A 72,089-nucleotide genomic window follows, 5' to 3' on the forward strand; every position below is an offset into this window, starting at 1 on the left:
CTCAATTCCAGGCCAAAATAATAATTGAGAGTGTTTAACTCTTGTGCTGTGCTAAATCTTTTTCCAGTTAAATTAAATCGTTTGACGTTGCCGGAACTGAATACAAGGGTCATAATTCGTGAAGAAAGTGTTAATCCTTTAAATGACACGAAAAATCTTTTTAGCAATCTTCTTATCACCAGGCGATTTTTTTTTCGGTTTAAGGGTGGTTTCTCGTCGCCTAACACACTATGGGTTAAATACTGTCTGTCAACGATAGAAATCTTAGCGACATAATTCCTGCTATCAACAATCAATAATGTTCAGCTCACAAATGGTTCCTCGTTGTTTAAGATTAGGCAGAGACAAGGAGCTTCTGAGTAAGTTGTAACAGGTGCTACTGAGAGGTATAACGGGATACTGACACGGGCCACTGAAAGGTGTAAAAATGTCTACTGAAGTTTGACAGGATCTACTAAGATGGATGAAAGATGTGACAAGGGACAAGGAGAGGCGTGACAGGGTTTACTAAGAGAGGCATGGCAGGAGCTACTGAGATGTGATAGACTATTGAAAGGTGTGACAAACTACTGAGAGAGGTGTGACAAGGGATTTTCAAATGTGACAGAGGCTACTGAGGTATGAGAAGGGGTACTGAGCGAGGTGTAACAGGGGCCACTAAGAGAGATGTGACTGGTTACTGAGAGATGTGACAAGGGTATGTGGAGTGTGACAGCAATGGAGGAACTTAAATATTCACCGAGCAAGTTAAGGCACAATTCAGTCTCGACGCTGTGTGTGAGTGAGCGATGTTGAATTACCCTGGGATATTGGGGAATACTTAGCGTGATGGCCTGTGTGGGGGACAGTGCCGGGTGTCAGGTTATACTCGTATGGGCAGACTTGGGGCACACTTTATGCAGGCCGGGGACACTCTAAATGTCACCTTATCTCATTTCCAGGACGGAGACTCACACACAGACTTACCATTCATTCACTGTCGTAACTGAGATTTGGGCTCGTAATCTCGTCCTCTTAGGAGGCTCCCCGGCACTTTTCCTTATTAGTATGCGGTACCTCAACACTATGAGGCTCCTACTACTCTCTCTCTGCTGAGGTAAATCGTCTGGCGTCAGCTCAGAATACTAGAGTTGTTCCGACCATGAAAGCGTTAATGTAGCCAGTAGTAATGATCTTGGGCTACTATGACTCATTGTGTTGAATAAATACATCTGGAGTTTGTGGGCATAAAATACTATGGCAATATATAGCACTATTTTATTTTACAATGCAGTCTATACTGATAACAAAATCTACACCAATAAATAATATGCAGATGATAGTAAGCTGTATCAGGCATAATAAATCGTTAAGGAAAACGTCCAGGGAATCCGTCAAACTCAACAAGAATACGGTCCTTGGTTTTGCAGTAAGGACAAGGAAAGGAAAGGCATGACTCTCTTCACAAGTAGGAGTTAAGTGAGGGAATTAATCGTATGGTACCTTTTCTTGTGACTCCAGGTCCAGCTCTTTACTCACGTCCTTCATCGACACCACGATGTATTTTTCAAGGTTTATTCTTTCCCCCTCCAGGCGACTTTTCTCAAATTAAGAAAGACTTTTACACCTGGATGGGTTAGATCAAGCCTTTATTATCTTCTTTACCTCTAGTCTCTGCTAACCCGAGCAACAATATAATATATTACAATGAAGGGGTGAACCGCGAATGTTTATGCATAATCGTAATTATACTCTTGTGTGTTGAAGCGATTTTCTCCACCTTAGGATATACTTTTTTGAACTTGAAGGGTTGGAGTTAATTTCCACTAACTACTTCGTTACTATAGGTCCTTTGTCCTTTGAGTAAAATTTACTTGTCCTGGTAAGAATTAAATTAACAGTAGGTCATTGTACTGAACATAAAGGAAATGGTGTTGGATCCTTTTCTGTCACGCTTGCTGTGGTTCTCTCACCCTGATCTGATCTGCTTTCCAATCTCAAACAGTCTCTTGTCAGTCTTATTCCTTCCCCGCTGTCTCTTGTTTTGCTTTCAGCCTTCTGTGTCGTTGAGGCAAATGCACTTCAAGCACCTGACAAATATTTGTCAACGGCTGAGTACAAGTGTGCATTTAGGGACGCTTCGTCTTGGGCTTAGGAAGGTACTTTAAATGTTTTCCAAAGCGATTTATTCTGCATACCACATTTTAATAATATTATGCATGTTATTCGTGTATGTCTCAGAAGGGTAACTGTGAAACGCTGAGCATTGTGTAATGCCGAGTGTGACGCTGTCCTTCCATGGCTGCTGTCACAGTAGGGCAGGTGCACGCCATCTCCACTCACGCCTAAACACAGGCACTTTACTTCGACCTGTGCATAAACTTGATACTCCTTTCCCCAGGGCCAGGTAATCCTCCTACATGCCACACACCTACACACATTACGACTTCTGTGCTAATAGGCCTACCCACCGTCCACGTCGAATAAATGCTGGAGTTGTCTAATTCAGGGCAGATTTAGTTGTGATAATGGGGATGTTCTTTTATGACATGCCGGTGGTCCGTGTGGAAGTTTAGAAAAGTCCGTTTTAACGAAATTCAAATTATCAAGCTGTTCCCAGCCGCAGCCTGTGCTCGAACTCGTCTTCCTTCAGGCAGCAGGTAACTCCTCTGGTTACTGGAGCCAACACAGCGCTGATGCAGGATAATGTTGCTATGTTATCCCTCCTTGGTGCTGCTCTATAGGATTTTATCCCTATTGGCACAAACACATACCAGCTCCAACTCGCTATGAATATTCTGGTTGACTACACACTAATCTCAGGGTGGTAACAAAGTGGCAATTAGTTCAGCTGGCGAGGGTGTGACAGGGAGCTTGGTAGCGCTAAGAGTGTGCCTCTGAGTGACGTTGGTTGGCTTGGTAGGATCTCCAGGAGGGTATGGTGTGTACGGCCATCTTCAGTACCTCCTTCAACAACTATTGGGGAATCATTAAGGGCATCCAATTTGTGAGACAAGGGGTCTGAATGGTTATGAGCTGCTGCCTGTACATAAGACATCACCTGCTTTATGTGTATTCACTGGGGCCTCTCTTCCTGCTGTGTTGTCTTCAGTAGAATATGACTACTTGAGGGGAAACCCGTAGGGTTCTCTTCTTCTGCACCTCCGGTGTGAAGGTTAATGTCAATAGCAGGAAGGCTGGTGTTAGCAGGGGGAGGGCTAGTGTCAGCAGGTGGGAGGGCTGGGTCTGACATGACCTGCATGCAGCAGTGGTCGAGATGGAGTGCTTTGAGAGCAGGTGAAAGGGCTTTGTCCAAGGGGCAAAGACCCTGAGACTTCTGTATGACCCAGTCTTTGCCTCGCCTTATCAAAGGGACTGGGTGGATGGCTGCAAATTCGTACTGCCACTTTCTTGGCCACCTGCACTGGGGTTGGGTCGGCAAATCCCTGAAAGTCCCTTTAAAGCCGGGATTAATGAACTGCTATGTCGGGTTGGACTCAACTTTTCTTTCTCCTGTCTATCTCTCTGCTTATGGCTGTTCTCTTTATTGCTTTCTACTCTTTTGCGATGATGTGCTGCGATAACTGTTAATAAGGAGACGTGAATATGGATTGGTCATGTGTTACATGGAACAGATAACAGATACAATCAGGGTTACAAAGTAGCAACGCATAGAGTGAGAGGACGAGGCAGACAGATAACATGATAGATGAAATAAGCAAATATGACCAGCTGGAATGAAGAAAAGGGACAACCTGTAGCTTACAGTGGAAAAAAAAAATATGAGAGGCCAACTCTTTGTCCTGTAGTGAAACATCTCGAATACTGATGATGATGATGATGATGGTGGTGGTGGTATGCTGGTATTGGTGGTGGTCAAGTGATGACCAAGACTGGTTATGTAGCTGAGTTGATTCCAATTCGTAGGTGATGAGTGTTCAATGAATACGTGGTTGACGTAAGAATGTCGATATAGAACACACTAGAACCACTGACAGTCTGAATGGATTTGAAGTTGGAGTCTGGACAGTTTGATGTCACTGTTTATAAAATAACCCAAGATGCACTGACACAGTTTTATCGGTTTACTAATAACAGTTGATCACAGTTCTTAAGTACAGCACCAGAGCACTAACAATGATCCTAAATTAAGCACGATATGTAGAAAGTGTATCATTTGTGAGACAAACCTTGTTACAAATGGTGTTATCTGGAGGCGGAACCCCGCCGCTCTCTCCACCCATCCTTTATGTGAGGTAGGAATGGGATTAACACTGTTGATAGACACAAGTCTTCTCAACTGGGAATTAAACTACTTATGGACACACTCCTTTCACCTCCACTGCTGGACTAAGTTCAAACCTTTCCAAAACATCAAATGGTGCATCAGACCTATATCCCCAATCTGTGGTTCCCTTGATAGTCGTTAATCCCTTAATAGGCATTAAGTCCTTGGCCTCCTGTTGCTCTTAGGAACTGAAACACATAATAAGTGAAGCACCACACTCATTTAGATATGAACTGCCGCAGGTGGAGCTTTTATCATGAGGCGCCGCCCTTGAGGAGGCAATAAAGCCGTACCTCCTCCTTCTAAGGGAAAGGACGCGCTGGGTGGAAAAGCAGCCGCTGTACAGTCGGCATCAAAAGTCCTGTCGCCTCGCCTGTTTCACTCTCCATGTACTTTGAAGATCAGTGTGGTGATTCCGCAGCAACAGACACTGATGACTTCATCTGACCACAGAGCAGTGTCATCGGTGTAGGTTGCTACAGATTCACCACACTGACCTTCAAAGTCCATGGAGAGAAAAGTACAAATGGTAACAAGATTTCTGATGCTGACTGTGCTGTACACTCGCTCCAGAAAGTACGGTATCGGTGCAGCGTAAGTGTTAAATATCATGACACACGAAACAAAGGAAACTGGAAATTGCGGTTCTGTCCTCCCACATGCAGACATCTCAGACGATAGATGGCTGCTATATCACATACCTCTTGTGTCCTTCATAATGTGTAGGGTATGGCAGTAAATGTTATAATATATACAGGTATTAATGGGCTCTCATTGCCACTTGGTCGAATCATTCTGGACTGCATCGGACCCACAGTGTACCGATACTTTCTGGAGCGAGTGTACATGGCCTGTTTGAGTAGTGGCTAACTTACACACGTCCTCACTCTTCTCCTTCTCTCCCCCCCCCTTCTCTGCATCAGTAGGCAACTCGCTCCTGTTCACCTTATACACGCATTCCATCCGGCTCTCCCTCCCTCTCTCACCTTGCCGAGGCCCACACTATCACACCTCATCTCCTCTTCCTCCCCTCTCACTGCCTCGTTATCCTTTTAGTAAACTTTCCATCAACGATCTCCGTCCACACTGACGTATCGGATTCCCACTTGACTCAAGATAAGCTCTCATCCACAGTAAAATTGACTAATGCTATTGTTAGGCTCGAGACCTTCATGAGGCTCTCCATGACAATCTATAAACCATAACGAATTGTTTGGTACGGTAATGAGGAGCTGGGCCGAGCATCACTGATTTATTGCCACGGAGATGTTACGGGCAACCACGTGCACTGCCACACTATCATCCTTTGTTTACTGATACCTCCTTTACTTAATTTAGATCGGGAGCACATTTTCTTGTTCCATTCGTCTGCTCATCTTGGACAGTACGTCATGGCTGGACCAGTTTGTTTTATCCTTACTGTCTTGATTATGCTGTGATCAGTCTTTGGGGTATATTTTTACTATACGTGACGTGTGTGTGTACAGAATACATGGTGGTGCAATTTAATTTAGAGTGATGTAATGATATTAGTGTGGGTGGCCATGCGATATGTTACTCTCTCGTGGAATATAAGTAGAGACTGTTTTAACGATATTAATTTCGTCAAACCATTCCCTGACCCAGCTTGGGACCGATCTATCTCCAGTGCAGCCCAGAGCTCTATATACTCCATCACCATCTCTCCTTTATTCATCTATATTATTCACACGTACCTTAGATCTAACTTGTATTTCAATGGATCTCTTGATTTGTGTCCCTGAAGTATCGCCCACGCCATACAATAGTAAGGTAGTCATGAAATTAATATACTGTTCTGTAATGCTCTCTTCACATCCACAGTTAAATTACGTCACTGCTGTTTGTCATGTAATACTTTCGTTACTTCCACGGTTACATTTCTATTTCTAGTCACTGCTCTCAACGTCACTTTCCCTCCATGTTCCACTTTCAGTTCATCCTCCATACCACCATCGTTGTTCACAGCACTACCTATATACTCTCCACATACAGGATACTTCTATATCTCTTTCAGCCATCACCACTTTGCTCTTCTCTACAATTACATTATTATAAGTATAGACTATACTATGAAAATTTCCCTCCCTCCCCTCCAGGCTCCTTGACTTTCACTACATACGCTCTATCATGCACTCTATCATCCGCAGTCAGAAATCCTAATAATTAACATTTATTGTTTCTCCTCTCCAGAACCGGACCCCTGTCATGTGTCCGAATTTTCTCCACTCTCATTACTCCATCCTCATGCGCAATAAACAGCCAAGGTGACATGATAACTCCTGCTTACGTCTGACAATCAAAATGATTCCAAAGGTTATGTACTTTACTGCAATGGACATCTCTGAGCTGAATAATTTCGTCAAACGTCACCAGGAATCATATACAAAGTTATGATGCCTCGCCCAAAATATTCATCGAGATAGTTGGTAACGTTTTTGATGAAGTAGTTTTCTCTGAGCTAAAACACTCGTGTCTCTTTTTGCAGAATAAGAGACAAGTATTTTGTTTTTGCTGTCAAAGGACTAAAGGAGCTTTGTCGTATACTAAGATGGTTGCTATATTTTGTTCATAACTGCATAGCTTCAGTTCAAGATGCTGTAAGAGAAAGAACGTCGGCGTCGATAGACATAAAATTGCCTGCAAAATATTCAGTTGCGCCGGAGGGTAAATATATTAATTGTGAAATATTATTCTTTCACTGTACCAGACAGACTTGGTGTGCATATTAATACACAGTTTTGGCTGATGAGTAATTGCTGCTGCCCTTACTTCTGTTGTCTCTTACATTACACTGATGATCAATTTCACTGTACGTACCATGACGTAACTTTCATCACTCACTGATTTCCATAGCTCAGTTTTGCCATAATGGTAAACTCTCGGCGAATATTTTATTTACCTTCACCCTAGTGCCTGAAGTCGAATTCCAGCGGGTCAACAGGATTAACTAACAAAAAAAAAAATAGTGGTTGAATAACGTTAATCATTCCTAACAAGTTTCTCCCTCCATCCATCCAAAGACAGCGACAGGGATAGGACGTGAAGACTAAAGTATGATGAAGTGGCCGAGTGTCCACTAAAAGGCTCGACAGACACGCAGATTTATAGATTAATTAAGCGAGTAAAATGCGTTGCTACGAGTCAATGTCCCAGTCGCATATTTCTGTACAGCCATTTCAGCACAACGCACTCATTACTATGCTCAGAATGTTACTTCATTTACCTATACCTAACCTGACATAACCTAAACCTAACAAATCAACCTAACTGAACTGAACCAAACCTAACTCCAGCAGACTAACCCAATCCAACCTAATCTATTCAAACCCTAACAGACTAAACTAACCCTGTTTATCCAAACCCAAGCCAACTCTTAGCTATCCTAACCTAAATTAAAGCATAACAGACTAACCTAACAAACTAACGTAGCCTACCCCATCTTCAGCAAATTAAATTAACCTAACCTAACCTAATCTGACAAAGCCAAACCATAACTAACCTAACCTAAGAAAACCTTGATAAACCGACGTAAACAAACCGAACCTAACGTAACCTAACCTAGTCTAAAACCTCTCTGAAGACAAAGTGGCCAACCCGGCAACAGAGCGGCAGTTATGAGTCTGTATCATTATCTTCCCCTTCAAGCCCCAGCCACTGACACCACATGCAGACTCGATCCAGTTAATGAATGCTGTGCTAATTAAGAGACATAACAGCTCATCCTGGTGCCATGGTCAGAGTCGGCAGGTATCATCATATCCTTTTCAGGCCAATGACGCCATTACTTATTTAACTTAGGACAGCACCCTCGTACTGAAGGCCTTAATGAGGGTTTACACTTGAACCTCTAGGTCGTGAATTATCTTCATAAATAATTATTTGGAGCCAACAAAAACACTGCTAAAAGTACGTCATTGTACTAAATATGTGTGTGTGTGTGTGTGTGTGTGTGTGTGTGTGTGTGTGTGTGTGTGTGTGTGTGTGTGTGTGTGTGTGTGTGTGTGTGTGATAATACATACGACTACAGACAAACTTTAGGAAGCCACCTCTGAAGCCCGGTAGTGCACCACCGATACAGCAACGGTGACATGATACTCAGCAGCCCAGCAAGTCACCTGGCATTTGGACGCCATTCCCAACATCTTCAACATATGGCAAAAGAATATTTTTACAAAGTGTTCCCTACAACTGAAATCTAATAAGCAAACACATACACGCCTCCTTGTCCATCGCTCTTTGTGCATCTCATGGCTATTTAACGTTCGTGAGTGAATCTCCTCTACCCGGCCACTCTCTCTCCCTCACCAAACCCCACTGTCCATATGCGGTCCCCCTTGTGCAAATTCATTACCCTGTGCAGCAAACAGGCAGTTTCCACATTATTAATCTTCCTTGTGGTTCTGGTGGGACTGGAAAGGCTGGCGGATGTGTGTGTACATATTCTGTGTATTTGTGGAAGACGATACGGATGTGGATGATATGCGTCTGTTCTTGTGTTTTTGCGTGTGAGTACAGCTGTATATATTCAGCAAAAGTGAACTGGTTTAATATTTTAACAACAATGGAAATTTTGACTATTATACTTCTGCTACCACCTGGTAATTATTTATCACTCCTTTCCATGTCTTTCCTACAAACACAAAGGCAGCGACAGGAAAACTGCCATATTTTGTTAATCCATTAACGGCTATAAGCTTAGGATACATCGTAACACCATCTACGTTGTCATGTAATTTTTCATATTACACCTTACCATCCTGTTGGGGTCGTTAGCCTACTGGTATTAATTAGCCGATAATCAAGGGAAATAAGCAGTCTACTGGAAATTATCAAGGTGAAACATATAAAATGATGTGAAAAAGACCAAGACAACGAGAATCTGTCAACCCATATGCTGCCTGACATCAGAGCTGGGTGGCCTCAACAAAATGACCCCAGACAGTGCTGCCCTTACTCTTTAACGATCCCTCTTCTCACCACACACCGTCCTTAGCATCAATAATGAATCAACTTCCACACTTACAAGGCCATGTTCTGTACAATCCCAGCTTAGTAACTGTATTTTCGTTTGTTAGCATTTTTTCACTTTCGTTGCACAAATACATCTCCGTATTGTCCTGCGTATTTCACTCCTTCAGCCCAAGGACGTCATTGTCGCTTTATTTTTCCTTCATCCTGACGAATTTATTTAGATTTGGGGAGACGAGTGGATGAACTTCCTGGAAAGTGTTTCTAATCCCTTTGCTGCCATAGGTTTTCTTGCCACTTACACCCGATTTTATTCAACTGTGGGGAGACGTCTCTTACTGAATAGCTTACAATCGCCATCAGTACCTTCGTTAAGAAAACTTCTTCACAAGGTGAACTGATTTGCTTCGTGACAGAAAGAATAAAATAAAACGACATCATAATACTGCAAGGATTAATACCCAACAGTCACAAGATATCTGGAGCTGACTGTCACTTATTCTAGCCAAATGCTCAACTACTGTAATCTCACCTAAATGTTCATTAAATAATTACCCTACACCCAACCAACCCCCACACACCTGCTCATCACCCACCAACCGCCTCACACATCTTCCCACATTCTTGGCTACCAAACGGCCAGCCAAGTTTCATGTACTGCTCAGTACCCAATTATCCAACATTCACCCAACCGTCTGGTACCTGATCACCGCATACCACACACGTCATCAGAGTCTTGGTCAATACAACCACCCGAAGCTCAACTAAATTTCACGTTATGTCTAGTACCCGGCTCTCCAAATCCACCCAACTCCTCGCACCTACTGACAATGCAGCCTACCACCCATCTCAAGTCTGGCCAAGTGGTAGAGTTTTGAACTGCCATTTGAAGGGATCAGAGATCAATCCCAGGCATGGGAAGAGGTAATGTTTTGGAGAATTTCGTTGGAATAATTTTAAAACATCTTCTACAAGACCCACCGACGTGTCATAAACATACCATCGCTAATATCAACACACCAGTCCTCAATAAGACAGTCTTATTTATGTATGCAATATGGAAGATGGATTATAGTGCCCAAGTGGCGGCATGTGAAGGTGCATATGATGGCCTTAGGTACAGTATGTGTAGTTAATGTCCTGAGTCTGATACACAGAAAAAGCATGTACTGTACGTCAAACAGTTAACTACGTATGAAATATCCGCCGTTGATCAGGAACTGGACCGTATTCTCAATAGCTTTTTGTTCGTGGTACCTTTTCTTCAACGTTTCGTTTTCATATACACAGTTTTTTCCCCTGTATATCACAACACTGACTATATTTCAAGAAGTACATTAAAACAGAAGTATGTGAAGGCGTAATATGCAAAAGAAGAAAAAACTGCTAAGGAACATGTGCCACGAAGTCCTCTGAGGTAAGGAGACTGGGCCTACGATTCATTAGGCAGTGCCATCAACAGTGCATCGACTGGGTCACTGCTTCACTAGAATGGGCCTACGATTCATTAGGCAGTGCCATCAACAGTGCATCGAATGGGTCACTGCTTCACTAGAATGGGCCTACGATTCATTAGGCAGTGCGATCAACAGTGCATGGACTGGGTCACTGCTTCATGGACCTCATCACTAATCTCTTCAGCAGTTCATCAAGCTGTCATGCCAGACCCCATATACGTAGCTGATATGGCAGGATTAATGGAGTGCCATAGAGATAGATGTGCCCAGTGTAGCCAGAGTGGTGACTGAGTACACCTTCATCTGTCTCTCTTCCCTCATTATTGCATCAAAGACATAAAGCCGTTTCCAGACACACAGTTCATGCTCCAGTGGAGAAGAGTATTAACCAGTTAACTCCAAGGACTTCTTCCTGTAGTTTATTACCTTGTATGGAAGAGGTTAATAAAGACTATGGTTAATGTACACATTTCGGAAACTCTCTCTCTCTCTCTCTCTCTCTGAGCTGATTAATATTTCAAGTGGTAGGCAAGTAAAAAAAAAAAAAATACGCTACCGTTATGTAAAAGTTAAAACGAGGAGTAGACAGTTTGTATCAGTCATATCTTACATCCCATTGCTTTATTATTCATGGACTTTTATTTTACGGAGACATAAACATCACAGCAACTACTCGAAATGCTGAAATAAATCAGAGTAGTTCAATATTCATGTTTGTCGAAACAGCAATCAGTTAATCATAATCTTCCTTAATTAGTTATTGTCAAACACCTCCTTTCGTGTGATAACAACGTTTCGTAAATTTTATATTTAGTTTTTCACTCCATGTCTGGGATGTTTTATTACATATATAACCAGTTCCAAAGCTGTTAATATCAGTCACAACAGACTGCTATGTACGATGCGCCCACGTTTAAAATATATCCAATACTAACTTACACAATCGCTTATAAGTCTTGATATACCGTAGTATATTAGGCATTTGTTTGCAGACATCCACCTCATCTACCAGAATTGTTTGTGTTATCATAATTCATGAATCTTTATGAAATGGTGTGTCAGGCAGTTACACGACACATGAACCATCGTCTACAAATCAGAAGTTAAAGGACACAGTTTTAATACTAACACGAGACGCCTTTGCAAAGCTGAACAAAGTCGTCTGGGGATAGACAGAATAAAACAGTACACATATCTATTGTGGTCAGAGGGTTAGTGGCGGCCATAATTTAACCTTTATATGACAAGAGGCCACTGCTGGCTGAATGATTTATTTATCGATGGCAAGAATATCACAGAATAGTGATCAAAAGAATGTAGTGCAGCGATAACAACAATAAAACAGTTGTGATTACATGTCCTCATCACCACCACCACTACTTTCATCTTCATCATCATTCCCAAGAAAAACGATGGAGGGGGGAGGTAAGGTAGCGTCACTGTTCAATTTCGCTGTTACCGGGAGGTGTTCCAGATGTGTGTGTGTGTGTGTGTGTGTGTGTGTGTGTGTGTGTGTGTGTGTGTGTGTGTGTGTGTGTGTGTGTGTGTGTGTGTGTGTGTGTGTGTGTGTGTGTGTGTGTGTGTGTGTGTGTGTGTGTGTGTGTGTGTGTGTGTGTGTGTGTGTGTGTGTGTGTGTGTGTGTGTGTGTGTGTGTGTGTGTGTGTGTGTGTGTGTGTGTGTGTGTGTGTGTGTGTGTGTGTGTGTGTGTGTGTGTGTGTGTGTGTGTGTGTGTGTGTGTGTGTGTGTGTGTGTGTGTGTGTGTGTGTGTGTGTGTGTGTGTGTGTGTGTGTGTGTGTGTGTGTGTGTGTGTGTGTGTGTGTGTGTGTGTGTGTGTGTGTGTGTGTGTGTGTGTGTGTGTGTGTGTGTGTGTGTGTGTGTGTGTGTGTGTGTGTGTGTGTGTGTGTGTGTGTGTGTGTGTGTGTGTGTGTGTGTGTGTGTGTGTGTGTGTGTGTGTGTGTGTGTGTGTGTGTGTGTGTGTGTGTGTGTGTGTGTGTGTGTGTGTGTGTGTGTGTGTGTGTGTGTGTGTGTGTGTGTGTGTGTGTGTGTGTGTGTGTGTGTGTGTGTGTGTGTGTGTGTGTGTGTGTGTGTGTGTGTGTGTGTGTGTGTGTGTGTGTGTGTGTGTGTGTGTGTGTGTGTGTGTGTGTGTGTGTGTGTGTGTGTGTGTGTGTGTGTGTGTGTGTGTGTGTGTGTGTGTGTGTGTGTGTGTGTGTGTGTGTGTGTGTGTGTGTGTGTGTGTGTGTGTGTGTGTGTGTGTGTGTGTGTGTGTGTGTGTGTGTGTGTGTGTGTGTGTGTGTGTGTGTGTGTGTGTGTGTGTGTGTGTGTGTGTGTGTGTGTGTGTGTGTGTGTGTGTGTGTGTGTGTGTGTGTGTGTGTGTGTGTGTGTGTGTGTGTGTGTGTGTGTGTGTGTGTGTGTGTGTGTGTGTGTGTGTGTGTGTGTGTGTGTGTGTGTGTGTGTGTGTGTGTGTGTGTGTGTGTGTGTGTGTGTGTGTGTGTGTGTGTGTGTGTGTGTGTGTGTGTGTGTGTGTGTGTGTGTGTGTGTGTGTGTGTGTGTGTGTGTGTGTGTGTGTGTGTGTGTGTGTGTGTGTGTGTGTGTGTGTGTGTGTGTGTGTGTGTGAAGTATTTAAATGTAAGCAGTATATCCACGTTATAAAACTGTTAATTTTGTGCACATGCTGCTACTTAGGTACAAGAAACAAACTCCAAAAGGACGAAAATCTCCGCCATGATAAGGCGGAGGAAGTATAGTGGTATAGCATTACCTGGTGAAAGTAACCTTGAAGAATCGTGGCTGTGTAGCAAAAAATATTCTCATTTGGACAGACACTAATGCAATGCCCAGTGTGATGTGTGATATGAAAATGCGGTATTCTATAATCTTTTTTCTCGCAAAGTGAAAATACGAGTCAACAGGTACAATAGTGTGGAGGATTATAAAAAAAAAAAAAAAAGCATTGGAACAACTTCTATCCATTATGATCTTGGTGGTGGATCAGATAACGTCGGTGATGGTGGTGTGGAGTTGAGAAATGGCAAAAAAGCCGCCTCACAAATAAGAGTTTAGAAAGAACGGTAATGGGGTGGGGGGAATGGCGTTGTTGAGTGGCGTGGTGGGTAGGTGTGAGACTCAGACTAAAATGATTGACTTTCTGACTTAAGTGTGTTGTGTTGTATCAGTGGGTGGAAGAGGAGGGAGAGAGGAAGGCTGTGGTTGGGTCATATATGGAAGAGGAGGAGGAGGAGGAGGAAGAGGAGACAAATGGATCTCTGCCTATCAACTGCAAGAGGGTCATTAAGGTACACACTCACTAAATGTAAAATCACAATCTTCTCCTTGAATATAACCAGTAGTATTCAGTTTACATCCAGGCCTCCAACTGTACTGCCGTACGAACAGGGACAAGGGGAAAACAAACTGCGTCCACCAGTCTGACCGGCCCAAGAATCAAACTTGAGTTCTTTCGGTTGCGTGTTGAACATACCTATGCACTACCGGGTTTGCCCCTTACACGGGGTGAAGGAGAAGAGACTGTGTTGAAGGTAACATTAATAGAGTTGAAAGGGGGAAAGGAAAATGTTGTGAGGGAATGCGAGGGAATATCTGAGGTGTGTGAGGGATGGAGGGGTGATGAAGGGAACGGTAGAGCTGGAGATACATATGGAGAGAGAGGGAATAGGTGTACAAAGGGGCAGGCCGTGTGTAGACATAATTACGACCGGCGAGAGGACGAGGGAAGTGAAGGGGAGAAAGAGAGGGTAATGGAGGGGAAGTGAACGAAAAATAAAGAGAGGATGATTGAGGGGAAGTAAGGGGGTTGAGGAGGAGGGAGAGATGATGATGAAAGGGGAGGTAAGGGCGATGAAAGGGAAGGTTACGTGGAAGCATATGTGACGGGTGAAAGGGGAATGCAGACGTGGAGGAGGAAGAAACAGAAGTGGAGAGTCTAGACTGTGATGGGGCGTATATGAGAAGTAACGGAGAGGGAGGAGTGATGGAGGAGGCAGGGCGTGTGAGGGAACACATGAGGACTGAGAAAGAAGGTGGTGGTGAAGGAGAAAGGAGGGACTGAGAAGGAAGAAAGCTAGCAAAAAGAACAGGCCTTGTGGGGATATAAAAGGCGTTGAGGGAGTTGCGACGGTGGTGGAGGGGAGGGTCCTACATGAGGGATGAGGAGAAAGAAAAGAGTGGTGGGGGAAGGTTGTGTGAGGGCCATCTATGAACGGTGAGAGGAGAGGGAAAGATGATGGAGGGGAGGGGAAGACGAGGAGTGAGGGGAGGAGAGGGTGGTGGAAGGGAGAGACACGAGAAGTGAGGGTTGATGAGAGGGTGGTGGAGGGTGGAGACATGAGAGAAAAGGGGGAGGGTAGAGGTGGTGAAAGGGAGAAACTATGACAGATGAGGGAGAGGAGAGGGTGGTGGAAGGGTGGGAACGTGAAGGGTGAAGGGAATGAGAGTCAGTGGGGGTGGGTACATTACTTTCAGCTGCAGGAGGTTGCTTGGATAAACTGTGAGAGGGAGTCCAGGGGAAGTATTCAGCACAGGGAAAGTATTCACAAACTTTTTTAGGTTTGTGTCAGATTCCTTGTTCATACTTTCCTCTGTACGCCTGTATCGCTAAACACTTTACGACCAAAGATGATAAATAACGCAACGAAAACATACAACGAAACATAATAACTTCTAACAATAACCAACTATTTTGCAGAATTCCCTATCGTAAACCTTGGTTAAGCTTTGTGAAATTTGGAGCAGGTTTCGTGCTCGGCCTAAACTACCACAGACGACAGCCAGCGACAGTAAGCTCCATATTCTGAGTCCTCACCAACCCCACTGTGACGGCCAACAAGGTTAACACTAAACACAGTGCATTTTACTACGCTGTATGTCTGAACGGCTGTGTTCTGTGTCAACAACAATTTTCTTTTAATTTGTCCACTTTAACTTGACGGAAATGTTCGTCCTATTGTGGCTGATTTCCCCCTAGATCAATAGCAGATTTACACAACACAACTCACCATCATTTCCATGACACTTTTTCTTGACTATCATCCGTCCTCTTGTATAAAAATCTTGTTACAGCCAAGCATTCAAGAAGATATGGCAATTTTAGGACAAATTACAGTAGGCAATATAGTTTACGTGGTTAAGGGAGATTATGGATCACATTCATGTTATTTCTGGTATCTGTCTATCTATCTAAACATCTATCTATTGCCAGACGTCTCAATCCCTTAATGGGTGGAAACAAATCGCCTCCATGTCGCCCTACCCGTCACCATGTCACTGCCTTCCTCCTAGCTCCAAAAACCCCACACTCATCTCTGGTATCATTCCACAAAAAAGAATTAAATAAATACCATGTCATTAAAGTAATGAGTCTATGAAATATTTCGAAAAAGATTAATTTCATTAAATAAACAAATTTAAAAAAATCCGAGGAATTAACACCGGTAAAAATGACACAGGAATAACCTTTGTATAGATAGAAATAATTGTGGATTATTTCATCATTAATAACAGATGACTGTATTTCTTTCCATCTCAAATAATAAGCAAAGAGTAAGGACTAAAGTAAGAGTCATTGTTTACAAGACAGTGGCTGAACATGGTGGAGTTATTTTGATTAAACAGACATAACAATGAAAGTTATATACACAGCCTGCTAATAAACAAGGCCCATTTATTACGTATATATATATATATATATATATATATATATATATATATATATATATATATATATATATATATATATATATATATATATATATATATATATATATATATATATATATATATAGATAGATAGATAGATAGATAGATAGATATATATATATATATATATATATATATATATATATATATATATATATATATATATGATGTTTGTAGTATCTGGCATTGTTAGCAGGGAACAGATCGAGTCAGATACAGATAGAGAAATAGATAAAGACAGCCAGACAGACAAACAGACATGTTTAGACAAAAAGATTGATACATGGGTAGACATACAGATCATCAAATATGCTGCTGGATACAGCTAGACGGACTGATAAACAGACAGATGGAGTTAAAGTAAGATAGACGGTCTGGGGAGAGAGAGAGAGAGAGAGAGAGCAAGTTGGATATCGGCATAGTTATTAAGATAAGTTGGTCATTATATTTTCTCCCATCAATGACCCATTCCTGACTAGAGCGCAGTTCAACGGGCAAAATGGCACCCAGTCGAGTAATATTTGACACTGATGAAATACTCCTGCAGTCTAAATAGCATCATCCTGTCATTATTTTAGTGGTAAATGTGTTGGGTTATCGTGTTATTGTGTCCATGCCGCAGACAGGCCGCCTCTCAACGTCCATTACGATGGCTTGTCAAGGACGTGTTATGTTGGCTGGGTCAGGCTCGGGTGAGTTGGATGAAGTGAACTGTGTTGTAGTTGTCAGCGGCAATGCTCGGGATGATGTGTGCTGGGTGGTGCTGCTGGGGCTGCTGGGGACGATGACTGTGTACTGGGTGGTGCTGCTGGGGACGGTGACGGTGTGCTGGGTGGTGCTGCTGGGGTTGCTGGGGATGGTGACGGTGTGCTGGGTGGTGCTGCTGGGGACGGTGATGGTGTGCTGGGTGGTGCTGCTGGGGTTGCTGGGGATGGTGACGGTGTGCTGGGTGGTGCTGCTGGGGACTGTGACGGTGTGCTGGGTGGTGCTGCTGGGGTTGCTGGGGACGGTGACGGTGTGCTGGGTGGTGCTGCTGTGGTTGCTGAGGACGGTGACGGTATGCTGGGTGGTGCTGCTGGGGCTGCTGGGGACGGTGACGGTGTGCTGGGTGGTGCTGCTGGGGTTGCTGGGGACGGTGACGGTTGTTAGTGCGTCACCATTCTCCTCTGGTTCATGAATACATACTATGGCTTTGGTGGCAGGTCAAAAATCCACTGATTCAGCTGCCCTTGGTACCTGCGCCACTGCACATCACAGCTCGTACACTTTATACCACAGTCACTGGGCCATCGTATGTTCTGCAGATTATCACATCCACAATACAGGGGGCTTATGGAAAAGACAAAGCCTGTCGTTGTTCAAGTTTCTAAACCCCCCTCCCCAGCCAGACAGACGCATCACAGTTGTGGATGTTATATACCAGTTACTGGGCCACTTATACACTGGTTGCTTTGCACATACTTTCAGGCTTATGTTAAAGACGAAAACTTATAGATATTGAGAACTCTAAATTCCTCCATCATTATCCCACAACGCACACCCACGACACATCACAGTTTGCATAACGAAGGGCATATTTTGTAACTTTTAGCAGTTCTATGGTAACGACAACATTCATCATTTTTCATAATTATAAATCCTTCTTCTCCTCCCGCCTAATATAAACCAATTAATGAAAGAGGATATTAAAGTGCAGTGTGAAAAATCTTACCTTACTTAATGCGTGAAGACCTCCTAACTCTACGAGAATATGACTGTGTGTGCGTGATATTCCTTCCAATTTACCATAACTATCTCTATCTATCTATATACCTAGGCTGCTTCCCCCAAGGAAAGGGAGGTAGCCGAGACAGGACGACACACTCCCCATTTACTCATCCATTCAAACACATTCATTCGCATCTTAGCCCCAAAGGGGAGAACGGACATATCCTCACCGCACCACACCGCACAAGGGTCAACTGCGCAATGCAATCAGTGACATCCGCGGCAGGGCCCGACAGCAGAACTGGTTTACCCCTGCCACATCATAACAGACCCATCCCCTTTCCCGCACCTGACCTGACTAGCTGATCAGACCAAATGCGGGAGAATATCCCCTCAGGGCTGCGTCATCACTTATTCATTCACAATTTCTCTCCATTTATTTCTGTCACGCACAGCCACTCTTCCTTGCTCAACAGACATCCCTCTCGAATCCAACGCTCTCTTCATACTGTCCATAACTAAAAACTACATATCTCTTAACAGTGATTACCCAGCTATATGTATGTATTTATGCTAGAATATGGTGCTAATCACAAGAGTGCCATGAAAAGGATGTACAACCGTAATGTTGCCTTGATCAACAACTGGGCTACGGGAAATAATCACTAACAATACGGACAATTGTGGCAAGTTACGGTGCAGGAACTACTGTATAGTGCCGCTGTTTCTCTCCGCCAGGCTCGGCAGCAACGCACGTGACCTGGGAAGTGGTGAGGCAGGGGCAGGTCAGCCGGGGTCACCCACTGGGGAAGTTTACAAGACAGGGCTGACGACTTGCTGGTCAAACGCACACATTTATCAACACGGGTATTTTTATAAGATCCCGTAGACTGGCAGTGATAAGAGAAGATAACAGGCATGAACAAGCAAACAATTATCGATTCAAATATTGATATTAAGTGGTTGCAAAATAAAGTTACTCGTCTTGTTTTGTTTTTCTTATCATGAACAATGATGGATATTTACATGGATGTGCTGTGAAAGACGGAAATTAAAGCTGGTGTTTGCATTTTCCACAAAATCTATACAATATCTATATGATAAAGATCCAGTTTCTGTATGTTTGTTGTTTGTCCATTTATGACCGTAACACAGCAAAAACGGCGTATCGTAGTGCAATTTTTGTTAGAGCAAACTACCACTAAAATGTACTAACTTGATTAATAAAACAGTTACCTGTCCAATCAGACCACCGTTCCCCAACTATGACTCATCTCTGACCTTTTCCTCTGCGGCTTTTAGGCGGATCACTTTGTGGACATTGAAGTTACCGTAACACACCCAAAACTACAGAACGTAGTGCAATTTTTGTTGAAGGAAAGTACCGTTAACATGCTCATAGTTGAAGAATAAAAATTTCCAGTCCAATCAGGCTTCTGGTTTCCGAGTTATGACTCATTCCTGGCCTTTTCTCATCGAGCAGAAAGGCCGCCGAAGGCTGCCTTTAAGCGAGTATAAAGAAATGCCGTAAATTTGTGCGGTGGAGATGAAAAAGAAATACGAAGATTACTTTTCTAAAAATTGACACGGACGTATTGTAAAAGGAATATAAACCTGGCTATGATTCTCAGTTATCTATGTATCATCAATATATGGGGCATTTACAGTAGTATCATGGCCAATTATCGATGTTGTAAGCATATGCTTAGAAGAGAAACAACCAAAATGATGTCATTTGACAAACAATTATATAAAACGTAAATAACCTACACAGACTCAATTGACTTTTGTCATTTGTAAGTATATTACGTATCCACAACGGCACATGTACAGGTGAATGTGGAGTGACTTCCATAGCGGTATTTTAAGCTACAATACGTCCTGCATCGAATTTCCACATTAAATACAATTGTACTGCCTTCCTCTTTCACACACACACACACACACACACACACACACTTTCATTTACCGGCGTCAGTCTCCCGCCCTCGCCCTGCTCTCCTGATCCTGACCCAACCCGACCTTACCTGGGCCCGGCTGTCGTCTTCCCACCACCTTCCCTTCACCTCTGACCTCACTTGCCCAGTTTTACACCACTGGGTAAATACCAGAACCTCTTATTTCACTCCCGATTTGGTTATCGTTGTTTCTTGGTGGTGATATGTATTACCATTTCTTTCAGTTTCATAGTCTATGCCTCTGTCTCGCTTCTTTGTCCTTCTGCATCTATGTCTCTTTGTGTCTGTGTCTCTGTGTCTCTGTTTATCTGTTTTCGTGTATGAGTCTTTATCTCTATTTTATGCCAGCGGATAAATATTAAATCATTTTATTTTCCTCCCTATTTGACCTTCATTATCTCGTTGTTCCCATCAGTTTAACGATTTCCTTATGTTTCAGGTTATGTGTGTGTTGTCTAGCAGTACACACAATAGTGGAAAAAGAATAATTAAGAACATCTAATGTACAGAAAATGTTGTTATTACTGTATGAGGCAACAACAGTTCTAAGTCAACTTGGATCCTCTTGAAGCATAAACATAAACAAAACATATGCATATCAGTCAGAAATAAATGGTTCTCAAGCACGCACGCACGCACGCAAACACACACACACACACACACACACACACACACACACACACACACACACAAAATCCCTCCATTAATTAACATACTGTCTCTCCAAACTCTGACAACTGTAGAGTCTGTGCACACACGACCTCCCACACAATGATTTCTTGTATAAGCTCTGCTCAAACCCTCCAGCAGTTTCTTCACCACACAGTGCCTCTCCAACCATCCTTCTAAAAGCCTGTACAGCGTCCCTCCACACACACTACTACCCGGTACACACAACGTAAGCGTCACCCGGCAGTCTAAGTGATCATTATCCCTCAGCATATTAGGCGGTCACAAGCACTCCAAACCACTTCCTTATTTATCTGAGGCAAGGCAGAACAATCCACTCACACAGCCTAAACGGCAAGTCGCTCCTTACCTGATTATAAGACCATAACGGCAGTAAAAATATCATGGTTCTGACTTCTGTCCTCGTCAAGAATAAAACTATTACAACTTTCCATGTCCTGAAAGCTTTATTGGAGACTGTTTGTGGCTCATGGACGACGACACGTCACTTATGATCGCACTAAAATAATCTGCTCGTTCTAAAAAAAATAATGTCCAAATGAAATGAATGGTTGAGACTGGTAGGTGGATGGTTACCATTGACCCAAGATATATTAACTTGGGACTGATGTGAGACCAACATTCCTGGGGTAACGATACTTTTTCTTATGACTTTACAATCTCTAACACACAGAGACAAATGTATAATTTTGATTTTCACTTGCACTGCTCTAGCTATGAACATCCCATACTAATTCATATTTGCATAGCATGAGGAAGAGGGAGGGGGAAGGGTAGTCTTGTCTGTGGACTTTATACTGATATAGATACAGATACACGAATCAACACTCTTGAATGAACCCTTCACAACACTCAATCCTCCCCCCCAACATTCACGCACAAACACTCACCCACGCTTACGAACAGTCTCACTCTCACCTTCCAAGACGGGAAGGCAGCAGTGGCGGCGGTGGCAGCCACCAACCACCACGAACTACCAGACACACAAACCATACGTCTTTAAGGCGAACCAACACAATAGTGACGCTTATCGTTCATTATGAAGCCACGACCCGTGACTCGATCCATGACCCATCATGCTGGCACAGGGTTATCAGTAAGGTCGAAAATCACCCATAAGTACGTAGTCTCGTCTGTCTTAGTTTTCTCTGGAATCGCTGAAGTAGCACTGAAGGATAAGCCTTCTGAAGGTTATGGACGCGAAATTATTTGGGATGAATAAAGAGCTGTTGGCACGAACTGGTAATAGCGCTCATTAAAGCGACAAGCATTGCGTCTGGAAAGAAGACAAACTTAAGGATTTTCTTACAACATGTCTGCTGTCTTAATGCATGTAACAGATCACATACTGTAGTTTGGTCTTAAGTGCCTACGTATATTTTTTCCCACTCATATCCTTCCATCATTTTCATTTGACACACCGTCTCCTGCAGAGCACTAGTAGTCTAACCCCTCTATTATTAACCCCTCACCAGTCTTCACAAACACACACCGATGGCTGTTTTCACTGGATGTTATCAAATGCCCTCGATATAAATCCTAGATGAAAGACTCGCCAAAAAGTCTTTCATTCACTAATTTATTCATCGTCTTTTGTCTACTGGCTTCTGAAAGAAAGTTCTAAAAACCTTACGAAGAAAGGAAGTTTGCTAACACTTTTTATGCTGGCGGTGCATTGAAATGAGAAAAAGTGTGGATAAACTTGTGGACAGAGAGTGGCAGTAAATATCAAGATGATTTCTAATTATGGATATTCCCGTGAATATTTTGAAGACCTGGACATTAATACGCTTATCGCATTTTATTTTTTAGGTCTAAAGAAATCCTCATCACCCTAGCCATGCTTCTTATCAACATCTGGTGTATAGGTGTATAGTGTAGGTTAGCTACTGGAGGGTGTACAGCAGGGGTGGGCAACCCTCGGCCTCCGGGCCGTATAAGGCCCGCAAGACCATTTGATCAGGCCCGCAAGGCAATTCATAAATGCAGTTTCATAGACTCATGAACGAATATATATATATATATATATTGTTACATAGCCTATGATTTCATCATCCTTTGTGTAATTTTAACGCACAGTTGCTGCATGTTTGATCACGAGCGTGTTCTGGCTCAGTCCCCCCCTTCTACCGTTATAGTAGAGTAAGTCGTTCTCTCTGTTATTCAGAGCGGGATTTTCAGCTCTTTGTCCCCATGGCTTCATTTGCGTGTCCTTCTTACAAGTTGTATCAAGCTCTCCTGGCCCCTATATAATGAGCTCAGTCTCTGCATCATTGCCACTTAGATCTGCTCCTCATTTTGTTCACATCTCTGTCCTCCCCTGTACAGATATTATTATTGTGAGTGCTCAAGAAATCTCCAAACATATAGCAGCTGTGTGTTATTTGAGTATAAGTGTTATTGCATTTTTTCTTGTACTGTGTAGCATAAGGTTGATTCTTAGGCCTAGTGAGGTTTTTGATTAATGTTAGGTTTTATGTCAGTCATTTTTGATAATAGTTTGTATCTGTAATAATTTATCTGGCATTCACTGAGTATTATCTGGTATCTCATTTTATCAGGGCTGACTTAGATAAATTTACTCTTGCTAATTTCGTGTTAATAGAGGCTATTGCAGTTAACCATATATTTAACCTGTTTATTTGCCATTACATTATCCTTATGAATCCTGAATGTTTTGTTGTTAGTTTGAGCATTAAACTTTAACTTGTAATTTTACCTAACTCTTTTGTTTTGAACCTGGAACTTTACGGGACAGTAGTGACTCTTAGTATTCTCACTTAAAGTGTACGTTATCTTTCTCTGTTCCGTAACATAAATTTGGCGACCTCTTATCAGGATATTCAGGATATTATCATAAGGATATTGCTTGATATTTTGTGACTGTTCCTTATTAATTATGTCTGCTATTACTACACTTGATGAAGCCAAAGATTTTTTGTCAAATGTGCAAACAGTGTGTGATGTAGAAAACAGAACAAAGAATGAACTTAAGCTTGTTGCTCAACAATTGGGAATTGCTGTTCGCTCTCATCATTCTAAAGATCAAATTGTTGACATGATTAATGAAAGCTTGTTTAATGTAACTCCTCCAAATGAGCAAACGCAGATTGAATTAGCTAAGTTACAGCTAGCCCTGCAGGAGGCTAAGGCTAAGGAGGCGGAGGCTCGTGTTAATGAGGCAAATGCTCGTATTCAAGAGGCACAGGTACAGGCTCAGGCACAAATTGAACTTGCCAGGATTCAGGCAGACCATGAGTATCGCATGAAACAATGTGGAACTGGATCATCTAGCTCTGATGATTTTGATGTGGCTAAAAATGTTAAACTTGTCCCTCCTTTTAATGAATCTGATTTAACAAAGTATTTTCAGTTGTTTGAGAGGGTAGCTACAGGTTTTAGTTGGCCCAAGAAGTATTGGCCAGTACTCCTTCAAACTGTTCTCACCGGTAAAGCTCAAGTAACTTATGCATCTTTGCCTCAGGATCAATCTGATAATTATGATGTAGTTAAGAGCTTGATTCTTAAGGCCTATGAGCTTGTTCCTGAAGCATATACAGTAAAATTTAGGACAACTTACAAGCAAGATAAGCAATCCCATGTTGAGTATGCAAAAATCAAAGAAGATCTGTTAGAGCAGTGGTTAAATTCTAAGAATGTGGATTCTGATTTTGGTAAATTTAAGCAGATGATTTTGCTGGAGGATTTCAAAAGGTGTATTTATAAAGATGTAAGCCTATATCTTGATGAGAAAAGAATAGATAATTTGTCTGATGCTGCAGTTTTAGCTGATGAATATGTTCTCACTCACAAGAGATATTCTAAAGAAAAAGGGAAAGCTGAGAGTAAGTACGTTGCCTCTACTCAGAGTACAGGTAACAGGAAAGAGAATAAGGATGATGTTTCTCAGGAAGTAAATACCAGCTTCACCTCTAGATTTCAGAAAAGTAAATGTACTTATTGTAGTAAGCTTGGTCATACTACGGAGAGATGTTTCAGGAGACAGCTTGATGTGAACAAAAAGGAGTCTTTAAATATTCAGTCAATTGGTCTAGTGTCCACTCTTGAGAGTTCCCAGAATTCCTTAACTGAGTTAACTGAACCTGCTTTGAGGGGTAACTTAAATTCTCATGATGAAGCTCCTCTTTTGAGCAGTAACGTGGGTGACACTCTCAAGAGTTCATGTGCTAATTTCCTGTCTGATGGTTTTGTCAGTCCTCTGGACAGTAATGACAGGAAATCAGTTAAAATATATCGTGATACAGGTGCTTGCCAATCCCTTATGCTGACCAGTGTTCTAGGCTCTAATGTTAATTCCTCTGATGAAACTGTAATCTTACAAGGTGTAGGGAATAATTTCTTCTCTGTCCCTCTGTGCAGAGTGAATTTAGAGTCTGGTTTTGTTAATGGTTCCGTTATGGTTGGGTTGGTTGAGACACTCCCAATGTCAGGAGTAACTTTCTTACTGGGAAATGATATTGGTGGAAGTCAAGTGTGTCCAGCTCCTCAGTTGTCTAGTGAGCCAGTGGCTGCGTCCCAGGATTGTGATGTCCCTGATGTGTTCCCTGCATGTGCTGTCACTAGGGCTAAGTCTAAAGTTACTGGTGATTTAGAGGATAATGATGATGATGATGTTATCCTAGCTGACACTTTTCTTGCTAATTTGGACCACTCACCAGATGAGGCAGTACCCCGTAGTGTTGATAATTTGTCTCGTCAAGAGTTGCTTGAGTTGCAGGTTGCTGACCCTGAGTTGAAAGGTCTAGCTAACTGTGCTTACAGTGAAGAAGAGTCAGCCGGTGCTTCTACTTGTTATTATGTAAAGTCAGGAGTACTTATGAGGAAGTGGAGACCCCCAACAGCATCAGCCGACTGTGAATGGGAGGTTGTACATCAAGTTGTCATCCCTCGTGTTTTTGTTCAGGATATCATTCGAGTGGCTCATGATACCAGTTTGGCAGGACACCTTGGAGTGAGGAAGACTGTGGCACGCATTTTGAAACACTTCTACTGGCCAGGTATCTTCAGGGATGTTTCCTGGTATTGTAAGTCTTGTCACACCTGTCAAGTTGTGGGGAAGTGTAATCAGACCGAAAAGGTTGCACCTCTAGTTCCCATTCCTCCTTTTGAGGCGCCTTTCACCCGTGTGTTGGTGGATATTGTGGGCCTTCTTCCTAAGACTTCTTCAGGATTTTCTTATGTGTTGACCATGATTGATATGGCTACTCGTTATCCTGAAGCCATTCCACTTAGAAACATCTCAGCAAAGAACGTGGTTAAGGAAATGCTAGGGTTCTTCACAAAGTTTGGTCTGCCCAAGGAGGTACAGTCAGACCGGGGAAGTAATTTCATGTCAAACGTTTTCAAGCAGTCTCTGAAAGAGTTGGGCATCACCCAGATCACGTCTTCAGCTTACCATCCCCAGACCCAAGGACCGTTGGAGAGATATCATCAAACACTCAAATCGATGCTCAAGAAATACTGTTTGGAACATCAGAAAGACTGGGATAAAGGTCTTCCATTCGTTGTGTTTGCTGCAAGAGAATCTCCAAATGAATCACTGGGCTTCTCACCTTTTGAACTACTGTTTGGCCATGAAGTAAGAGGACCCCTTAAGTTACTCAAGGAATGCTGGCTGTCGGAGGAAGATGACGTCAACCTGCTGGAGTATGTGATGAAGTTCAAAGAACGGCTGTCCACTGCTTTACAGCTGGCGAGAGAGAATTTAGGAGCTGCTCAGGAGAAGATGAAGACTTGGTATGATAAGAAGTCCAGGTTACGCCACTTTCAGCCAGAAGATCAGGTTTTGATTCTGCTACCAGTTCATGGGCAACCTCTTCAAGCCAAGTTTAGTGGCCCTTATTTCGTGGAGAAGAAACTCAGTGATGTCAACTATGTCATCGCCACACCAGATCGTAGAAAGAGCAAGCAACTATGTCACATCAACATGCTAAAGTTATATCACAGGCGGGACGAAAATAATCCAGTCTGCACTGTAGCTGTTCCACCCGAGTCTACAAGTGAAGTTCTCCCATGCAGCATGAGCCTGAGTGATAGTTTGGGGAAGAATCCTGATATCATGAATGATCTCCAGACTAAGCTTTCTCATCTACCTCCCAAGGAAAGGCAGGAGTTTTCGGCATTACTGCAGGAGTACCCGCAAGTGTTCCGTGCTACTATAGGAAGAACCACTGTGTTGATGCATGATGTCGATGTTAGAGACGCAAAGCCAATTAAATTGCCTCCTTACCGTGTGAACCCAATGAAAGTTCCTCTCATCCAGAAGGAGCTTGGCTACCTGTTGGACCACAAGATGATTGAGCCCTGTCAGAGCGAGTGGAGTTCTCCTGTCACTCTAGTCCCTAAGCCAGGTGGGTCGCAGAGGCTTTGCATTGACTACAGACGTGTTAATCAGATAACCAAAACAGACACTTACCCTCTCCCTCGTGTGGAAGATTGCATAGACAAGATCGGAAAGGCTAGGTACATAATTAAGTTTGATTTGTTAAAGGGATACTGGCAAGTACCTATGACTGAACGTGCTAGGGAGATCTCATGTTTTGTAACACTAGGAAAGAAAATGTTATTGCAGATTGCTTATCTAGACTTTAGACATTGTTTTAGAGTAATAAGAAATTTCCTTTGTAAATTTCTTTTTTCTTTGTGGGGAGGTGTTACATAGCCTATGATTTCATCATCCTTTGTGTAATTTTAACGCACAGTTGCTGCATGTTTGATCACGAGCGTGTTCTGCCTCAGTCCCCCCCTTCTACCGTTATAGTAGAGTAAGTCGTTCTCTCTGTTATTCAGAGCGGGATTTTCAGCTCTTTGTCCCCATGGCTTCATTTGCGCGTCCTTCTTACAAGTTGTATCAAGCTCTCCTGGCGCCTATATAATGAGCTCAGTCTCTGCATCATTGCCACTTAGATCTGCTCCTCATTTTGTTCACATCTCCGTCCTCCCCTGTACAGATATTATTATTGTGAGTGCTCAAGAAATCTCCAAACATCTAGCAGCTGTGTGTAATTTGAGTATAAGTGTTATTGCATTTTTTCTTGTACTGTGTAGCATAAGGTTGATTCTTAGGCCTAGTGAGGTTTTTGATTAATGTTGGGTTTTATGTCAGTCATTTTTGATAATAGTTTGTATCTGTAATAATTTATCTGGCATTCACTGAGTATTATCTGGTATCTCATTTTATCAGGGCTGACTTAGATAAATTTACTCTTGCTAATTTCGTGTTAATAGAGGCTATTGCAGTTAACCATATATTTAACCTGTTTATTTGCCATTACATTATCCTTATGAGTCCTGAATGTTTTGTTGTTAGTTTGAGCATTAAACTTTAACTTGTAATTTTACCTAACTCTTTTGTTTTGAACCTGGAACTTTACGGGACAGTAGTGACTCAGTATTCTCACTTAAAGTGTACGTTATCTTTCTCTGTTCCGTAACAATATATATATTTATATACATTATGTACTGAGCTACAGTTGATTTTAAGTTGATAATTTTGTATAGCCCGCGAATGATGTTAAATATATCCCAATGGCCCTTAATAGGAGAAAGGTTCCCCACCCCTGGTGTACAGGATACAGTCTAGTGATCGAGCATAGATGTATGTTTTGGGTTATTTGGAAGGTGTAAGGAACCTTTCAACAATTTCGCTCAGCAGGCCACAGCTTGACCACTTAACCACAACCTCCAGGTCCTGTTGCTGTTTTTCCTGTCAGTTCTATCACATGCCATCAATGGCATCCTAATGCCCAAACAGATAAATACAATGTTCAACACCCGTTACCACAAGGACACCACCACCACGGGGAATGAACAGGTGATGTCCAAACAGGTAAATGCACTGCCCTACACCCGTTATCACAAAATCACCACAACCATGGCGTATGACAGGCGGTGGAAGTGGTCAGGCAGGTGGAAGGGAGGGGGGGGAGATGAGATGGAAGAGTTTAGGAGGAGACACAAACTTAAAAGACATTAAGGTATTTAAAACATCTGGAATACCCCTAGTTCCCAGAGTCTTAAAACAATAAGTGAAGCACAATTGAGCTATCATTTTACAAACCAGTATCAAAGTTTGGTGTAGATTCCTAAAATACAAACAAACAAACAAATACTCACACATGCACAACAATAAGGTGAATGAAAGAAGGTACCATGTATGCTTGCTGAAAAATTCTTATGCACCCAATTTGCCGTCGCCTCCTAACCCACAGGCCAGTGTGAGATTTTTCATTAAAGGTGTAAGTCAGTAAGAGAGTTCATAAAATAGCAGACATTAACCAGTTAGAATATCAGTACAGCGTAAGTGTCGGGCCGCCATTACCAATGCTTTGGTTTAACTACGAGAAGAAAAAATTATATCTCTGAGATCTAGCAGCTGCGCAGTACTTAACCACAGTTTACTGATTGCTGACCATGTGCCCTACTAATGAAAAAACTTGGGCGTGTGTGTTACACCCTGCAAACACACTACATGACACACCCATTTTCTACCACTACCTTCCATTTCTTACCTTCCATCTGTAGCCTCCTCCCTTCACACTAATCCACTAATAAAAAACAAAAAGGTATGGGATCGTGCAAGAGAGTGGTGTTGAATATGTATGCACCTGATGTATGGGACACCGCCTGGCCTCGGTGCAGGTGGTTACTATACATACACACACTTGAATAGGTGATGGCGAAAGACCAGCAGGATGGACGGTGGTGGTGGTAAGGAAGGGGACAAAACAAGAGACAGTGTTGCGTAACGCTGCACTTACTTAGTTTTTTTTTTTTTTCTGTATAACGTTTAGTCTCCCATTTACAGTTTCTTTCGTTGCGAAATGTAACGGAGAGAAATGGTGCATTCTGAACCTAAAACGAGATTTCTTGTGTGAGATCTCAGACGATTTCATTCAGCTGAGGAAAACTCAGTACAGGAGAAGGGATTAAAAACAACCTACCTATTTTAATGTTATAGACGGCTGAAGCCTCTCTCGGCCAATTACAATAGCCTGGCGGCAACTAAATATAATACCCAAGTGAAGACCTGCCTTTCAATGGTGTAATCCTTCCCTATGATGACCTTTTGCACATTTTATTCTGGCTGCCTCCGCACAATTTTTTCATCTTAGAAAAAAAAAAAAACTCTTCCATTGAAAGAATTTACACATGTTGACAGGGGACAGATTTACGAAAAAAAAAAATGCATTTTTCTGCCGTTATTAATATTTGGTTTTGCAGGAAAAACAAGGGATATGGGAAGGTTGTGTGCTGTTCTTGTACCTACTGCAAAAACAAGCTTTAGTTACGGCAGGGCATTGATTTTATGTTTGTGTATTAATCTCAACCCGGGTCTGTACGTGTTGCGTGGTACAGGTGTTCTCAATAATTCCTTTACACCGTCATGAAACGGTGTCGAATTAGAATGGGATCTTGCTAAACTAATCAGTAGTATAAATGCAGGTTGGAAGAGTTTGAATTTCACTTGTTTCATCTGGAACCCCAGGGATGTAAATGTTTTATTGACCGTAACCTTACGTCCTGGGTGGTAAAGTCGAGCATACAAGTTTGCGTAATATTTAAACTATTTTTACTTCTCATTTTGCTTTAATATCTGAATATTCCTAAACAGAGACAAACTCGATACATTTCTCTTTCCCAGTAGTAAATGACTCACTGATTTGAAGCGTAAAGGAAAAAAGGCGATGGACATGCCCTAAGTGTTAAGTGGAATTAAGGGAACAGCTGGCGAACTTTTGACTCTAGTGTAGAAGAGGTGAAATATTAACGAGCTTTTGTCCCTGACTGTAACTGACAGGGGTCAAAGGTGAAGGCTACGACGGCAGACAGAACTGAGAAGGTCACTGCTACAATTGGTGCCGCGGAAACAATCACACACATTATATGGAGAGGATATACGCTAGATTTTTGTGGGTGACTTTGTGTTGCCTCGATAGTGTGTGTGTGTGTGTGTTATGCTAGTCGGCCAGTGACTGTTTCTATTTATGTTTGTATAAAGTGGTATGTGTGTGTGTGTGTGTGTGTGTGTGTGTGTGTGTGTGTGTGTTCTTAGCTGTATGTAAATATGTGAGTCTATGTGGTCATGAATTCGCAGCTGCAGGTATGCAACTCTGTATGTGGGTAGTTGTGTGTTGTGTGTAGCTGAGTGTATACAATATGTATCTAAATGTATGTGGCTGTATGAATGGCTGTAGCTGTGTGTGTGTATATGGCTGTATGCCCATGTTACTGTGTGTGCTTGTGCTGTGTGTATGCTGCTGCTGTGTGTATGTGTATCTGTAGATGCAGAGTTGTCTGCGTGCAAAGATGTGTATGTGGCTGTGTGCGCACGTAGCAATGTAATACGTAACTGTGTAGTGTATATATTTGATTGTGTATGGACACAACTATTAATTCTAATTGTGTGTGTATGTGGTCAAGGTGTGTATGGATGTTACTGTGGTAGGCATCTGAGTTGACGCAATGGGTGAGCGTACTGTATAATTCCTTATTTTATACCGCAACTGATATAGACAAATGCACCCACAAACATGCACAAGCACACATCCGTAACTCGTTCTTGTCTCCATGATCACACGCAGTCACACGCGCACAAAATACAAGCACATAAGCACACATCCATAACCCATTCTTGTGTCAATGATCACACACAATCACACGCGCACAAACCACACGCACATAAGCACACATCCATAACCCATTCTTGTGTCAATGATCGCACGCAATCACACGCGCAAACAGCACACGCACATAAGCACACAACAGCACACGTGCACTCAAGCACCCATACAACATACAGCGCACGGTTACACGTACAGAAACTACCATAATCTGTCCTCACTAATAAAACATATTCATGTGTTCGCCTCACCATTGTGTTGCCCTTATTCCACTCTTATAACCTCCATAGTTCAAGCAAGTCATCCGGCGGGAAAAAATAATAAAATATAATGAAAAAAAATATAAAAAAATATGAACGCCGCCACCGTAAAGAAGGTTTAGCTCACAGCAGTTGGTAAAAAAAAAAAAAAAAAAAAAAATCACCATCTTCTAACACTGATAAAATTCTCATATTTTCCCCATTCCATCAGCATTCACCATATCCTTATGTCGCCAAAGACCCCCACCTCCTCATCCCTCTTCTATGTCCACTTTCACATACCCACCACAGCCAACCTTTCTCCTCGCCTGCATTCCATTTTCCCACAACTACCAATCCCCGACACATCCATCGCCATAAACAATTCTCCCATTATTTTTTCCTTACAGCCCGATCCATTAAGCTAAATCTCCTGCCTACAGCGCCTCTATCCAACCACTATCCATACCGCGTCTCCCTTTACTTTCCAAGAACATTACCTTCCCCTCCCTCTAATCGTAGATGCTACTATTTGCAGCCAAGCACTTTCCAGCTCATTCGCCTCCCCTTAGCATAGACTTCCATTAGTCTCAGTCTTGCTATTAACAGGATTGCCTCTCGCCTCACTCACATCAAACTTATCAAACTCCGGCTCGTCCATCTCCACAATTTTTTTTCCTTGACGCGCTCAGGCCATTGTTTCATCGGACTGATCGTAATCCAATTCTCACTGTATGTCTCTTTCATTTATGATGTTTAACTAAATCCTTATCTATTCAAATTATCCACATCCATAACATCACCTCTTTTCACTTTCAGTCATTCCCAGGTTTTACAACTCCCAAGCCCTGTCCCCTGTTTACTCACCAGGTTTAACTAAATCTCCAAGTCTGTTGCTTCCCAGACTTCTCCACTTCCAGAACCTCTCCCCTATCTTTTCAACATTACTAAGGTCTTGCTACTCCTGAAATAATTTACCTCATAATTTATTCGCTCACCAGTTACCCAGCTCTCCATCACCAGCCTGCAGATATTCTCCCCCCTCCTCCACCATCACCACCCATCCACCTCTTCAGTGCTCTTCCACACTAGCATGTTAGCGCCCAGGCAGGTGGGGTGGGGTGGAGGGCGGTGTGAGATATGTGAGATGGGGCTTTGGTGGGTGAGGCAGGGTAGCGCTTATCTGATTTTTTTTTTTTTTTTTTTATGCGAGGAAGAAGGAACCAAAGGCCATGAGCCCGCAGTAACAGTTCCCTCCAAGAGAAAAACAAAATACAATATAGAGCCAAATTCAAGATACGATCATTTTGAGATGCCTGGACACACTGCGTTTGAAAGACTGGAGATCATAGGCAGCAGGAAATACAGACAGAGGGAGACAGTTTCAGAGTTGACCTGTTGCATAAATGAAAGACTGGGAGTAACGGTTAATTCTTGCATTAGAGAGTTGGACAGAAAAAGGATGAGAGTCTGCTGCCAGACGGGTGCTACGCGCCCGTCGTAGAGGTGGAGGAATGCAAGCAGACAGTTCAGAGGAGCAGTGACCATTAAGGTAGCGATAGAAAAGAGATAAAGATGCAACAGTGCGGCGAAGAGACAGACGTTGAAGGGAGTCAGTAAGAGGAGGAGAGTTAATGAGACGAAAAGCCTTTGACTCCACCCTATTGAGAAGAGCTGTATGAGGGGAGCCTCCCCACACATGAGAGTTGTACTCCACACAGGGGCGGATAAAACCCCTGTATAGAGTCAACAATTGCGCAGGGGTAAAGAAAGAGCGGAGTCGGCTTAGCACACCCAATCTCTTGGAAGCAGATTTTACAAGAGATGTAATATGATCTTTCGAAGATAAGTCCCGAGTAAATGAAACCCCAAGCATGTTCAAGGATGATGTAGGATTAAGCTGAATATTATTAAACATTAATGGGTATACCTGTGGAAGATTTTGTCGGGTTGAAAGGTGTAAGAACTGAGTCTTAGATGCATTAAAGACAACCATATTATTTTTACCCCAGTCAGAGATACGAGCCAAGTCAGACATTAGTTGTGCCATAGCCTCATCCCTTGTTTGTTGAAGTAACTGTTGAGATGGGCGTTGCGGGAACCGAATGGAAAGGTGAAGGGTGGAGTCATCAGCGTATGAGTGGATAGGGTTAGATGTACAGCTTAGAAGATCATTGATGAATAAAAGGAAGAGAGTTGGTGATAGGACAGAGCCCTGAGGAACACCACTGTTGATAGATCTAGGAGAAGAACGATGGCCGTCTATAACAGCGGCTATAGAACGACCAGAAAGGAAGCTAGCGATGAAGGCACAGATAGAAGGATAGAAACCATAGGAGGGCAGTTTGGAAATTAAAGATATGCCAGACTCGATCGAAAGCCTTTGAGATGTCAAGTGCAATGGCAAAGCTTTCGCCAAAGTCCCGAAAGGAGGATGACCAGGAGTCTGAAAGGTAGGTGAGAAGATCGCCAGTGGAGCGTCCCTGACGGAACCCATACTGACGATCGGAAAGAAGGTTGTGATAGGAAAGATGCCTTAAAATTTTTCTATCAAGAATTGACTCAAAAACTTTCGAAATACAGGACGTTAAAGCAATTGGACGATAGTTGGAGGGTTGGGAGTGGTCACCCTTCTTTGGGACTGGCTGAATGAGAGCAAACTTCCAGCAAGAAGGAAAGGTACAAGTTGACAGACAAAGACGAAAGAGTTTGCCTAGGCAGGGTGTAAGCACAGAAGCACAGTTCTTGAGAACAACAGGAGGGACCCCATCAGGCCCATATGCCTTGTTAGTACTGAGGCCAGTGATGGCAGAAAATACATCAACTGAAGAAATTTTAATGTCAGCCATGAGGAAGTCAGAGGGGGGAAGTGATGGAGGAACAGCACCGGAATCGTCTAAGGTAGAATTGGAGGAGAAAGTCTGTGCGAAGAGATCTGCTTTATCAGTAGAAGAAATAGCTACAGAACCATCAGAGTAGAAAAGAGGAGGGAAGGATGATGAGGTAAAGTTGTTAGAAAGATTTTTGGCAAGATGCCAGAAGGAGCGGGAAGAATTCGAGTTGGAGAGTTGAGAGCATTTAGTATGGATGAAATTATTTTTAATAGAGCGAAGAACAGACTTGGCACGATTCCGGGCAGAAACGTAAAGATTATGTGATTCAGGGGTGGGTTGGCTCCGGTACCTTTTGTAGGCCCTCTCCTTGTTGCGGACAGCATTAGAACAAGCGTGATTAAACCAAGGCTTTCTTGCATTAGTCAAAGGATATGAGAAAGGAATGTATGCTTCCATGCCCGAGAGAATAACCTCAGTAATGCGCAAGGCACACTCAGATGGCTCACGGCCATGGAAGCAATAATCATTCCAGGGAAAATCAAAGAAGTACTGCCTGAGGGCCTCCCAGTCTGCGGCTCCAAAATGCCACAGACGACGTTTCCCTGGAGGGTCCAGAGGCCGTACCGGAGTGATAGGACAGGTTAAGGTAATAAGGTTGTGATCGGAGGAACCCAACGGAGAGAAAAGATTAACAGAGTAAGCAGAAGGATTAGTTGTGAGGAAGAGGTCAAGTATGTTGGAGCTCTCTCCAAGGCGGTCAGGGATACGGGTAGGGTGCTGTACAAGCTGCTCTAGGTCATTAAGGATAGAAAAGATGTAGGCTTGTTCACCAGGTGGATCCGTGAAAGGAGAGGAGAGCCAAAGGTGGTGGTGAACATTGAAATCTCCAAGAATGGAGATTTCAGAGAAAGGAGAAATGGATAGAATGTGTTCCATCGTAGAAGTAAGATAGTCGAAGAATTTTTGATAGTAGAATTAGGGGATAAGTAAACAGCACAGATAAATTTAGACAGAGAATGACAGGAAAGCCGAAGCCAGAGTGTGGAGAATTCAGAAGAATCAAGTTCAGGAACACGAGAGCGAGATAAGTCGTTGCGTATATATACACAACAGCCACCTTTGGCTTTGAAATGAGTATAGAGAAAGTAGGAGGATACAGAAAAGGGTCTGCTGTCAGTTGCCTGAGACAGCTGAGTCTCCGTTAGAAAAAGAAGGTGAGGTTTAGAGGAGGAGAGGTGGTGCTCAACAGAGCGAAAGTTAGAGGAAAGGCCGCGAATGTTGCAGAAATGAAGAAGAAGAGAGTCAGACAGTGGTTCCAGGCATCTTGAGTCGTCACCGGGAGAGGGGCAGATGGTGGGGGCATTTATGGTCCCCCCCCCTGGGGACTCCGAGGCTTGGTAAAACGACGCCATTTTGGGTAAATTTTGAATAGGAAGTGTAGTGTGTACTGTGCATGTAGTTTGGTGAAGATAGTTAGAGAAATTTGTACTGGAGAGCATGCTGGCCTACTCTCTGTGTAACTGAGACACTGAAAAAGTTCAGCAAAGGTGGATGGTCAGGAACTAGTCCTGAGGGCTGATGAAACGGGAGCTCCAGCACTCCCTGTCATCAGCTTTCCATCCACCTCGGGAGTACTGCCCTGCTCGACTGGTGCTACAGTCTACTCCTTGTGTTAGGAGGTGGAGAGGAAGGGAAGGCTGTTTGGTGTGTGTGTGTGTGTGTGTGTGTGTGTGTGTGTGTGTGTGTGTGTGTGTCGCTGCAATGAACAATACAAAATATTTAGAATGTTATAGGATTTTTTTAAGGACCAAACTAGGAGGACAGGTATACATCAGAGACTCGAAGAATCAGTGTTAGCATGAAAATGTGGACATGGTAGGGAAGATAATAAATAGGATGACATGATATCTGGAAGGATTTGGTTGCACTGCAATTCAGAATAAGGAATTTCATGACAGTAAATATTCAAGGATTGATTGAAACAAGAAATAAACAACTAATGCCGTGGCTAATTGCTTGGAGGTATGTTGTAAGGGTGTGGAGCATGTCTCATCATTCAATGTTCCCTTTGATATTTACTGTTAAATTTGGAATATATGGAGCCTTTGTCTTCCCGTTTCTTCTTACATTACCTCCAACTCACCCGCTCCTTCCTTCCACTCGCCCTCTCTCCTAACCTTTCTTCTCATTCAGTCTCTACTCTTCCTCCTCCCTTCTTTTTCCTCGTTCTTCAACAGATACTATTTCCACCTCTTTCCTTTTCATAATTCTCTCTCTCTCTCTCTCTCTCTCTCTCTGACCGTAATCGTAATCAGTCCTTCCCAATAACATATGTGCCTGTCCACCTTAACATTGTGCCACTGCGTCACTCTCCTCCCAGGCACCACAATTACCATTGCACGTTCACCACATCTGTAATGTCCACTTTGTCAACAGGGCTTATTCTCGTTGTCTTGGGAAATATCTTAACTCCTTACAGCATTATATGTCTTGTCAACCACCCTTTAGTATCCTTTTACCCTATGTAGTAGGTACACACTTCATTAATATTAAGAAAGAAAAAACACACATGACCATCTATACGCGTACATGAAAGGATAATTGGTTAAGAATTAGTATGAAGTCTCCAGTACTTGTGGACACTTTAACTACTCCATAGTTGGTAAATTAGTTCACTTCACTGCCTCCTCACACTAATAATTATCTCAAACTTTCCCCTCTCGATCAGCATCCATCAATTCCTTATGCCATCAAGCAACACCCACCTCCTTACCTCTCTTCTATGACCACTTTCCACATTTAGTTCTGCCGCAACCACCATTTCCAGACGCATCCATCGCCATAATTCACCCACTATTTTTGTCCTACAGCCCGATCCATTAAGCTAAATCTCCTGCCTACAACTCTATCCCATCATTATTCATACTGCTTCCAAATATTCACCACCCAACTAACCCGCCTCCTCTCATCATACACTTCCACTAGGCTCACTCTTGCTATTGACAGGTTTGTCTCTCGCCTCACCCACAACAAAATATATATCAAACTCCGGCTCGAACATCTCCACACTTTTTTTCTTAACGTGCTCAGGCCCTTGTCTCATCGTACTGGTCGTCGTTCAGTTCTCAGTATACGTCGCTTTCACTTCTGATGTTCAACTAGATCCCTATCTACCCCAAATTATCCACTTCCATAACATCACCTCATCTAAATCATCCCCAGGTTTTACCACTCCCAAGCCCTGTCACCTGTTTACTCACCAGGTTTAACTAAATCTCCAAGTCTGTTGTTTCCCTGACTTCTCCACTTCCAGAACCCCCCCCCCTCCCTATCTTTTCAACATTACTAAGGTCTTGCTACTCCTGAAATAATTTACCTCATAATTTATTCGCTCACCAGCTACCCAGCTCTCCATCATCAGCCTGCAGGTATTCTCCCCCCTCCTCCACCATCACCACCCATCCACCTCTTCAGTGCTCTTCCACACTAGCATGTTAGCGCCCAGGCAGGTGTGGTGGGGTGGAGGGCGGTGTGAGATATGTGAGGTGGGGCTTTGGTGGGTGTGGCAGGGTAGCGCTTATCTGACATGGTTAATTACTGGTGTTAGGAGGTGGAGAGGAAGGGAAGGCTGTTTGGTGTGTGTGTGTGTGTGTGTGTGTGTGTGTGTGTGTGTGTGTGTGTGTGTGTGAGTGTGTGTGTGTGTGTGTGTGTGTGTCACTGCAATGAACAACATGGAATATTTAGAGTGCAATAGAATTTTTTCAAGGGCTCATACTAGGAGGACAGGTGTACATCACAGACTTGATGGGGCAGTGTTATTATGAAAAAGTGCACATGGCAGGAAAAATTTTGTACATATATATATATATATATATATATATATATATATATATATATATATATATATATATATATATATATATATATATATATATATATATATATATATATACATATATATATATATATATATATATATATATATATATATATATATATATAGATAGATAGATAGATAGATAGATAGATAGATATAGATATAGATAGATAGATAGATGGATATATATTTATATATATATATATATATATATATATATATATATAGATAGATAGATAGATAGATAGATAGATAGATAGATAGATCGATGGATATATATATATATATATATATATATATATATATATATATATATATATCTATATCTATATATATATATATATATATATATATATATATATATATATATATATATATATCTATCTATATATATATATATATATATATATATATATATATATATATATATATATATATATATATATATATATATATATATATATCCATCGATCTAATAGATAGATAGATCGATGGATATATATATATATATATTTGAGTGGTAACAAATCGACACCTCTCACATTACTATCGAATCACTTCATTCTAAAGTGTAAATGTACTGTACTGTGAGGTTTGGAGAAGGGATGATATCTGTAAGACTCAAAAGGTGAAACAATATAATAAAGGCAAACAGTGATATGGTCGGTAATGGTATGAGAGAATACAGAACACAGACAGTGAAACGGAAGAGAGTGGTAATACAGAATGGTATGGTGTACGTTATCTGTGACTTGCCAGTTTTCTCCAATTTACAGTTCATTTATCTGGCACAGTAAATTAGAGGAAACTATGAAACAAGCGATGCAGCAGCAATGTACCTAACAAAGACTGCTGCCTGATGTCTCTGTGGAGACTTAACAGCAAAAATGAACATCCTGAAAGGCTACCCTTAACTAACACTGACTGTACCTACCTGACTCTGTGCTATAAACATATTCATGACTTAGTAAGGACTGCATTTACTAAACCAACCAAGGCACCGCGTCGCCACTTCTCTCTCTCTGAGCATCACTGAACTCTCCTCCCTCCCCCTCCTCGGCACACACCACACACACACACTGTCATCCTTCTCACCGGGTTCGCCTGCAGTCATGGACGCTGATCCGGATTGAGGAGAGAAATAGTGCAATTTTTCTTTATGGTGTAAATAAATCAGGAGCTATTAGGTTTATAAGTTATTTGTGATTTAACCGTGGTATATTAAAGGGCTGGGGTCGTTCACATTGTTGTTGTGACGGTGTGTAACCACTGGATATCGCACCACTACAGGTCAGAATCTTCACGCTGACTGGCACATCTTCCATCTTATTCCATACTTATAATAGAATTTTTCGCGAAATATTTTCTGATAACTAAGGCACTTTATTAATATTATTTACTTTTTCGAAGTACACTTTTCTTCATTCTCTAGTGACATTTAATTACCTTAGGGTTAACATCTTATTTTGCATGCTGCGATATTTCCTTGTCTTTGGTAGAACTGCTTTGAACATCTACAGTCCGATGACGTACTTACCATTTTATGCTCCTCGCTTCCAGTCGATTTAATTCACCTTATGATGCACTTTTTGAAATTGGCGCGGTTAGATGGGGGAGGCGGTGGCTCAGTCAGCAGAAAGGAGGCCTACAGTCCTACCGGACCCAGGTTCAAATCCTCGCTGGGGCAGGGAACAGTTTAAGGATCTGAATTTCATTAAAAAGCAAACTTTACTGATCTACCAGAAGACCCGCCGACATGTAAAAATACCCTTGCTAATACCAATACACCAGTCCTGTATGAAACAGCCCTAACATGTATTCAATATGGACGGTGGGTGTTAGCGCCGAAGTGGTGACATGCAGAGGTGTATGGTATGTAGGAGGACTACTGGGACTCGGGAGCAGGCTGTGAAGCCTACGCCCGGAGTTGGACATATTTAAAAAAAAAAAAAAAACAGCCTGAGTCTCTCTCGCTCTCCCTCACACACACACACACACACACACACACACACACGTTCATCACTATTACAACTACTACCAGTATAACCAGGGGGACAAGAAGGTGGAGGTGGAATGTGAGTAATGGGGCTGGAGTTAGAGTGGAGTGAGTGTGGAGGGGAAGAAATAAGGGTGGAGTGAGTGTGGACGAGGTGAAGTGAGGGTGGGGTGAGTGTGGAATGGGAGGGCTAAGGGTGCAGGGGGTAGACTGAGGGTGGAATGATGAGAGCTTGGGGTGAAGGTGAAGTGATGTGAGGGTGGGGTGAGGGTGGACTGATGTGAGGGTGGGGTGAGGGTGGAATGATGTGAGGGTGGGGTGAGGGTGGACTGATGTGAGGGTGGGGTGAGGGTGGAATGATGTGATGGTGGGGTGAGGGTGGAGTGATGTGAGGATGAGATGAGGGTGGAGTGACGTGAAGGTCGGGTGAGGGTGGATTGATGTGAGAGTGGGGTGAGGGTGGAATGATGTGAGGGTGGGATGAGGGTGGAGTGATGCGAGGGTGGGGTGAGGGTGAATGAAATACCACGTGTGTTGTTACTATTAAGAGCCGTCACATAACACGGATAACGCCAATAATACCTATAACACATCCATAAAACGAATACTCAGATTACTTTAACAGGATGTATTAGCTAGTACCTAAGACAAAGAGGTGATAAAGTCACATCTCTGAGATAATGTACAAGAATGGGAAGACATCATGTAGTGCAGAGGTATACAGCATGTAATGATATGAATGGGAAGACATCATGTAGTGCAGAGGTATACAGTATTTAATGATATGACAGTGAAAATACTGTTTGTGGAAAACATGCCAGAAATACTGGATGGGTGGAGTTGTACCGGTGGAGACGAAAAACTGTATGACTGCACCCCTCTAAATCAAAGTAAATGTGATCAAATTAAGTGCATAGATTATCGTGGAAGAAGCTTGCTTTTGTTGCATGTAATATAAATAAATATCAACAGAGACTATTTTAAAATAGAAAATGTTCTGAGTAATAATCAGGGCGTTTTCCGTAGTGGAGGCATTGTGTTAATCAAATAACTGCAATATGACTGATATTGTACAAGACATGGTAGATGGACTGCAATATATATAAAACTATTAAGTATCTAGAAGTGCAGAGCAAGATGAATTGGTAATAATTACGAAAGACGGTACTCCGTATGAAAATTGTTACGTGAAGTAAAAATCTATTAATGAAGCGAAATATGAGCAACAACAGATGAACGTCTAAGTGCTGGAGTGAGAAGCAAAATCCTTGATATCTTTTGACATGAGTAATGAAACAAATACGAAACTAGTTATGGCCTCAGTGCAAAAACTCACAAAGAATCACCCTTTCAAGAAAATGAAACATGTATAAAAATTTATTAAATATTCCAAATATTAAAAAGTGTCTGATGAACTTAAATGGAACAACCAACTCCTGATATTAGACAACAAACTAGGAAATGACTAGAACAGGTACTTACATTTGTAGACCAGGTACTGCTTGATTTACCTGGAACAAAAATAACACACATTACACTAAACAGCATCATTTAAGTAATACAAAGGTAAAATGTGAGTAATGATAATACATAAAAAAAAGCTATAATGAAATTAGTGAACCTCGTATATCGCTATACCAAATATTTTGCATGCAGCTAGTGAATAAATTTAGAAACTAAAAGGAATAGCAATCATGAACAAGTGTGTACCTCATTACTAAGTGTAAAAAATAGTCGGAATAAGTAGTGATGATATCTTATCAGCGTAACTTATGTCTCATAAGTAGATTAATCTACGCAGGCAATTTTTCTCAACAACTACAGGGACCTTAATTTAGATCACAAACAGAATGAAAATGTAATTAACATTTGTAGAGCTTCAAAAAAAAAAAAAAAAAAATCCTATCACTATTTTCGTAATCTTCATCGTTATCTTTATCCCATACAGACTCTTACTGACGTACATTATACGGCGTGGACACAACCTAGAAACGATATAAGGAAATTCTGGGCCGCCCAGCACAAGGGCAAAATATATAAATTTGCAGTCATAGACTACACGAAGTGACAAAGCAAATGGCCTCATATAACTCAAGAAGCCATTTACGCCGCCTGGGGAGTGAGAGAACGAATACTTCCCCAGTACCTCTGTCGTAAGAGGAGACTCAAAGTGGCCCCTTTGTCTCCAGTCTGTCTCTCCCTACTGTCTTCTTCTCTTCTGTCCTACCTATCTTGACATTTCCGTGTATTTCTTCTGGCCTTTATCTTCCCTCTACCTCTGTTAGGTTAGACATTTGGTTTCATGGCATGGATAGTTTAAGGATATCACATTGACGTCGACTCTTCCTCCCTCCTGGGTCATGTCTTTCAGCCAACTGACCAATCAGGTCATTTCATCACGGGGCCACTTCAGTGCCAAGACCACTTCAACGCCAAGGCCACTTCAACGCCAAGGCCACTTCAACGCCAAGACCACTTCAATGCCAAGACCACTTCAACACCAAGACCACTTCAGCGCCAAGACCACTTCAACGCCAAGGCCACTTCAACACCAAGGCCACTTCAATGTCAAGACCACTTCAACACCAAGGCCACTTCAACACCAAGGCCACTTCAATGCCAAGACCACTTCAACACCAAGGCCACTTCAACACCAAGGCCACTTCAACGCCAAGACCAATCAACACCAAGACCAATTCAACACCAAGACCAATTCAACACCAAGACCAATTCAACACCAAGACCACTTCAACACCAAGACCACTTCAACACCAAGACCACTTCAACACCAAGACCACTTCAATGCCAAGACCAATTCAACACCAAGGCCACTTCAACACCAAGACCACTTCAACACCAAGGCCACTTCAACACCAAGGCCACTTCAACACCAAGGCCACTTCAACATCTTCCCAGTTTCTGTCCTGTTGCGAGTCACATATCGTTGCTTTGAATTAGTATCATATGATCTTTGTTACCTGGGGCTAGGAATCCATCACTCAGTTCAATTCATGAAGCCATTTACGACATTAGGTGGCGCCTGGTGGCCAAGTGAGTTAAGACGCTCCAAAGACATGGATCCTGGGAGGGTTTACATCTGAGGGAAGATTGTTTTATTTTTGCTCATATGTCACTCCGGGGCAAGCGAAGCTGATCACACTCACCTCAAATGTCAGGACTAAGTAGCCGATCACCGGGCCCTACGGTGAAGGTGGGGCAATAAAAACTGAATTATAGACAGACAGATAAGTATTCAACTTAGGTGAGATCTCGTACCAAAGAGATCAAAATTTTGCACCACTCCATGTACATCTCCAGTCATTTGCATATAGGCTAGTAACTCAATTACCTTATGTCTACACAAAGCTTGTTTTATTTAGGCCTTCAGTTACCCATAGGCATGGCATATAGTGTACGGACACCCACAAAATTCTCTAACAAGTAACAAAGATCCACCTCATTATTGTAAACGACAGCAGGTTTATACACCTCATCTTTCGCCATCTAATATCAGTTCCATTTCTTATAACGCCATCCATGCAAACACTGAATTACGATGGACAAATACATCATGCACTTCTCTAACTCAAGTTAATCTGTCACTCAAAGCAACCATCCTACCTCCTGATTCCTTAACATCACAGTTTTTCGCCATGATTGGTAGTTTCCTTCCACATCATACAATTCCAATAGCTTCCCTAGCCCCTTCCTTTTCACTTCATCATAATGTTCTCCACATGCAACACATTTTCAAAACAACCACAGAACCTCACACACAATCAAAGTCTTGCCTATAGTAAACTACCGAAATAACATACCTGCTTGTGGCGTCATAAACGTAACACTGAAGTAGTACTACTACTGATATACAGTAGTACAAAGGAATCTGTTAATTTTCTCAATGACTTAATTTCCAATCTTTGGTTTATGGACAGACTTAACACTGAAAGACTCAAGCGAAAAATGAGTAGGGAAGGAAATTAAAAATACTGTAAAAGGCTGCTGATTAGGAAATAATACTATATTCTCACAACTGATGACTAGAACTATGCCTGATTATATGTAAAAAAAAAATGATGAATTTCTGTGTGTTTATGGTGAGGTGGTGTGCATCAACCTCAGTGGCATTTTCTGCAGCTCCCCAGGCCACAATGGCGGTGTGGCTCCCATCAGCCTCTCTGCTGCAGTAAAAAATTTTTTTTCCACATTTCTGACAATTTATGTGCCCATATTAGCGTTGTAAACATGACATTTTATTTCCATTATGGAGTGAAAGGCTAACAATATACTCTGGCAGTTATTCCGTCTCTGTGTGGTGCAAGACAGATTTCACTCACAAAAGTAAAATTGTCGCAGTCTTCCTGTATACCATGAGACCACAGTGTAATAATAATAAGACTTTTTCTTCTTTTCCTCCACCTCCTCCTCCTTCTCCATCATCTGTGCAGGAAGGAAGATAGGCTCACTGTCTCATACTTTCGACTTACTCGTTTAAGTATCAGATTTTCTTGTACTTGAATCACGCCAACTTTGGTTTTGTTGAAGGTGGCAGTAGTGAAGTGATTAGAAAAGTGGTCTGCTGCTCCAAAGGACCTGAGTTTGAACCCAGGCTTTGGCAAAGGACTGTTTGATGGTTGGATTTTCATTAACCCCTTAACCGCAGGGCGTCACTTTCATGATGCTTGGCAGCAAAGGATCATACCGTGGGGCATCACTTTTGTGATTCTGTGTTATTTTGAATTCGCCCGGGCTTTCAAGTGGTGGCTTGTATCATCTATCAGCACTGCCAATGTCCAACACTAGTTAGTACTCCCAATCTCATCTGTACTCCCATCCATTGTTGACAATTTAGCCATTTCTCCCCGTCCTTGACGCCCCTCCCTACCTCCCCTCCATTACCCTCTCCTCTCGCCTGCCCGGCCGTGCTACGCTAAGTAAATCTTCCCTGGAATTTTCCACTGATTGCATCCATTGAAATAAGCCCTATGGCCTATTCTTATACCAAATAATATATACAAAAAAGAAATAAGGTGAGAGTGCCATACACCTGGAATTGGCTAATTATCACCTGACAACACCTCATGTGCACTTGTTCGCTAATTTTCGCTGTTTATTTCCCCTTGAAATATGCCGTATAATCTATTCTCGTAATAAAAATATATATAAGAAAGGAAGGGAGAAGCCTAAGTGATATTTACATTCACCTGGAACTACCTAATTATTGCAGGCCACCACACTGTATTCTATGCCAAGTAAATCTTCCCTGGAATTTTCTACTGATTTCACCCATTGAAATAAGCCCTATGCCCTATTCTTATACCAAATAATATATACAAAAAAGAAATAAGGTAAGTGATAGTGCCATAAACCTGGAATTAGCTAATTATCACCTGACAACACCTCACATGCACTCGTTTGCTAATTTTCGCTGTTTATTTCCCCTTGAAATATGCCGTATAATTTATTATCGTAATAAAAATATATATAAGGAAGGAAGGGAGAAGCCTAAGTGATATTTACATTCACCTGGAACTACCTAATTTATTATGTATTGTCTAGATTTCCTGCCAATCATTTCATAGCTATATATTAGCAGCTGTCACAAGGCTGACGTTGGCAGTATTGCACTCCCCCTAGGCAGGCCACCAGTATCAGTTTACTGTCGTCTTTCAAGGTGAAAGTACGTCGGATTCGCGCCTGTCAAATTCTGCAGCTTTTTAGCCCCATGCAAAAGGCCCTGTGACTTCTACCCCCTACTAAACCTCGTGTGGAAAGAGGTAAAGGCTGACAAATGATAGAAAGTGACTACGATCTTTCTGGTGAGTAAAACAGTGCAAGTGGAAATGTAAATAATGTGTAAATAATGTGTAAACAGCAAGTGAAAGCAATGAATGTAAATATAAGTAAACAGTGGAAAATAGTTTTATAAGTTACTGCAAGTGACAGTGCCTAACACAGTGTAAATAAAATAGAAATATATATAATGTAAATAAAATAGAAAATGTAAATAGAAATGTAAATGAGTAGTATTAAAAGAATACAAGTATATATACTAGGAGTAATGAAAGTGAAAGTTTCACTCTAGCATGTTTGAATACTATGAGTTATGAAAGTGAAGGTGAAAGTGACATTCACTCTCAACGCTGGTATACAGGACGAGAAAGTGAATGCTACGTATTTTACTGAAATAGAAATTGAATGCCTACAGTGACAATAAACTACTATTACTGAAGGAAACTTATGGAAAAGGACTGTAGATATATATAAGTGTTATATAGTAATAGAAATATAAAGTGTGAGTGTTTTTATGAATAATAAATGACAGAACACCAGTGGCGAACGATCGCAAGTGGGACGGTCATACGCTCTCGTAATTTTCATAGCTTTCACAGTGTTTTTTTTTTTTTTTTTGGAGTATGGATTCCAAACTATTTGAGAATCATAGAATAGTGTTTCTAGTGATAATATCAGGCTGTGGTAATCATATTACGGGTTGTCGGGAAGTGTAAAGTGGAGACTTCGTTACCCAACTTCAGAGGTCTCCACAAGTCCTACGGTACTCAACGAAGGCTCAACAAACATCCCAGGAGAAAGCTGAAGGTATGTGCCATATGCATATGTAATTTTAATATTCTGGGACTAATAACTGATTTTTGGCAAACATTTTTAGAGTCTGTCAGAGCGTGAATATGCCCGCGGGAGCCGCAAGTCAAAGCAAAACAAGCCCGCGGTTTAGGGGTTAAAATAGACAAACTAATCTTTCACAAAATGCACCGTTATATTAAAAAAGTCTCACTGCAGCCATGACACCAGTCCTGAGTGACACTGTATACGATATTTTCGGTAACCACGGTGGGCATTAGCGCCTGCTTGAGCCCGTTGTGGATATTCTCAGTCAGCAGTACAAGCAAAGCCACAGATTAACCACTTGAATATGATTACAGTGTGTCTTCTTTGGTCTATTCTTGTTACTTTGACTTTTTTTAAATTCAGCTTAGGAAAGATTTCAAAAAATAAAGGTGTTGGATGCAGCCTTCTTTAATTTCTTCAATACCGAACGGTTTTCCTCAGTTAAGAAAATCTGAATGTAACAAGAATAAAACAAAAGGCATCCTCATAGTGAAGAGGTTAATGACCCAGGCGGTAAAAGAATGGTGGTGGTAATTATATGAAGTGCGTTAATAATACTTTTGTATTTACACAACTGGTGAGATGGTCAGGGTCTCTCCACCACAAAAAGAATCCCTTGGAGTCTGGAAAATGTTGAGAGTAAAGGATTTGCGTGTAGTACTGGAAAAATTACGGGTAAAAACTCTTCATTGGAATCTTAAGCGCACTTTGTTTTTAAAGTGGCCAACAATTAACCAATCTTACATTTTAACACTGATAAATTTTTACTAAGAACTCTTAGGAGTCCCGTGATGGAAAAATTAATATTCTTTATTCAACTTTACTGTTGGTTTCTTCAGACGATATCTGCCTTCACTCATGTGAAATTTTTCGAATTAGAGCGAACAATATAACATTCATCAACACCTTTACTACTGGAAGGTCTTCTGTGTTCCTTAGCTGAAGAAAATCGTCTGGTGTTTGGAAGGATAAAATATAAATTCCCCCAAACTTTCATGTCCAAAGTTTGGGATTAGCTCCGTTCGACACTTTCGGGCTACCATATATATATTATGCACCATTTACCCGTACATCGTAGACTGTTTATCCATTATTAACCAGCTGCAGCTGAAGCCTCTTTCAGCTTTCACGTATAGACAGTGCTATTAAGTATTCAAAATGCATCAAAATTTTTCTCACACAACCACTACTATAAGCTGGTGAAACTGGCACGGTAGCTCTGTAGGCAGCAATGTAACTTCAACTTCCAACTGTTCTTTACTGTCAACTTTATCCCATCAGTCTGATGACGTATTTCATTCCGTTCTTGTTTCCAGACGATTAGCTCAGGATAAAACTTTTCGAATTGTGGGAGTGTTAGATCCAGCCTTTATTACGTCTTCACTACTACAGACTTATTTTAATTTCCAAAAATAGCCATGGAAAATTAATAGTACCAATAAACCAATAAAACACTTCTCGAAGCAGTTGTCAAAAAGAATTTAATGTACTCTGCTACATCATGTACGTGTTAAACTCACTTAATTTTCGAATATTTAGCTCTCCATCGTTTACAAGCAACTCATTCATCCTACTGGCAGGCGATACTTATTGAAATGCCACAGTATTATCAGCTACGAATCTGCAATGAATAATTACTGGACGTTGATTTATTAAGGCGAAACAGTTACATGAAGTGATTATAATATACTGTTCATGGGAAACTGAAGTTGGGTTTGGCTACTAACTGCTGTGCTTCTTACACTGATGGCTACACACTAATACAAGGGTGTCTGCTGTGGACCTGTACTGTCTGGCAGGAATATTTATAAACTAAGCGACACGCACTGTACACAGGCATGCAGATCAGCAGGGAAACCTGCTGAATTGTCCACTCTGGTACGGCATCCTGTGCCAGCAATAAATCTTTAAGGACGCCTCTGTCTGCAAACCATTGACATTTTCTGCCGGGTACAAGGCTTTTTTGTGCGTAAGAACTCACGCATTCCCCCCCCCCCCTACACACACGCCTGACAGTGTATCTGTCTCCCCCCCCCTCCCTCTCTCCCTCTCCTGCCTAGTCTGTCTACCTGCCTGCCTCTCTACTTGTCTTACATTTAGTTACTCTGTCTCCTTGCCTGCCCACCTGCCTTCCACTCCCTCGACCTTCCCTGCCTCAGCCTGCCAGCCTTCCCCTTCCCCCCTCTCTCTCTCTCTCTCTCTCTCTCTCTCTCCTTGTCCTATAATCTGTTCCTCTGACTGCCTTTTTGCCTGTCCGCCTACGTTCCTCTCCTTCAACCTTCCTGCCTCAGCATGCATGCCTTTCTTCTTGCTTTCATTTCTTCCTTTGTCTCCGTTTCTCCTTCCCTCCCTCCCTCCCTCCCTCCCTCTCTGTCACTCCACGCTCCCCCACACATCGACTAAGAAGCAAACCCCGATATCCTGCCGCACTGGGTGAGCAACACAGACACTGTGTCGCTAATGCGTTTGTCAACACCTCGCCTGTGTGTTTCTGTGTTGTCTGAGGCCCAGTGTGGTGCGTCAGACAGGATGTGACAGGGAGGGGCTCGCCGCCACACCTTACTTCTTGTGCATTGTTCTTTACTCCAATGGATTCACTAATGTTGTTGTGAAAGCAATCACCGACAAGTGCGGGAGTTCCCGAAGTGTGGAGCAAGTGCAAACATCTTTCTTTTTTTTCATTATTCATATACAACCTTCCTACTGAGTTAAATGAAGTTCCATACACTCTAATTTTTCCCTCTAATTTTCTATGGACTACGACAACCAGACTCATGAATACACAGCAACTGACACTGACGACTTATTTGATTACTTCATTATTATCAGCGTCATGTGCTTTGGATTCACAATACTAATTTCAACGTCCATGAGGAAACAAGCTGGAGTGGTGGCAAGACTTTTGTTGCTGATAGTACATAAAATACACCACAACTGTTTAGCGAGCCAGATATGAAAGCTATAAGGTAACGTACCGCTTGTGTGCATTTCCTCCATTTTCTCATTAGCCTCGGGATGTCAAGTGTAAATGCATCAGGCCACTTTGTCAGGTATACTCAGCCAAGTCTATGTCAGTTGTGATAACATACCCTGAACTAAGCATGAACTGTAGGAGCATGACCTTATTTATACAATTCTTCATCCTATTACCCTCACTGTGACAGCATTAATTTGACAAGACGCTAAATTTTATACAGTGAACTAACAACACTCAATCTATTAGTGGACCCTGAGGACGGTGCGGAGAGACTCAGGCTGGTAATGAGGGAGGTTAAAAAAAAAAAAAAAGAAGTTAACATCCAACCACAGGCGCAGTAACAAAGATCTCCGGAGTCGATTATGCAGATCAGGGGAAAGTTGCCAACCCACCAGCAACACCCCTGGGAGGTGAGGGTCTCGAGTCGGTGGGGTGGGTGGGTGGATGGGAGTGAGGGGATGGGTAGGTGAAGTAACGAGGTGGGAGGAAGGTGGGTTGGTGGTTGGTTGAGTGAGTGGGTGATTGATTGGGTAGGTGGCTGGTTAGTGATTGGATGTGTAGAGAGGGGAGAAGTGGGTGGGTGGGTGGGGAGCAGGCAAGTGGGTGGGTGGATGGGGAGGGAACGAGTGGGTGGGTGGGTGGAAAGGGTGGGAGGTTGGTAAGTGGGTGGGGAGGGTGGGAAAAGGGTAGGTAGGTGGGTGGGAGGTTTGCAAGGTATAGCTGGGGAAGTGGGGATATGGGAAGGCAGGGAGCTATTGAAGTGGGGGGGGGGTAAGCGAGGAGCTGAGAGAGTGGGTGGGTGGGTAGGTTGGAAGCTGAATGCAAAGGAAAGCAAATAGCAACAGACCTGTTGGTTCTTTCGTGGAATTTTGGTATTGGCAAGGTATTAACTATTAAAATTGATCTATCAGCAAAAGACAAGAATAGAAAAGCAGGAAGGCTCCTCCCCCACCAGCCCACCAAACCCTTCAGCCGAAGCCGATAGGAAATAAAGAGACACACAAGCATGCAGAATTGAAAAGCTGCCATGGTAATTTCATAGGAAAGAGGAAGAGGACGTTATAATCTACAGTATCTACCTGAAAACGAAAGTAACATTGATGCAATGATATTTATCGATGTTTTGTTCTACTGTTGTATCTTTCAGGCTCTGGAAAAAAAAAAAAAAACATACACTAAAGGAATGCGCCGTTCATGAGTGAACATACATGGCTTGGGGTTAGATGATACATATCCAAGCGATTTTTAAAGGTTAGTATTGTATTAGTTTACTGCATGTGAGGGCAGTTTGTTCCAAATATGTACAGCTCTATTAAAGAAGAAACGCTTAGCTTCAAGTGACTGAGATCATTTGCCGATAATTTTATGCCCATTACCCCAAGGATAATTCAAGTGATCAACTGTGAAGTGTTTTTTGAGGGCCATATTATCGAACCCATTGAATATTTTGAATATCTGAATTAAATATCGTAACCTGAGTTCAGATAGGGTAAAGTGAGTCATGGCTTTCCAACGCTCCTTATGTGGTTTGTTTCTCAATCTAGACATCATCTTTGCTACCTTTTATTGTACTTTCAAGTTTTTCCATATCAATTTTTATAATTATTACGGTGAGTAGAATAATATTGAATGCAATACTCAAAGTGGGGGCATATTAAGGAATTATACAGTGTGAAGAAGATATTTCCGTATTTATATTCAATTGAGGTACCTATGAATCCAATCAAATTATTAGCTTTTTAACAGCATCTGTGCACTGTTTGCCTGGTTTCAAATCATTTGTTATTATACAAGTACCTCCCTAAGTCTTTTTCATAGTTTACCATGTCGAGTTGGGCATTAAGTTACAATTGGACCTTAAGCTTTTAGTGCCAGTGTTTAACACTTTACCTTTAATAGCACTGAAATCCTTTTGCCATGTTTGGCTTCAATACAAGGTTGATCAAGATCTCTTCGAATTTTCTGCCTCTGCAATGCTATTTTTAGTATTGTCGGAAAATTTTGAAATCTTACATAATAGTCCTTCATCAATACGGTATTATTTATGCATATTTAAAAATGAGTAGGGCCTAACACTGAGCCCCACGGCACGCCACTTGCAACGTTCATTCAAAACGATTCTTTTCCATTTACTACAACCTTTGCCTTCTTCCGGTGAGCCAATTATCGATCCACCTGAGCAGACTGCCACTGAAACCAAGTGCCTTTAGCTTCTGAAAGAGTCTTTTGTGTGGAACTTTGTCAAAAGCCTTTTGAAATGGTGACAGACATCGTCAACAGATTTAGCCCCATCATACATGTTCAATAGACTGTTGAAAAAGTCCAACGGATTTATAAGGCAAGAGCAGTTATTCCAAAAACCATGTTGCGAATCTTAGATGAGATTTTTGGTTTCTAACTTTTTAACAAACTTGTCTCTGATAATAGTTTCAAGCAATTTGCAAACCACTTATGTTAAACTAATTGGGAGGTAGTTATCTGGCTGTGCTCTGTTGCACTTTTTAAATATCGGGGCTACGTTTGTATGCTTCCATTCGCGTGGCACCTTACTGCTCTTGAGTGATAAGTTAAAAAGCTTAGATAAAGGCTCTGATATTTCATTCTATAGTTCCTTTAATGCGCGTAAAGATATTTTGTCCAGTACCATTGCATTATTATTTTCAATTTGCTAACTGCAAGTAGTACATCGCTTTCACTAACTGTAATATCCTCGTTTATGTTGCCTCTTGTATAGGAACTGGGGACTCTGCAGGAATTGCATGTGTATATTCTATTGTAAATAGTGGCTCGAAGAAAGTATTAATAATTTTCGCCATCTTAGTTTCATCATCAGTGTACTCTACGTTACCTGTGATTAAGAGTCCGATTGCTAGAGCTGGGGAAGTAGGTAGGCGGGTAGGTGGTGAGGTGGGAAGTGGGTGGGTGGGTGTATAGGTGGGGAATGAGTGGGTAGGTGGCTCAGTGACTGGGTAGGTGGATAGTGGGTGGTTGTGCGTAGGTGCGAAGTGGGTAGCTGGGTGCCTGGGCAGGTGGGAGGCTTGTGATGGATAAGTGAGGCGATGGAGAACTGGTATGGGTGGGAGGGAGGGTGGGCAGATGGAAATGTTTGGAAGTGGGTGGCTAGGTGGGTGGAGAGGTAAGAAGTGGGTGGGCTGGTAGGATGGGATGTCGAAATGGGTGGGAGGGAGGGTGGGCAGATTGGAAGGATGGGTAGTGGGTGGATAGGTGGGTGGACAGGTGAAAAGTTGATCGGTGGGGTAAGGTTGGAAGCGGAGGGGCAGGGTAAGGTGGAAATTGATAACAGAGAGAGGATGCGAATAAGAGGATCGATAAGTGGGCAGATGGGTAGCGAAGTGATTATAGTGCAATATGTGGGGAGAGCCTTTGTGCGTGGCATGGTAAAGGGAAGAGCTCAGTGAGCCGCACTGTGTGTGTGTGTGTGTGTGTGTGTGTGTGTGTGTGTGTGTGTGTCCTAGGGTGGGGTTTGTGGTCAGACTGGTAGTGAGGAGAGGGCCGTGGTGTGTTGAGGCAGGATGGTGGTGGTGGTGGTGGTGTAGGTGTAAAGGGAAATATGAAGCACTAGCCATGGGGAGGATGGATGGATTCTAAATTATGGTGGGTGGGCCAGTTTTATTGCCTGTGATTACATGAACTAAATTTGGGGGTATTTGATTAAAGTGTGTGTGCAACTTTATGGGTAGCTCTGGCAATTTTAAAAGCTTCTATCCGGATTATATAATGATTAAAAAGACTTTCTTCTTTCCTCATTCGTTGCTCATGTTGCACTTGATTGTTTTATAAAGGCTCATACAAGGCGAATTTGCTCAGATGAGCGAAAGTTCATCAGTCAGTGATTAAAAACTTGTCAGTAATGTTTTTGCTTCTGGAGGTGCAGTAATGAGTTATATTTGGGTAAATCATGGCGATTTTATGTAGCTGAGTTATTCAATCAGTCAAATGATTCTTGCCGTATCCAGACGATTTACGTTGCTGAGGCGAGACTCTTGATGGTGATGGGGTTAGAACATGCCCATTAATCCTATTAAAACATGTCAACAGGTTGAGTGAAAGAGAATAAAGATACGACAAATGAAGTATGCCGTCGTATTAATGGTTTTGTGATGTATTTTATAATGGATTTTTGCTTCTTTCTGACAATATTATTTAGTGTAGGAAAGTATACAAGCAGTGTAGGGGTTAATCTAGGCTTCGAAAACTCTGAACAAAAGCCTCTGGTAGCAGCAAGAATGAGATACATATCCAGGGTGAACAGGTTCAGGAAATTGCATAAACAGTTGAACAGAGCAGGAATACATTGTGCAATATACATGACTACCCCGGAAGTGCCTGGTAGTAAATGTGAACTGGGACAGGGACTGGAGTGGAGAAATATCGCGTAATTTAGGGCTCATTTTCGCTAGCTTTGGAGTTTTCGTAATGCCTATTCCTCTTTTATAAACTTTGCAATGTGCACTTATAAATCTCTTGTACAGTTGGAGAAATTTCCGCGCGGGACACTGTGCAGATGGCAGCGGCAACGACAGACAGAAATGGTCTGGTAACAGTGCTGGGGGTGAAGCAGGGGGTGGGAGTTGCGGGGAAGGTGAGTGATGTGGGAGAGGAGGGGTGGTGGTGGGGGTAGGTGTTAGGGAGAGGTTAAGTAGCCATTGTGTCAACAAACTCTGCGTAGATAACCATTCGAATATGATTTTTCTATTAATAATAAAAGGTAGTGGCAATAAGCTGCTAATGATGGTTCAGTATTTGATGGAATAAGATCGGTACCTAAGCAAACAGGTATCGTCAATACGTAATCTTATCCTTCGCCTCTGTCATTCCGTCCCCTCATCGGAAAGCTTTCTATTGTTGACTGAGAACTGACAAATATTTAGAACTTATTTCAGCTCCTTCTCATGCATGTTGCTTAACAAAGATACTGTAACTTTCATTGCAACTTGTACTGAATACCGAATTTAACATCCTGTAACAGTTCATTTCATATTTGTAGACATCAACTACCATTAACTCAAGACCAAACGCTGACAGAATAAGGAAAATACATCCTTTAGACTGACGGCGTACTTTGTTATCCTTTCATAGTGGTATAGGCAGTTACCCTGCTTACGGATGGATGAGCCTGGCCTTCATACCAGACTATAAATTTAAGCATACTCCAGTCAACACTTTTTTAGGGCCAATCCCTCATATCTTAATAGGCCTATGTAACTTTATGCCTTTGTGCATACGTGCGTGATTATACGAGTACTAACCCGCCCCATCCCGACCACTTTTCCACAACTGACTCCCCCCAATCCCGACCATTTTTGAAAATTATTATTTTTTGGCTCAAACTTCCGCTTTTGGTAAGAAACATCGAAAAAACATAGAGAAATCGCTCACCTGAGGGTTAAAATACTCGATACAGGTAGCAGTACCTCCTCACCTTACTGTGTTTTCTATTAGGCTGGCTCCAAAGAAAACGAGTTCTATGGGAGTGTAACCATTCCACACCACTCATAAACGGTATTTATTTATTTATTTGGTACGAATTTATATGTATTACGAGAGAATATTGGTTTTCACACAGTAATATAGCCACCATAGGCATTGTTTCACTCATGAAACACATCAACATACCTGACCTTTTTTGGCGACATTACCTGATCATCATTTCTGACTGTTTCTGTCTCTAATGCTATGTAAAGTTTGTCCTCCACATTGTCATCGATTGGGGAATCATGCTGGCCCTGAATTTCGTACCGTGGACTGACATGGCTTTACTGGCCAGGTCACTGGTAACAGGTGAATTGCTGAGACAATGGCGTGCAGGGGGGGGGGAGGTTATACTGGGTAAGGCATTGTCCTTGCCTGGCATCTTGTAAAGGAAGGTGTCCCGTGTATACGTACCAAAAATCACTTGCGAAAATTGAAAATTGTGCAAATTATGGACCTTGCAATTGATTAGCATTTATGAACGTCAACGGGATTTTTTTTTTTTAATGCGAGGAAGAAGGAACCAAAGGCCATGAGCCCGCAGTAACAGTTCCCTCCAAGAGAAAAGCATAAGACAATAGAGAGCCAAATTGAAGATCCGATCATTTTGAGATGCCTGGACACACTGTGTTTGAAAGACTGGAGATCATAGGCAGCAGGAAATACAGACAGAGGGAGACAGTTCCAGAGCTGACCTGTTGCATAAATAAAAGACTGGGAGTAATGGTTAACTCTTGCATTAGAGAGTTGGACAGAAAAGGGTTGAGAGTTTGCTGCCAGACGGGTGCTACGCGCCCGTCGTAGAGGTGGAGGAATGCAAGCAGACAGTTCAGAGGAGCAGTGACCATTAAAGTAGCGATAGAAAAGAGATAAAGATGCAACAGTGCGGCGAAGAGACAGAGGTTGAAGGGAGTCAGTAAGAGGAGGAGAGTTAATGAGATGAAAAGCCTTTGACTCCACCCTATTGAGAAGAGCTGTATGTGGGAAGCCTCCCCACACATGAGAGTTGTACTCCACACAGGGGTGGATAAAACCCCTGTATAGAGTCAACAATTGTGCAGGGGTAAAGAAAGAGCGGAGTCGGCTTAGCACACCCAATCTCTTGGAAGCAGATTTTACAAGAGATGTAATATGATCTTTCCAAGATAAGTCCCGAGTAAATGAAACCCCAAGCATGTTCAAGGATGATGCAGGATTAAGCTGAATATTATTAAACATTAGTGGGTACAACTGTGGAAGATTTTGTCGGGTTGATAGGTGTAAGAACTGAGTCTTAGATGCATTGGCAGTGACAAAAACGTGTGGACATTAATTCACGTCGACGGGACGCTGCGGGTTAAACGTGCATAATCTCTCTCTCTCTCTCTCTCTCTCTCTGACACACGCAGTAGATTACCTTACATATAGCCACACTGGTAATCTTTCGGTTGGCAGGAATAAGATACAATCAGTCTATTTTTCAGTTGTCATCTAAAGTGAATACGGACATAATGCTGCTATTAAAGATGATGATGTATTTGACAAAATACACACGACGCTCATACAAAATCACTAGCACTATGTAAGACTTGTACTGGTACAAACTGTTCATGCATCTAACGTTTTACGAAATTTTAGTAATGTAATATCTAGAAATGTGCTAGCAGTAGCGGTCGCCCAGTCCACATAACTGTTCTACCCAGCCTCCACACACACACACACACACACACACCAACTGCCGTAGTGGTAATGCTTTCGCCTGCCATTCAGTTAGATGGGGGTTCGTGCCAGATCGGGTGCGAAAAGTTTCACTAACGAAGAGGGAGGTTACTGTTCCTCATGGGAGAGGGAATGGTTGTGTGCGTGTGTGAAGGTCACAGCCTTACCCTAGATCTGACTATATGAGCTCTTAGCTCTCTTCCTGGAGGGTAATGAGCTGACGATCACACCAATCACGTTATCCTGACCGACCCGGAGAATTACACACACCCAAACGCATTAAATTTTGGCAGATAGTTCACCTCTCCAGCCACTCCTTCCACACTCACTAAGAGATAATATCACCTACTTATTGCCTCATACAACTCACAGTTGAGGAGAATATAGCAGAATAATTATTCTTTCTGGGAATTATGTCGAAGGCAGGACTTGTTTGTTCCAATACATTTAAACATGAAGTGTTTCTCAACCCAACTATTCTGTTCTACTGAGTTTCAGATAAACTTCATGCATCAATCTAGTACTACGTGTTCAAACATTTGTCTGGATAAACAAATTTTATTTAATGAACCAAGAGCAAAGAACGTCACTGATAGAATGTGTCAATACCAGTGACTATGTTGGGTTAGCACTCGGTTGACAATGTTCTTGTAAACCAGTGCTTTCCAAACTGGGGAACGTGCCCCCCTTTGGGGTGTGTGAGGTAGATGGAGGAATGACCTGAAGCCTTCTTCCAAAAGTTGCTATTATATTGCTGTATGGCGCAGAAGCCTGGGCATTGAGGAAGAATGAAGAGAAACAGCTGGAGAAGACAGAGATGAGGATGCTGTGATGGCTGATGGGAGTGTCAGAGAGAGGAGGAGGAATCATGGAATCGAAGCAGTTGCACGAGTTGTGTCAGCTGTGGAGAAGGCAAGAGAGACACGTTTGAGGTGGCATGGGCATGTGACCAGGATGGAGGAAGTTGATCCTGTGAAGGTGGCATGGAGTCAGGTGGAAGGGAGAAGAACGAGGGGAAGATAAAGGATTAGGTAGAGAGATGGAACTGAGAAAGAACTGAGGCAGTTCGGCCTGGAGGAAAAGGACACAGAGGACAGAAGTTACTGATGACAACATATATAAGCGGCCGACCCCACCAGGGACTAAGCCAACGATTATATATATATATATATATATATATATATATATAAGGAACATGAACTACGAAGACGCCTACTCCAAAAGGAACAAGAATGTTTGCTGCAGCAGATGGATGAGCGAGCAGCTCGGTCGTGATTGGACGCTGGTGTGGGTGTTTGGGTTAACTTGATGAGTGGCTGGGTAAGTGACTCCTTGACAGACCTCAGGTTAGGGGAAGGGGGGAGGCATGGGTTCGATCCTCACTGACTGCTACTTAGTGTGTGGGGTGGACGCCTACAACTAAAGCCTGTCCATAATATCAGCTGAATTACACCATGCCACTGTCTATTACTACTATCTTTTGTTCCACCGTCTACACCGTATTCTCCCCTACCCCGCGTCGTAACTCCTCTATGACTACTATTTTTTTTTTTTTAACAATTAACCGGGTTCAGTTAGGTGAGTGAGAGCGCACTGTGGAAGAGAATAAAACTGCACTTAACTGCTGGTAATATTGTGGCTAACCGTGGTTGTTCTTACTTCTTGATATGCGGCCGACTTGGCACTTTGAAGATGAAAAGAAACTAGTCCTTGATAACGCCGAGAATATACGAGCACCGATTGCTTTCGTTATTAGGAATGATTACCAGTTTGGAAGAGTGATAGCCCAGGTAGAGAAATCAGGAGGGAGGAAGCTGCGATAATTCCGGGCTGCACTCTGGTCTTGATTTAGATTCAAGCAAGTAAAGACGTACAACCCAGAATTATGCAGCTTATCTTGCTTACTCAGAATGATGAAGAATTTAAGAATGCAAAAACAGGAAGAATAAGGTGTGTACAAAAAGGAGATAGTAATAACTATACATAATAAGTGGCAGAAACTGTAAGTCAGCATTGAATAAAATATGGCTAATGATGACGTTAATAATCATAATAAGCCCTTTAAAGCACAATGGCCTGAGACTAGGACAACCTTACTCCAAAACAAACCTATACCTCAGGCAGCATTTTGCATAATACAAAAGCCTCTGGGACATTTTAACTTTTCCTTATTCCGATTTGAGTTTCCTACCATTACAGAATCAGGCTTAACGTAATAAAATAAAAAGTAGACTTCTATCTACAGCCAGACGTCACAATCCCGTAGGAGGTGGCCGTTTGTCTTTGAGTTACTTGTTTTACTGGGAGGGACACTAACCCTCCGGCAACACACTGGTTGACACGTAAAGAACACGTATGAATTGGTTACATGGTTACCACCCAGCGTTGTAAATGGTTTCCTGGCTTACAGGAAATGTAAGGTCACCTGAGAAGGAAAGAAGAGAAATAAAATGTGACAGGAAAAATGGTAGAAACAGGAAGATAGGGGGGCAGACTCTGAAAAATAATCATAATTTGAAGAAAGAAGCAGCACAACAATAAGTGAGTGGCTGATGGTCGCCACCACCTACCACTGAGTACACTACGGAACGAAATATGATGGCCATTTCCTAATGCTTCTATGATCAATGGGAGTTGAGAACTCAGTGAAGATACGAGAGCAAGAGGAGGAAAAATAATATAAAAATAAAAAACGTGGTGCAGTCAGAATGAAGACGGATATGAGCATCTGTGAAGCCTAATTACTTCAGCCTCCCCCGCTCCCCAGGAGAGAGAGAGAGAGAGAGAGAGAGAGAGACAGAGACAGAGAGAAACCTGTTTCAAGCTGTCAGATCCCAAGGGCTAGACTGGTCGGCTTAGAAAATCTGACGAGTATTGGATGGACGCTTATGGAAACTGTGTGTGTGTGTGTATAACAGAGAGAGAGGAAATAGGGTTTCAGTTGGAAGTGGGTGACAAAATAAATGATACTGATTGTGTAACAGTTACAGTGCAACATAACACAAGTTCATAAACGTGTGAGAGGAAATGAAACAGTACTGAATAATAGGTCTGTGCTAGTAGAAGTGAGAGAGGAATAAGAAATGTATGCACTACCATTACTTTTCTGTCCAACTCTCAGTTGCAAGAGTTAACAGTCGCTCCCAGTCCTTCATGTATGCAACAGGTCATCTCTGGAATTGTCTTCCTCTTTCCGTATTTCCTACTGCCCTCCAGTATTTCAAACAGTGTGTCTAGGCATCTCGAAGTGAGCGGATCTTGAATTTAGCTCTGTTATCTTATTATTTTCTTGGATGGAACAGTCTTTCACGCTTCTAGCCTTCGGTTCCTTTGTTTTTGCAAAAAAAAGTTAAATGTTAGCAGTAATAAGTGCATGACATTTATACCGACGATGTGTATGTGTGAAAGGAAATGAGTTGAAATGTGTGAAATGTGTAAAGTAAAATATCAATGGTTCATATTATTTAAGAGGAAATGAGGCGTTGTTATGATCGATGTGTGTGTGTGGGGGGGGGAGTAAGTAAGTGTTAGCAGGAGTGAAAAGAGTGAGGAAAAATGAGCCAGGAGCATTGGAAGAGAAAAAAAAGAAAGAAAGAAGAACTAGAGAGAGAGAGAGAGTAATTAAGTGTGGAAAAGTGCGACAATGTTGAGAAGTGTGGGAAAAGAGACAAAGCAGGAAAGTGGGAAAGGGTGGTGGGAGAGTGTGGTAAATACGACAGAATCAATAAGATTGGTAAAAAGATGTGAGAAGTATTGGAAAATGTACTGGGATAGTGTGGAAAATGAAAGAGTGAGGAATTGTGAAAAAAGTACGTTAAGGGTGACATATGTTTGGGGAGAACGTAGGAAATACGAGAGTGAGGAAGTGTGGGACAAGCGTGATCGGGTGTTGGAAGAGTGAAAAATAAAGGAGTGTGGAAGTGTGCGAGGAAGAAGTTGTGCTTAAAGTGACACTGATTGTTTGGAAGAGTATGGAAATAGCGGAAACGAGAGTGACAGAATGTAGGGAGGCTGAGGGGTGGAAAATTTGAGAAAAACTGTTCATGGATGAATACTGAGTAATCTGTGGTGTTCCAGTTTTGTAAGGAAGAATGCTAGTGAGTAAGCTGGAAGGTGTGAAGATGTGTTGGGAAGTGTATGAGTGAGTGTAAGAAGAATGAAGGAATACTGTAGGGAAGTGTTAGGGAATTTAACTCGAGGCATCCCCTCGACGTATGGATACATTGCAACATTTTGCATTTGCCAGTCCTGACGACGTACTGGTACATTGTGCAATTGCAAGGTTCATAATTTGCACAATTTTCAATTTTCGCATGTGATTTTTCGTACATATACAAGGGACATCTTCCTCTATTCCCCTACAAGATGCCAAGCAGGGACAATGCCTTACACTGCATAACCTCCCCCCCCCCTGCACGCCATTGTCTTGGCAATTCACCTGTTACCAGTGACATGGCCAATAAAGACATTCAGGGCCAGAGTGATTCCCCAATCGATGACAATGTGGAGGACAAAGTTTACATAGCATTTGAGGAAGAAACAGTCAGAAATGATGATCAGGTAATGTGGCAAAAAAAGGTCAGGTATGGTGATGAGTTAGTGAGTGAAACAATGCTTATAATGCCTATATTACTGTTTGAAAACCAATATACTCTTGTACTACTTATAAATTCGTACCAAGTAAATAAATAAATACCATTTATGAGTGGTGTGAAATAGTTACCCTCCCACAGAACTCGTTTTCTTTGGTGCCAGCCTGTTAGAAAACCCATTAAGGCAAGGAGATACTGCTACTTGGATCAAGTATTTTAAACCTCAGGTGAGCGATTTCTCTATGAATTTTCGATGTTTCTCACCAAAAGCGGAGGTTTTAGCCAAAAAAAAAATTTTCGAAAATACCTCGGGATTGGGGGGGGGGGGTGTCAGAGGTGCGAAATAGCTCATGACGTGACAGGTTAAGAGTGTGATATCAGTATGAATGAGACCAGAGTTAGTATGAATGAGATTAGGATGAGAATGAGATCTGTATGTGAAACCATTACGAGTGAGATCTCCATGGAAATGAGATAAGTCTTTAATAATTAGTACGAGAGTAAGAGGATGCAAGTGATTTTAATAAGAATATCCAGGGTATGAGTGGAAGATTTTTATGAGAGGATAAGATTGCTCTGAAAGGGTGATATTATGTATGAGAGTGAGATCAGACTCACAACATTCAGAATAAGAGTGACACCCGTGACTTTCAGAGTACGTCCCGGGCACCAGCAGGCATTCCCCAGGATCTATGACACGATAATAAGTTACAAGGAAGGACTAGGACAAACCACGATCATCCACTTCCCAGATTTTATGAGTCATCCCTGCTTACTTTCTCTCACTTACAGATGGACCAAGTCTATGAAAATGTGTTGTACACTACAAGGGAGCAAATCAGCCCATATTTCAACTACCTGACCGCTGAAGACAGCAGCTCCATTGAACAGTTCCTCCACGTCAGGCAGCAGTGAGTTCAGCAGTGACGACAAGAGTCCAGACATATTCGCAACACACCCATAGGATCTCATTCTTTAAAATTTGAAAGTGTTCTCTAGTACGCACGACGCCATGGGTAGACAGTCAAGATGAGCTACATTCGGAGGCAAACAGGGCACAAGCAGAACACTAGAACAAGAACTGGGTTCTTTATCATGGCCCATCTTAGAGCGAAGTTTATTCCCGAGTCACTGCTCACTCAAGTGTCTAAAAGACACTACTAAGTAGGATTAATCATTATTACTGGGGCTTACCTTAAAGCCACAGTTCACCTAACAACTCTTCATCAGGCACAGGTGGAAAGGACTCTTACTCTTGTCCAGACTCACTGCAGGGTCACCTGCACTTCGCCATTCCAAATAAATCATCGAGCAGAGCCAGCTCCTATGGTCTCTATAACCTTAAGTCTGTCGTAGGGTTCTTTGACCCAGATAAGGAGTTTTGAGACAAGCAAGGTACCATGAACCTTGTATCCCCAAAGAAATGATGGCAGCCTATTGAACAAACTGAAAGCTGACACCTACGCACTCATTCACATACAGTGGCCACTCCAAAAACACTGGCTATCCACACAACTGTATCTAGTTCTATAGAATCAACCCATAGGACGGTACCCAGTGATACACAGACCCACACTGCACTCTCATACAACTGTATCTAAGCACTGTCAAATGCATAGGTCTGGTAGGGTGAATAATTATCTTGGTACGCCCCTCTCGATACAAAATTACGCAAAACTAGTCTCGATTAAATGCTTGCTTTCTATCCATCTACGGTAATGTCTTGTGTAGATATAAAGCTGTCTGTGTACCTCTTCAAAGGCACTGAACCCTTAAGTAAGCATAGACAGCAGTATGAAAAAGTAAGATCAGGCCGGGAATAATTAGAATATGAGTATACCATCGCCAGATCGATGAAAGTCAGAAATCGTGTGAGGGAGCGTGAGAGTGTGAACCCAAGGAGAGAAGCTATCGAGGCGGTTAGCCATGGATGATTATCTGGGAAGAGCATAAAAAACACCTGAAGAAACAACCCAGAGATGCAACTGTAACTCCTTAAACCTAACTCTCAGAGTCAAAATCGATGGAAATCTTGTACAACAATGCAGTACTATGCTCACCCTTAATGTAAACTTCTTTACTGTTGTTACTTTTGGCGGCAGCAGGAATAAAAACATCACATGTTTGCTCTTAATTTAGATGTTCTTGCTGCTGTTATTTCTGTTTAAGTCATATACGGCAAGACGCCACTATCAAGCTGAATAAATACGTTGTAGTGACAGCAAGAATAAAACTGTAAACGTGGGGTTACCATTAATTAATCTTTCCTTGCCACTGTAGCTTCGGCTTAAGCCTTTCAGCCTGTAGTATCCCATCACCACGAAATGTGAAGAAGATTATAGCCCTTGGCAAATTTACTTTCTAGGCAGCACAAGCTTTACACACTACCACCACTCGCTCTTAAGCAACTTACACTGAAACTACGCACCGATACTCTCGGCGTCACTTTAACCATTAGACAGGCAAAGAAACTCAAGGTGAAAAAAATCGTGGGCTTGTTGCAAGAATACAGTGACTAAGACATTTTCCACCCGTTAAATAAAACACACACACATCGTTACCCAGTGTTGGCTGAAATATGGCACCAAAACACTCCCAGTGACCTTACCATTACAACGAAGATAGAAATATTAACTTTTAATCTTGCTACTACCAGACGATTAGATTCAGTTCACACGTGGCCTTTCGTCACTGAACTATTAACTTTAAAACCATCAGGCTGTAGCAAGAACGAAATGGTTAGCTCATGTCCTAAATAAATCATTAATACTTTGGGAATGGGACGCCAATCCTAAGCTGAATTTAAGGCTCTATTCGAACATGAGGTAAAACTTAAGTATGTCATGTCTTGAATGGTTTACTTATTACTCTTTCAGTCTTCAAAGGTGGAAAGCCACTCTTAAGCTGAATAATATCAACAAACAGATGTCAAAACAGGCAGGACATCCCGCGTCCTTAAAGTATTATGTCCCGTTCCAACGTATTACTGTTCGACTAGAAAAAAAAAAAAAAAAAAAACAGCCATCGCGGCACAAAAGGGCGGTTCATCAAGCAGTGCTGAGGCAGGAAGGGTTGTGCTGAGGCCTGATTACCGCCATGCATCATCCTCACACCAGGTCGTGACTCGGGTACCATCCTCAAGCCCACTTATCCACCCCTCGCTCACTCACCCCCACATACCAACCCATCCACCCACTCTTCACCCTCCCGCCAACACCCACCTCTCTTCACCCACCCTCCCTCCCACCCCGCCTCACACAAAGCACACACCACATAAAACTGTTTCTTTAGGGCTTTTAAATAGAATCTAGAGAGCTGGTTTTTGCGTGTGGCTGACCTCGTTTTAGGTCCTGTTGTCTTTGTGATAAATGGTTGAGTATACTTCCCGCTGTATTTCTTTCTCTGTTAAGATCCAAGCTGGATGGTTTTATGTGAGTCGTGAGACCTTATGTACGTGAGAGCAATGAATGATTACTTGCTTGTCGTTCTTTTTTCCCCCTAAGAGCAATGTATAAATTAAGCCATGGCCACACCCATACTGACCAACCTACAACGCCCATATTCATGGATGTACGAGTATTACCCCCACCCTGCCTCACCAACCACCACCATTCCCACCCACTCCTCTCCACCCTTCCCACCCTTTTTCTGCCCTCCCACATCGAACTTCTGTGACTTGGATCTTCCCACCGCCAGCACTGTCCCTCATACCAAACCTAACTTCACAGGGTGTAGGCTACTCACCCTACTTTGCCCAACCACCTACCACACTCTATGCCCACTCCACACCACACCATCCATTTTTTATGCCCACCTTTGACTTGCATCTTACCGGCATACAATCATCATTACTACCAAAACCAGAATCACCCCAGCTGGCCACAAACACACATACACTAATTATAAGAGAGCCAATTGGGAGGCCTTTGTAACTGAAACAGAACAACATATCGAAACACTAAACAATACACCCATCACAAACAACACCGCTGTGCACACTTTCAATACGATCATACAAAACGCAGACAAAAGACACATCCCTAGAGGCAACAGAAAGAGACACAACCCCAACTTCACACCAGAAACTCAAGGCCTCATCAGACAACGGAACACATTGCGACACTCCCCAACACCACATACACAAGACATCATACAACAAATACAAGAACTCAACACTAAAATAAACAGTAAAATATCAGAACAGCAAACACTAAACTGGAAAAATTACCTCCAAACACTTGACCACAAAACAAACATCAGCAAACTCTACAAAACACTAAACAGCATCACACTTTCCAACAGCAACACCACACAATCACACGCTGCCATCACAACAACAGACACTATACCCTCAAACAAACAACAACCAAACACTCTCATCAATCACTTTTCACAAGTCAGCCATCTAACCCCCCATCCGGAAGACCGACGTATCATCAGACGTAAGAGACAGTTCCCCACAGACCCAGACTACACACCTTTCACTTAGAACCAGACAAAGCACATCATTAACAACCTCAAGCACTCATCTGCCTGTGGACCAGACAATATAAGCAACATTCACCTTAAACACCTAGGACCACAAGGCATACAAGCACTCACCAACATATCAAACTACAGCTACTCACACAACATAATACCCAACATCTGGAAGCATGGCAATATCATCACTATCCCTAAACCCAACAAAGACCCCACGTTACCCTCCTCACATCGCCCCATCACACTCCTCTGCACCCCCTCTAAAGTCACTGAACGACTGATACTACAACTAGTCACACCTCACATTCCCCTAGCCCAGTCACAACATGGCTTTAGGCCACTACACTCCACAAACGCCCTTCTTACAGACCTTACACAGAGAGTTTTCGATGGCATGAATTCAGCTAGGCCACCACACAGAACACTCCTAGTCACACTAGACATTAGCAAAGCTTTTGATGCCATCCCCCGCCACAACCTCACAAACAAAATACTCAACACAAACATGCACAATAACACAAAAAGATGGCTGGCAAACTACTTAGCAGGCAGATGTGCACACGTAACATTTGCCAGTCAGTCTTCTACCATCAGAAACTTCACAAACGGCGTCCCTCAAGGATCTGTTTTGTCCCCTACACTCTTTAATCTATACATGCACGACATACCCACACCTCACACACCACAGACACACATAGCTTCCTATGCAGATGATATAAGACATACATGTACACACAGCAAAAAAACTATCGTTACAGGGGGGTCCGATGTGTTTCATACTTAACAACCAGGCTGTCTCGCTAGGGTTGGTAAGCCTGACAATGGGTGAGTTGCCAAATAGGACGAGGTAGAAATATGCATGGGAGAAGCAATGGATATAGCTTATAATAAATATGCATTCTGTAATAATGGACCCAAGCCCTACGTTGCCTTACCATGAGGGCAATAGTTTTTTTTTTTTTTTTTTTTTTTTTATATGTCCGACTCTGGGCATAGGCTTCACAGCCTGCTATCAAGGCCCAGCAGTCCTCCTACATACCATACACCTCTACATGTCACCACTTCGGCGCTAACACCCACCGTCCATATTGAATACATGCTAGGGCTGTCTCATGCAGGACTGGTGTATTGGTATTAGCGGGGGTATTTTTACGACATGTCGGCGGGTCTTCTGGTAGATCAGTAAAGCCTGATTTAATGAAATTCAAATCCTTAAACTGTTCCCTGCCTCAGCCGGGATTCGAACCTGGGTCCGTCAGGACTGCAGGCCACCTCTCTACCGATTGAGCCACCGCCTCCCCCTATGAAATGGTCTTACCGTGTTTACCTATGTCTTACATAACCTTCTATGCTCGGTGGAGGCATCTGAGGCGTATCATTCAGTGGAATTGGCTCAGATGTCCGAATCTTGAGTTACTGATCATTTCAGAGCCTTTGAGTGTTTCGTGATTCTATAGGAGTTTAAATGGACACAACACCTGGCGTGGTAGTCTCATACACCATGGAAACCTCTCAGCCTACCCGTGGAGCTTTCTTGCCATGCACAGGGAGGGCATCAGTATCGCTGATATAGCTCGGCGGACAGGCGTTTCAAGACCGACTGTGTATCGGTGGATTCGGCGAAATGATGAGACTGGCACTTTAGACGACATGCCACGAAGCGGTCACCCACGCTGCACGACTGTCGAGGAGGACATGGTGATAGAGTTATCCTACTGTTATAGGGTGATGTTTACTGAACTTACTACTGTGTAATATATGTAAATCACAATAATTATGCAATATGACATACGTTTCCAATCTCTTAATCAGAGCATTGCAGCTGCCGTTGCTACCGACCCCTTCAAACCTGCAGTCAGCATTCGCAGTGACCTTAATCTACAGTGCACTTCACAAACTATTCGCAATAGGCATCACTCCAATGCACTGCGTGCTCGTAAACCAGCAACATAGCCAGAGCTAACTGACTTGCATAAGGAGGCGAGAATGGAGTATGCACTGACGTATGGTGACAAACCAGACAGTTTTTGGGACGTGTAGTCTTCTGTGACGAGAAGACATTTTGCAGTGACGGGCCATTCATACTCAAAACTCGTTTGGCGAGAGATAAATACGAGGTTAGTCTCTCTCTCTCTCTCTCTCTTACTGTGTGTGTGCGCGTGTGCGTGTGCTTGTGTGCGTGTGTGTGTGTGCGTGTGTGCGTGTGTGCGTGTGTGCGTGTGTGCGTGTGTGTGTGTGTGTGTGTGTGTGTGTGTGTGTGTGTGTGTGTGTGTGTGTGTGTGTGTGTGTGTGTCCACAAGCCCTTTGCACTCAGTCAACTGTCATCATTGTGTTTTTAGATACGACGAGGATCACGTGATTGCTAGCAGAAGGAGCGGCAGAGTCAGTGTGGGCTTATTCGGGTGGATGCATGCAGGTGGTGTTGGGGAGCTGGCTGCTGTTGGTCCAGGACGGTTTACCGGGCTCAAGTATGTGGAATTACTGGAGGAGGTTCTGCTTCTTTCAGTAAGGAGTCTGCTATTCCCAGAGCCAGAACACTTTTACCTAGTTCAAGACAACAGTCCGATCCACACATGTAGAGCAGTCCAAGAGTGGTTTAGGCAGCATCCAGAGATTACTCTGCTCCCACACCCACCCAGATTCCCCGACTTAAACCCAACTGAACACCTGTGGGCTGCTATGACATCACGCATGGCAGAAATGGACCTTCCTCGATGCAGTGCAGCTGTTACTACAGCTGCATTGCAAACATGGGAACAGTTCCGAAGCTCTGCAGGAAGCAACCTGACGTCTTCGCTGGTGGCAAGCATGCCTCGTCATCTGAATGAGGTTATAGCTGCAGGGGGTGGTTATACCAGATACTGATATAATAAAAAAGGCATGCATTTGTTGTTTTTCTAACCACGTGTAATAGTATATTATGCAAACATATATGTCTAACAATAACGCAAGAAGTCTTTCATGTTCTATGTGGACGATGTGCACTATTCACCTAGCCCAGAGGTTCTTCTGTTATCAGTTAGCGGTTTTTAGTTATTTGTAGTGAGTTTGTTTATGTATTTATTTTGTTTAATTTTTAAGTTGATTGATTGATTTATTTTTATTTGTTTATTTGTTTAATTAATTTATTTTTTTTTATTTTTTTTTGTAAGATGTTTGGTTGTTTGTTATTTTAGCTAGCTAGCTGTATATTGGTGCCGGCAGTGTCTGGATTTTTTCCAGGCTGCTTGGAAAGAGTCTGTTGTATCTGTTGATACTGTCTGAATTTTGTATAAGGTTCATGTATGTTTCGTTGTCTTGTAGGTGGAGGGTTTCCCAGATTTTGAGAGCTTGTTTGTGTATGCGAATGTTGAGGGGTTCAGTGTTTGTATGTTCATGTAGCTGTCTTGAGGAGAGTGTGTACGGGTATCTTTGGTTTGTGGCCCATCTGAGAGCTTTGTTTTGTGTTTTTTGCAGTTTTCTTATGTGTGTTGCTGAAAGTGTGAGTTGGTATTGGTGGGTAGTCTAGGGTAGGGATGACTATTGCCTTTACTAGGTGAGTTTTTATCTTGATGGGGAGGTGTCTGAATCTGTATAATATTTTAAGTGCTTGTTCACCTTGATTTTTTCTCTCCTGTGCGTGTTTGCTGTATCCATATTTATTGATTTTTAATCCCAAGGATTTTCCCTGTCCTTGGTATTGGATGATGTTGTTGTTTATTGATAGTGGGGGGTTTGATTTGGTTCCTAGTGCCAGTGGGGTGAATTTGTTTATATTTGTTTTTATTCTCCATTTTTCTTCATAGTGGTTGATGCAATTAATTTCTCTTTCTGCTCTTATTTTCATCATGTTCTTTGATTTCCCGGGGTAGCCGATTACTTACGTGACATCATCTGCGTACTGTATATTAATGCCGTTGACAGAGGGGGGAAGGTCTTTCGTATATATTATGAACAGTGTGGGTGATAGTACACTTCCCTGGGGAACACCGCAACCTAGGGGGAATGGTGCTCCTACATACTGATTGACTGCAATTCTGGCCTCTCTATCCTCCAGGAAGTCACAGAGAATTTTTTCTATAATGGTGGGGAGTTCCAGCTGCAGTATTTGGTATTTAAGCCCCAGGTGCCATACTTTGTCAAAAGCCTTCGTGACATCTCTGAGTATTATTTGACACTGCCCTCCGTCTGCTTTATTTTGAGCAATTTGCTCTGTTATTAGTGCTAGAGCATGTGTGGTTCCGAGCCCTCGTCGGAATCCGAACTGTTGTTTGTTATAAAGATTTTCATTTTCTAAGTGAAATCGTATTCTTTTATTTAATATTCTTTCTAGCAGTTTCTCAGGTGCTTCCAGTAGCGACATAGGTCTGTAATTTTCTGGAAACTTGGGGTTTTTATTTGGTTTTGGGATAAGTTTGACAGTGGCTCTCTTCCAGGTGTCGAGGAAGTATCCAGCTGATAGGGTGGCGTTGAATATGTTTGTGAGGTTGTTGATTGCCTTGTCTGGGAGGTATTTTAATATTGATTTGTTTACCCCACTGCGGCCTGGGCATGTTTTTTTCATTCTATTTATTATATTTTTTAACTTCAGCAGGTTCAATGGGGGATGTGAGCGTCGGGTTCTCTTGATTTAATCTATCTGGGTCTGCTTGGTTGTAGGGTGTAATTCGGTGAAGGTTATCATTTAGGTAATCTTTTACCATCTGGGTTGTTTCATCATCGTCGTCATCTTCGTCTTCTTCGTATATTCTGCTCCAGTGGGCTCTATGGAGTTTTTCTTGTGATCTGGGTGAATAATGTCTTGTGTTGTTGTTGTCTGTGAGGTAGTGTGTGTTTGGTGTGTGATTGCCCGATAGCTGGTTGAGTTTTTTCCAGAAGTCAGGTGGGTATTTGTAGAGTGTTGAGAGGTGTTGTACTGTGTTGTGCCAGTGTGTGTTGGATTCTTCTAGAAGTGTTTCGTGTATTGTGTCTCGAAGTTCCATGTATCGGTGGTAATGATGTAGAGCCCAGTTAGCGGTAACTGATAGTGTGATTATATAATGTTTAGTATTATGATAAACATTCACAAAGGTTGAGTGAAAACAATGCGTCGAACAGTATCACTAAGCACTTATGTCTGTATACAGGGGTGTTATTTACTCAATGGTGAAACACATAAAACCTGTATGTGAGAAGCAAAAGCATTATTTCATCAACCATAACACGGTAATATTAGAGCGTTAAAATACTTATCTAATTACTTGTTCGACTAGGATTCCACCTATGTCCGATAGAGCGTTACTGTGGGCAGGTCAACTCCTACTGCCTCATTTCAGAGTGTTGATCACCTGATTCGAGCAGATGCAACAAACACACGCAGGGATACCAATGGAGGAGGCTGTTATCAAAAACCTTCATTCGTAGTGTCATTTTTTATCGCGCAGAAGGTGTAACGATAGTTTTTTTGTTGTGTGTACATACCAAAACTCAAACACAGCTGCACACATCATTCAACCTTACCTCAACACACGACACGAATGGTTCACCACAAACAGGCTCAAAACAGCCCCAGCCAAATCTACAGCTACTCTTCTCACAAACTGGACAGCAGAACAGTCACATCCAACACCTCACCATAAACAACACTCCACTACCATACACACACACACTCGAAATCCTTGGTGTAACATGCAATACATCAATGTCATTCAAACAACAAATCACAAACATTAAAAATAAAATAACACCAAGACTCAATGCTTTGAGGTCACTTTCCCATACAACATTCGACACAACAAAGAAACCACCACCACAGTATACAAACAATACATACGTTCAGTGATGAATTATGCAAGCCCTGCCTGGGCTTCTAACCTGACCAAAACACACT

This window comes from Coenobita brevimanus, chromosome 114 (assembly GCF_032717465.1).
Source record: "Coenobita brevimanus isolate Jiangsu-jjx chromosome 114, ASM3271746v2, whole genome shotgun sequence".
NCBI lineage: Eukaryota > Metazoa > Arthropoda > Malacostraca > Decapoda > Coenobitidae > Coenobita > Coenobita brevimanus.